Source organism: Lytechinus variegatus, chromosome 11 (genome assembly GCF_018143015.1).
Source record: "Lytechinus variegatus isolate NC3 chromosome 11, Lvar_3.0, whole genome shotgun sequence".
In the NCBI taxonomy this organism is placed as follows: Eukaryota; Metazoa; Echinodermata; class Echinoidea; order Temnopleuroida; family Toxopneustidae; genus Lytechinus; species Lytechinus variegatus.
This window is the reverse complement of record NC_054750.1, coordinates 30,567,547-30,619,149: the sequence shown is the minus strand read 5'-3', so window position 1 is coordinate 30,619,149 and position 51,603 is coordinate 30,567,547. Positions and strand designations below refer to the sequence as shown.

Below are 51,603 nucleotides of genomic sequence, written 5' to 3'. Positions count from 1 at the left end.
CTACCTCGTTTGAACTGCCGACATTAAGAAAGATTATATTAATAATATAACACTAACACAAATTACAAAGATAAGATGCTAAATCGGAAGATTATTTGGAAGAGCCGTGGTGTAGTGGTTCTGACTCTCGCCTTGTAAACAGAGGGTCGTGTGTTCGAATCCCACCGCGGTCTAGCGTCCTTTGGCAAGGCGTTAATCCACACTTTGCCACTCTCGACCCAGGATAAATGGGTACCCGGTAGGATGCGAAAGATATTGTATGTTTGATTTTGCCAGCGCCATAATGTGGCTGCGATGAATGCAAGGAATGCTCACCAGGGAGTGGAAATTGTGCACCTTTCGTGCTTGATTGAAATGAATCCAATGACCGGGGTAATAATATGCTGTAACGCGCTTTGGGCCATTCTGGGAAAAGCGCTTTATAAAAATTGGCTATTATTATTATTATTATCATTTTTCATAAAGAATCAATCCAAGAAATTCTATTTACGGTGACTGCACTTTTGTATAATTAGATGTTGGAACAATGGTAGTCCAATAATGCCAATTTTTTTTCTCCAAAATTTAAATACATTTATGTATCAATGTGAGGCAGCCTTAGCTTAATTTATAATAGGAGAGGAAAGGGGTATGCAGGTTTGAATTTGTATCCAATGTTGTAGGTTAAATGCTCGTTCATATTAAATGCAAGGTCAATTTCAATCTAATTAGTTTTGAGCATTCACGAAGGTGTCGTCGAAAATCAACTGTCTTGTCAGAGCCGACGGTTGACATTTACCAACTCTGGTGTTATCATAACAAATCATTAACCGACATGTCAAGGCTAAAGTACAATAGATTTAAACTTTTTTAGTAGAAAATAGTGATGAACGATTGTCATGATTGTACAGCAAACTCTTGACATGTGCAATAACATTGGGAAAGAGGACAAGTAACTGCAATCATAATGATACAATAATGAATTACATTACTACATAACAATCATTCAGAAACAACAGTTTCTGAATGACCAAGAACGACCCAATTAGTCCTTTGGATATTGTTGCATTACCCTGGGTAAATTTTTTCTGTAACTCATATCCCGGAATTTTACCCCAAAGTGCCTCAAAATGAATGAAAAACTGACCAAGATCCTGATTCGACATAAAACGTTTTTTTTGCTTGATTTTCTCGAAATGAATTATCATGAACGTTCGTATATTCATAGATATATCAAAAGGGGCGACAAGATTGACATATGAAAGAAAGATGAAAGGGATATATATATTATATATATATATATATATATATATATATATATATATATATGTATATATATATTAATGAAGCAGAGTGGTAATGCATGCATTGTACTTAGTTCCAACTGAGTTTATTTTGAACTCCAAATTTTCGACGTTTGACGTTTTAACATACGTCTTCTTCAGGGATCCATACAAGTAATCCCTGAAGAAGACGTATGTTAAAACGTCGAAAATTTGGAGTTCAAAATAAACTCAGTTGGAACTAAGTACAATGCATTACCACTTCGCTTCATTAATATCATCTATGTATATATGACTGTTTTCGAAACAAAATATAAATATATATTTCAGAAATCTCGTCTTGCACTTTGGTAGAAAAAGCTGGCTGCTGACCCCATGTAAAAGGTGTAACATATGAAGAGTGACATTGTAAGAAAGTAGGGTTTGAGCTTTTTGATGTTATGAATAAGGTTTGTACCTGAACACAAAATTTTGCACAACTTGCAAGAGAAAAAAGAGGAAGAAAATTCTGTTTGCTCATTACCACAGGGGCTTGCAGACTGACTGGAGATCTATAAGATTAATGACTATTGTGGTGATAATTGATAAAGGTCTGCAGATATATGTTACTACACGTCAGAATGAGACCAAATGGATATTAGACCAAGTGGTCATTATACCAGACTATTAGACCAAGTGGTAATTAGACAAATTGTTGTATTAGCCGCACTGGTTATAGACGAAATGAGTGTAGACTATGTGAAGTTGGACGAACTGATAAGTAGACCGAGTGGTATTAGACCATCCGATAATTCACCGTTGAAACAAATCACTTAAATCATGGAAAATCGATGTGCAGTTCTTGCTTACCGGCCTTGGTAATATTAGTTCCATGTGCTTAATTTGGGGGAAATGTTTGCATATTTTAATATAGAGGCAAATTTGTAATTGAGCGTTAACCATATTCCCAGGTTTCTCCATAATATTCTAGATATACATGACACATAACGTGTATAGTTCATGTATCTCTCAATGTTATTGAAGTCCTTACGGGCGTCCTGAAGTGTCCGGATCGAATAATATCATATTTTACATCACAGCAATCGTCTGCTATTTAAGTTTGCTGCTCCAAATATGAAGCATGGTGATTGAAAGGCTCATGCTGAAAAAGGGATCAGCCAACAAAACTAAAACCGGGGAAATTGATTCGTATTTTTGTGATCGATACGTCTTGGTAGTCATGGCAATTGCTATTGTCACAACATTTCTATGTTCTTATTAAAGAGAAATGCCAGTAGTTGCAGTAAATATTTATTTCATGAGAAAATCCGTAAAACCAGGCTTAATTGTCAGTATATCATCGAGGATCTAGATCTGGTACAGTCACATAAACTGAACTTTGTGAAATATTGAAATCTATGCTGAAAAATATTCACACTGATGATCACCAACACAGATAAGAGCACGTGGGACAGTGTATTATTATTGCTTTGAATGTCGTGCCCGACGCTTGACCCAAATCCTGTACTTATTTGCTAATTTTTCAGCAATTACACAATTTCTTCCAGAATCCTTTAGCACATATTCTGTATTTATACAAACAGGCACTTTGGTGGTCATTTCATTGGATTCTGTACGAATTCATTTTGATCGTTACCCAAACTGGCATTTACCTTTAAAATGCACATTGCCAGGTGACGGTGACTATCATTGGATCAAAGAAATGCTCGCGTTAATTGCCCATCTCTTCCAAGGTCCATGATTTCACCAAACATCGATACTGCCAGTGTTGCATTTATAGTGCAAACTTGAAATCTCCTTTCTTATTCATGTAGTACATTACTCTGCCCATCAGTGGAACCGAAAGTACATATGCATGAAACATGAGATGTAAAATGACAGTTACGTTTTTAAACAATTTCATAATTCATCACTCCAAGGATTCCATGGAACAACGATATATACTAACAGCTTACTATACATGATAGCGGAAGGCGGGGTAAGTTGTGACACTTTTTGCATTTTGCATGTTAGAAGTGATATGACAAATAATCTTGTAGAAATAGGTACCTTGCCTTTAAATTTAAATCTTAGGAAATATTTTTCACCTATAAATAACTTTCTACCCCCACAATGAAAGTCATTGTCACCTTTGTAAAAAAAAAAAAAACGATGTCAAATGGCTCAACTTGCCCCATCTGTGGGGTAAGTTTTGACACCTTTTGGGGGTAAGTTGAGCCACAAAAACTATTTACAAATGTATGCGGGAAGAACCAGCATGTCAAACTTTTATTAATTTTTTTTTTCACATGCTAATTGTCTATAAATACCAACATCCTCTCAAAGTAAAAGAACTGTCATGTGAGTTTGCTCCTTTCTGCCTGCATATCAATGGTATTTTAATTGGACATTACTTTATTATACATTACCATAAGAATTACCATGGCTCAACTTGCCCCATGTTGGCTGGCTAAAATTACCCCAGTCCTTACTTCATGCGATATTTTTACATCCACACATTTCTTATGCATTCATCATGTAAAAGATTTTGACAAGAATACTAATCCATACCTGGGCTAACAATATTGTTCGTATTTCTTTACCATATTAAAAGACGTGTGTGGGTAAAAAGCACCGATCTATTTCACACCCTTTTTTAAAATACTTTTTTTTGGCTGAAACTTGCATTTTTCCCTCTAAAAAGGTACTTTTTTTAAAAGTTGCAAACAATGTGGTGGGGATAAAGGTTATGTGGTGGGTCATATCAATACATGACACCACCACAATGTCTGACTCATTCATCATTGGCCTGGGGGTGGTGGCTGAATTTGCCCCTATGCTCAACTTACCCCGCCTTCCCCTACCGTATTGGCAATGTACAAGCCACGTTCATATTTTGTTCATCATGTAGGACTGTAACAAAATGAAATATACGATATAATAACATAAAATAACGATATAAAACACCCTAATATGATATGTATTCTCACATAAATCGGTCCCAAATACACATTTAGATATTTAAAAACATATGGCAGGATGGATAAGAATTAGAGATAATTTGACTTTTGTAATCATATGATTAAAACAATAGTTAATAATGATAAAAACATAATTGAGCATAACATTGAGGGGCCATGGGAATTCAACCTCCCCCATTTGTTAAATAAACATGATTGTACACTGTAAACGCTGTGGTGTTAAAACTGACACCAGTATGTGTTAATAGAGGACCACACCCTGAGGTGTTAAAATTACACCCTAAAGATTGAACATAACACCAAAGAGTGTAAATGTAACAACCAAAGGTGTTGTAATAACACCTATAGGTGTAAAACTAACACCACCAATTTAACACCGGTGTAAATAACTGGTGTGGTCCTCTACGTACACCGGTTAACACCACAGTTTTTGCTGTGTACACTATCATAAAAATAACGATCTGATTGGCCCCCACTTAAAAAAAAGGTTTCGCCACTCCTGTGTCCTGGCTTGAGAAATTATGCTAAATTGAAGAGATGGAGAAAGATAAAGAAATAAGACGTAGAAAAATATATAAATGAAGAAAAAGAGAGAGAAAAGGATACGAGAGAAGGAGAGATGATGGAACAGACAGATATGAGTTAGTATTCTTATTTTTTTCTTTTTTTATACATCATCTTACGTTTGTAGAACTTGTTTTATTTTTTCTTCTCATTATTTCACATTTTCTCTTCTTGCTCGTGCACCCCTGTTCTTCTTTAAAGATCTCTGTTTTATTCTCGTTCTCCTGGTTTATTTCTTATTCTGATTTGTCTCTTCTTCATGATCTTCTTCTTTCATCTTCTTCCTTTTCTGCTGCTTCTTTTTCTTCTCGTTAATGTATTTTTTTTTCATATTTTCATGTTCTAGTTTTTTCCTTCTTATCCTCCTTTTTTTCATTATCTTCTACTACTCGGTCGCTTTCTTCCTCTTTATGTTCTACTCCTATTACCCCGAATTCTTTCTCGTTCCTTCCCTGCCAAATGTCTATTGTTACTACTTCTCCTTCTCTTTCTTCATCCTTTTAGGATCCTTCTTCCTTTTTATATGATTATTTTTCATTTCTCCTTTTTTTTTACAAATGATTTCTTCATTTTTAACATCCCAATTTCCCACGTGCAGATAGAGGCATCTGGTACTTAATTGACGCCAGTGTGTGGAAGGCTCCGCCGGTATTTAATTTATTGAAGCATGTTGAGCGCGCGAGTCGGACCGCCCTGCCTTTTCAGAGCGGTACACGATGACCGTGACGACACAATCCTCTATCTAACCATCGAACAAACATTACATCGTCTGACTGCAGAAGAATGATTTATGTTTGGATTAATCCATGAGAACAACATAGTAAGTGACCAGCGCAAGCATATAAAATTCTATAAACATCGATCGGAGGGCTTTGAGGGCCAATTTTCTTCGAAGATGTTCTCGGCGAAGATGCTTTTCCTAAAATTCGTCATCTCTTTACTGATCATAGATAAAGGTAAGTCATTTTCATTCACGTCTCAGCTTAAAAGATAAAGTTGCAGAATAGGCTTAATTGTATTTTAATAGATGATGTCTTGACACTTCCTTAAACTTCATTTACTGTAAGCATACTGAATAGTTCCTTTTCAGATTACGTTAAATAGTTAATGTTTAAATGTGTGAAAGGTATTTCCCCTTCTGTCTGGTAAAATATATTCTGACATCCTGAACAGGATCATTTTATAAAATTTACATTACCAAATATATGGAGTTCAGAGTATTTCAGAGTCCATCAAACATTCTTTCCATCATTATACCGCCTCACTCAGGAACAATTTGAAATATATGAATAATTATGTTAATAATCGCGAAAGCATTAATCTCTGCTTCTTTTCGTCAATACATCACCCTTTTTTCGGTATCTTGCCACTAATTCAATATTTTAGACATATTATGTTTTAGAAGCCAACTTGCTTTGTGCTATTTATTTCTCGGTGTTTGATTTGTTATTTCAGAGTACACGGCACATGAATATTTTTTTTTTAATATGATGCAAGTATTGTTAGTACGAAATTGTATTTTTACTTAAATATATTGTTGGACCCTACAGAAGAGCAAATATGTGTTGATTGTATTTGCCTAATTATTCCGGACAGACCTCCTTATCAAAGACAGAGAGGAATTGGAAGATCAAAGATTATTTCATCATAATATATTAGCATTCGAGTACTAGGTTTTCAAATGAGACGGATATTTGTTTTAAACAATAAATCCACTATGATTGTTATCATTCTGATCATCATCATCATGCTAAAGCAGGGGTAATAATAACAATAGCAACACGCCTCGGAATAAAATATTTCTAGATAGATGGCGCTATATAAATGCCTATTATTATTATTATCATCATGATAATCACCATCATCATCATCATCATTATTATCACTCCCATCGTCATTAATCATCATTATTTTCATTACTCTTTTCAAGAAATTGTTATCATTATCATTGTTATTACTATTTCATTTTTTAAATCACCATTGATGTGATTATTATTCTTACTGATATTTTAAAGATGATTGCTATAATCACGACTATTCAATTCAATTCAATTCTTTTATTTCATTTCCATTCAAAACATAATACAAAGTAATATAAAACAATACAAATCAAATACAATTTTACAGAAGGGCATTCTTACTTCGTAAAAAAAAAACAACAGTATAATATAGAGCATAAATGGAAATGGAAATGAGGGGGATCCACTAAAAAGCAAAGCTTGTAAAATTGTGGATCCCCCTTGGAAAAGAAGAAATTATAGTCGACTTACTATATGCGTACATGCATGTATTACAGGAAAGAAAAAGAGAAAAAGAAATCATATTGACGGAAACATAATTACTGAACAAATGCAAAGCTTTTCACACAAAGAGGTCTTCGTTGTAAAGGATATGTTGCGCAAGACAGGAAAAAACCCAAACTATTATTTATTTTACAATTGATACAATAATTTTTACCTTTCCAAACTAATATACATTTGACCAATACAGTAACTACCTCTATTTATGACGAGAAAAGAGAAATATAAGTTTACAAGTTATGTACAATCTAAAAAAAAATTATAATATATACTTTATGTACATTACTATTTACATTACAAGTAAGTATGGTAAGTGGCCAGGAACAATCTGTTTTGTCTTCTGCCCATTATTCAATCGTTGGTGACACAAAGACACGTATTTTTAAAGCAATAATATTGTCCAGATCAGAAGGGAAATATTTTATCATACTGAAATATGGTGCATATCGTTCGCCCAGTCATTTCATTGGGAGAAAATGCTTTCCATCACTAACTCAGTCATCCGGTGTTTATCAATGCCATATTCATATCTTATCACAACACCAGGGAACGTGGTATTCATTTTGGTCTGGTGACGTGTGAACTGTTTTGATAATGACATTGTCTATAGTGTTCACATGGCCTCATTACCGCTTTTCGTGTACGTCTCATTAACTTCGTTTGTTGTATACATACTTCACGCTCCGCAAAAGAGAAATCAAATCAATCTAACTGTCGGGGCATGTAATCTTAATTTGGGATCCGTCACACCAACGAAACCGACTCCATACCGATCAAAGCTATTACTTTATTTCGAAGGGTATACCATAGGTCGGTTTGGAGACGGATTAATTTGTGTGTCTGTAGCATTTGTGAAACGTGTATGAGATGGAAAAATAACGAATACAGAGAAATATATCTTTTATTTAGTCCACGTAATCTGAGCAACTATTGAGCCATGCAAAGAAACTATAAGAAAATATATTCAAATTCACTAAGTATCTTTTATACAAGATAATTATGCAATTTGAAGAATACCCCCCCCCCAAAAAAGGATCGTCACACGATCACTCCCCTATAGCCTCACTACGCACCTTCACTTTCACACCGAACCATCCCCACACACATTCCCCAATTCAGCAACTTATACACGGGTGCATGTTGGTTTCAACATGTAAGATAAAAGAGCAACGTTTATAAAAGGAATGAAAGGGCAAAAATACTGTGCCGGGAATCGAATCACAGACTTTCATGATTATGCGTCGCCAGGCTCCTTAGACCAAGCGGCGACGACAACTTACACATTAAATACGCACACCGAGGGCCTTGCGCACGCACACTCCCACAGCCATTAATTTCTATCCTCCAACAGCCTCCCCTATACACACTCGAGTGCACCCACACTGTACACACACACACACACACACACTTTATCACATGCAGCTTTACACATGCAACCACCCACTCTTATACACTAAACACATCTAGTACACACCCACATTCACATCCCGTTACACGCACTCATACACATGTCCCCACCCACATAACCATATCAAAACATTCGTACACGCACATACACACCTTCTCTTTAAAATCGGCATCCCTTTAATGAACATCAGTACTTCAACCAATCCTATTTCTTGTTCACTGCTCATAGTGACTATATAGCCCCGATTATCATTTTGTATGAGAAAGTTATGTAGGAAAAACTAAGTACAATTATAGCTAAGGTCCCAAACCCAAATCAAGTGCAAGTCATTTGATTAGACATGGTAGTTAAAAAAAATTGTAGTACATTTTTGCGTTTAATTGCATTTTGCAGAAACGCCGAAAAGATCCTCTTCCGCATAGCGCTTAGTACATCAGGGCCCATTTCATATAAAGTTGCTATGATAGCAACTCTTGCTGGAATGTCAACTTTCACTTGTAGAGCCAATCAGGAAAGATATTTTTCATTGATGTCATGATGGTAGTTATTATTCGAGTAAGCTGCTAACGTTTCAACTTTTTATGAAATTGGGCCCAGGCAACGTCTCTCTGTGCCTTACAAATATATTATTTAAACGGCCATCGGATTCTTGGTTGCCCACATATAACATCTGATCAATATACTAATGGCTGTAGTAAGACGAAATGTCTCGGACAAACTTAACAAGCTAAATTAATTCTTCTTAATGAAAAAGAGACAAGCATGAAATGTTACAAATAATGGGAAGATTGATTCATACGAGATATATATTTAAAGTTAACCAGCTAATTGCAATCTTAAATCTGGTCTCCTGGCAATGATCTTGCCCGTCTACGAAACAACGAATCTGAAATTGAGAGGGAGGTTTATTCACGCATTAACGAATATTAATCACTACAGAAGTTACAGATATATTGACGGTTAAAGAAATGTATCCAATTGAGCCATTTCTGTCTACATGGTCTATGGGGATTTCCAGTAATTTTTATAATCTCAACTTCTGATGACAGAATGGTGTTTCTAATGCAAATTCCTAGAACAAAGATTTTGTATAAAGTAAAAAAAAGAAAGAATTTCTTTACATAAACAAACAATGTTGTAATTATTAGTTTTAGTGATAGTTATTAGAACTAAATAGCCTAATAAGTTTGCTTGAAAGAGTGGGCAACATTTAATATATGCATCCTGAAAGTAAATCTACAGCAGGTTTGCTCTGACAGTATCCTGTCCATGGTCTGGAAAACAGATTGAAGATATGGGTATCATTTAGAACTGAAGAAATCAAGATGACCGCAAGAGGATGATATCTTAATGATACGCTATGGTGATGAGCGGTCGAATCGTAATGGTTCCATTATTATGGCTCTTCATTGAGATTGTCTATGACGTGATACCAGCTTGATTTGGCTTTGATTGGCAGGGAGAAATAATGACGAGTATTTCGATTTAAGTGACAGATTCCTCAAAAGTCTTGCATGATTACCAGCCTGATGAACTGGGGATAAAGTAGGTCATTCTTGGTCCCAACTTTCATGTGATTCTGGAGTATACTGCTTTTCGAAATTAAAAACGCATACCAACCCAAACATTTGCTCCGATGACAATTGCTCCTGGCTTCATTTCGTCTAAGATATAGGGTTGGGTTGCAATAAGGTTTTTATCTCAGGCGTAGGGTTAGGTTTAAGATAGGCTATAGTGTTAAATATATGGTTAAATTTGGTAATTTCCTTAAAGTGTAGAATTTACAGCGGAGCAATTGTCGCCGGAGTAAATATCGTGGAACCATCTTTACACATAGTGAATCACCACATGGTTTTTATCCGCAAAATATCAACTCCGTTTGGTCTCATCGAACACGATCTAATTAGGTTATCCCTATTTCGCCTATTATCAAGTCGGTCTAACACAATTTAGTTTACAAAGTTAAATCAACTGGTTCATACTTTCAATGTTGTAAACGCATCTGGGTATAATTACTAATGCTTAACTGTACTTTGAATAATGGAAATGAAGAAAACATGTAAAGTAGGTTCAATGTTCGTTATTCATTTTAATTTTCATTGAAAATCTTTACTACACACTATTTTCTCGCTCTTGTCAAGTTAAATTGTTGCCTGCAGAGCGAGTCCGCATTTCTGAGACAAGTAAAACCTACTGAGCATCCTGCAAGAAGCTTTCACCTTGGCTTGGATGTCGATAATGTATTTTCTTTCAACCCTTGACAAATATATATCCCCCAAAGCACTATTTCTCACATTTGCCACCGACTCGCATATAGATAAGTGAATATAGGTGATCTATTTCTTATCACGTGACCTAAATTTGACCAATCGTGTCGTGAGTTTCTTGGTGAGTGCGAAACGAGTCTTATTCATCTTACCACCATACCTTTCCTCTTTCTCAATTTCAAATATTATGCACCCTACTACATAGCCTACAGTCGTGATCGTGAATGTAATTATGATTATGTGTCTCTACACTTAGTATATCTTGCTTTCTCATTTACATCCCCATGTGCCAGCCTATCGTCCATTTTCAGTCTAAACACTGTAAAAACTGTGGTGTTAAAACGGACAGCAATGGTGTTAATAGAGGACCACACCCTGAGGTGTTAAAATAACACCCTAGAGATTGAACACAACACCAAAGAGTGTAAATGTAATAACCATAGGTGTTGTAATAACACCAATAGGTGTAAAACTAACACCACCAATTTAACACCGGTGTAAAATAACTGGTGTAGTCCTCTATGTACACCGGTTAACACCACAGTTTTTGCTGTGTATATAGGATAAAAACGAATTATTATTTCGACAAAAGTTACTTCCACCTCTTTGATATCAAATTTTTATGTGAATAAATTGTTACATGTACTGTGCCATCACTTGCTCATAAAAAAATCTTTTGTAAGATCCCCTCAAAGCCAGAGAGATAGGCAAAGAGATTACTCTTTTTCAAAGTATTTTGAAGTTGAACGGAGCATTCGTTCATTTTCTTAAAGGTATCTTCCAACTGTGTCAAATAATCTAAAGAGTGAACTTTGAACAGTGTAGGTTTACAAATAAGCATTTATGATTTTCATAAATCATACAGGACATCATTAATTTATTCCTCGATTCACCATTTTATGCCTAATTGACTCATTTTCATTTTTGTTCAGCGTTGAACGCCTGCTCTTATCTTACAATTCTTTCTTTCTTTCTTTCTTCTCCCTTTTGTTTTTATATCTCTCTTGTGTGTTTCCCCTTTTTCTTGTTCTTTCTTCTTTGTTCTGTGTTATTCTGCTGTTCACGGTTCTGATCTGTCATCCCTGTGTCCATCTTTGTAGGCAATTCTACAATAATTATTTAGTCCACACATTACAAGCATTTGCTTTTTAGTGGATCCCTCCTTTTTCTCAGATCTTCATAATGTTAATAATAATTTGTTTATATATAATAATTTTGTTTTATTAATGGATAACTATCATATATTGTACCTACCTCAATTTATGTTGTTTGTAAAAGTTTCATTTTCAAACGTCGTTGTAATTAAACACAACCGCTTCACTTTGTTATGTTGAAAATGAAATAAAACAAATTGAATTGTATACCGCTTTGAGAAAGGTTTAAATGTTTTGCACAACAGTAACGTAAATTGAATCGTTAAAGATAATTTCAACGATGTAAACCGTCTTTCAATTTGGTCTAAATGAATATTGAAATAAATCGATGTTCTTTCTTGATCAAAGTAATGGACATTAAAGAAGATGTTACTATAGGAATACTATAGGAACAACAATATTGGAGACAAAAATAAACATTAATAAAACATACTATATGGAACAACTATATTAAAGATGAATATAAATATTGACAGTAATTGTCAGTGTATGACATGTTAGTTGATGGTAATGTTACGAGCTATTAAGTGGACATACATCATTGAACGAACGTGACCATACCCTCAGTTTTAAATGTCATACTTCGTTCTACAAACATGACTAAGGACTTATCTTGAGGCAAATCGAAACACCTCATCTAGCACATTGTAACTTCTATCATTAAATAATGAATAAAATGACATTAATTGGCATTATGTCTCTTAGCAGCGTCAACTAAATAGATACGTAGGGATAGAGGCAAAGTCATACCAGTCGTAAGTGATACAGTCAAGAGTTCAACCGGGCAATCTCTCGGCTGAAATGCGCAATTTTTAAGTTCGACGACCTACACGGGAAGAATAGGTTTGCATTATTGATTATGATAGAGTAGGAGTAATATTTGTTTTAATTATCATTTTGTATAACCATCCCATTTAACATATGAATTTCATAGTTAAAATGAAAATTTAACTTTTGTAGTGAAAGATGAAGCTTTGAATTGTTTACAAATTTGACTACATTGTGCTGCACTCTACCCAAATGAGGTGAATGTGTATGGACCTACTACTACTACTACTACTACTACTACTACTACTACTACTACTACTACTACTACTACTACTACTACTACTACTACTACTACTACTACTACTACTTCTACTACTACTACTACTACTACTACTACTACTACTACTACTACTACTACTGCTACTACTACTACTACTACTACTACTTCTACTACTTATATTTCTACTTTTACTACTGCTACTACTACTACTACTACTACTACTACTACTTGTAGCAGGTCCATGGTGTAACCGATAAGAAGAAATTCTCTGAATGCTTGAGCACCTTGGAAGCCGAGCTAAAGCTAGGACAATAATAGTAGCAGGGATCGCTGAGAGTTTTCGGAACTGAAGTGGCTGTACCCTGAGTAAATATACCGATACATGTATTATTATTATCAACATCATTATAATTATCATCACTACAGATAACTTAAAGGTAATAAATGTTCAACAAACTATGACAGAGGTTATATATGAAAACAAGCGTGTTGCCTAGTGGGCTCCTGTAACAACGGTCAGCAGATAATTAACTATTGAAAACAAATGAAGTTCCTAAACCCTAAAGTCGTATATTCATTGTAATGGCTAGATAAAAATATTTGGAATAAATGCAAGAATAAGGTAAGAAGTATGTAGTAGAACCAATACACGCATTACAGCTCGTGCATCTCTTGACGTTCACAAAGAAGTCAATGACTGCCCGAGTTTGGGGAAGAAAATTGCGTGAAACATCATGGTGGTAATATTACTTTTGAAAATGCTGATTAGTGCGGGTATTTTACTATCCTTGCCATTAAGGGAACTTCATCAGTTTGCTTTCATTTAATCAAGTTGGAAATGGGTGTCCCGATTTCACTGACGCGGTCTATTATTAGGATCGTGAGCGTATAGATCCAATGTAAGCCAAGATGATGCATCATTTCCTTAAGATGGAGAAGTCAAGGATTGGCCCTTATCAATTTTAATTACACAGAATCTACCCTCCGTAGCATCGTGGACCCCATTTTCATCCTGACCCATTTATCATTAGATATAACGTCATATTAACTGATAATCTAACAATTATGCCTCAATGACAGGTATTTGGGTTCATGTACTTTTAAATTCCGATCCTTTCAATTCAGTACATAGATTGGTCTTGCACCCATGTTTATTATCAACCAATTTCTCCATTTAATATAAGAAATAGGATATTATCTCTCTCTCTCTCTCTCTCTCTGTAATATGTTTTGTATTTAATGCAACGATCATGTGATGATTTTGATGATGAAATGATGATGATGTCAATGAAATATTCCATGGCATGAATCGACTCTTCGTCACGCATGGTAAGTATATTCTTGAATCTGTCGCTGATAACATGAAGAAGAACATGATGATGACGATGATGATGGTGTTAATGAAATATGCCATGGCATGAATTGACTCCTCTTTCGACTTTTCGTTACCCCTGGTAAGTATAGTCTTCCATTTACTGATGATAACATACCGTGCACGCATGGAAAGCATAATGTAAATACATGAACATGTACATCATGTTGGAATTGATTTCCGGCGCAATCGACATGAAGCTCGCTAGGCGGGGCAAGCAGGGAAAAACACGCATCAAGTGGGCTTGGAAGCCAGCTAAGGGCGTAGGGGAACGATTAGTAATATTTACAAAGAACAGGTGAACACTACTCTCTGATAAACATCCACAGGACGAAGAAAAGTTAAGGGAATATGGTACAGTATTATTTAGCAGTCTGCCACCAGCAATCTAACCGCCATGCACTTAAAACAACGCGCAAATGGAATGTACTTTGTTACATGTGAACACAAGGTCATTATTATAACTATTAACACTTTGAATGAAAATTCGTACTTGTTGGAATATGAATCAGGCTATTGTGTACAATTTCGTTGTTATGAACACAAAATTTTGAAATGAAACAGATTCTTATAATTTTAGATAAACGAAAAACAACTAACATGCCATTTTCCTTAATTGAGCTGCAACATAAAAAACTGAATGTTTACGTTCGTTAAACATGTTATAGGGTCTATGGTGTTCGTCATTACAGACCTAAAATACAAACAATTCCATTTCAGTCGTTTCTGCCCCTCTCCGAAACCCCACCCCTTATTTATTATCTGCCCCTCTACTTTCTATTTCACCCCGTGTCTTCACGTACACTGACCAGCAAGTATTTCTGTTTTCAATCTTGTTGAAAGGCTTGAATGTCTCGTTCAGTAATGTGAAAAAAAAATCCTGAAACATCATGCACTTCCTTGACGACTCGTGCTCTATTAGACCAGACCAATCAATTCATAAAGTCCTTCCCGACTATATATCCGCAGTCCCACCGAGAAAATATTTGTCAAATCGGTTTATTTTCAATTTCTCTAATGCCAATTCGTCCAATGACAAACTCGTCTACAATCATTTGATTTACCATCAGTTCATCCACTATCCACATGGTATAATGACCATTTCTTCTAATAACCAATTGGTCCAATAGCCATTTAGTCCATATACCATTTGGTCTAATTGGACTAAATGAATGAAAAAAAAATGATGTTGGTTCAACTGGTAATGAGAGGAGATAGTCGTAGACGAACTGGTAATTAGACGATTGGACAAATGTTTTTTTTTACCAAAAGGTTATTAGGCAGAATGTTGATGGACCGAATGGCATTAGACTAAATGAAGGTAGACCATGTGGTGAGTGGACTAGATGGCAGTAGACGAATTGACAATTTACCGTCAAAGCGACAGAAGGTACCTTCAGATATAGCAGTGGGAACTCCTTCTTCTGGGAGCAACTTTGCATCCCCAAAAATGTCTGAACTTTGAAGGATGTAGTTAAATACGTTTTCCTCCCCTTAAGGGTGCAGTCCTTCTGAAAAGAACACAGTTTCACACAGCGTAACCACAGTGTGTTCACATAGTGGACTCTGAGTATTATTCACACTGTTAAAATGTTCAAATTCAACAGTGTGAAGATACTTCCAATTTTGGACACCTCGACAGTGTGACTGTTCACAGAGTGTTCACATGGTCGACTAACTGAACATGTGATTTACACTGTTGAAATGCCCAAATTTAATAGTGTGAAGGTGATTTCACATTGTGGTCAACACTGTGAACACACTGTGGCACACACTATGGGACACCTTGATCTTTCCAGTAGGAAGAGTGGTACCCATTAGGAATTTGAACACCCAATTGTTTGCACCCTAAAAGTGCACAATTGCACCTTTTAGGGTGCAAACATTAACATTAGCACGTTTGCACCCCTGTTTTCACTTAGTCAGTCAGGGTCCTATATTTCACTCAAAATATGCTGTCAGTGTTGCTTTTAGGGTATAAAACCTTTTTGAACATTCAAATAAATCCAATGGCCTTTATCAGCCTGCTGGAGACAGTCGATATATTTGGCCCGTTCAGTGTAGCTGCATGTTAAACAGTTGGAAAAAAGACAAGTTTCATTAGTAAAATATGTTGTTTTATTCATGTATTTCTTGGTAACTATACTCATTATTCATGAATAAGTTTTTAAACTATTTATTCAATTAATCCAGCATGTTTAATCTTACAGTCATTAATAAATGTAGTTATGTTTGGATTTTGATTATCATAAATTACAAATTGTAATGGTGCTTCGTGTAAATTATTCTTCGTAGTTTTTATCATCATTATCATTGTTATCGCTCCTAGTAGTATCATTCTTATAAGTAGTAAAAGTAGAATTATATAGCTAACATCGTAATGGTTAATTGCGTCGATGGGCAGACATTTTCGGAACCATTATACTGTTTTCAACCTTATTACATACATCTTATTTCGTGTATATTGAATTTATCTAAATCAATATAAAATATTACGGTATATAACATTTCATGCAAGGGTATATGCTCTGCAGAATAGTGCAAAGTGCAGACGGCCAGTATCATGTAGATAGCTTTGATAAAAATTGCTCATACTCCCCCGAAGAAATACACCATTTGTAGAAGTATGGCCATGATCGTGATGAATTAAGGCTATTTGAGGTCACTCTTGAAAACAATGCCAGTTATATATCATTACACAGGATCTATATAAGTTATCATAGTTAAGAGCAATACTTCTTGAATTGCTGGTATTTGATCTACACCATGTAAAAAACAAGCGCCCATGTGGAAGGGCTTGTAGTAGATCTTGACCCGACATTATGGCAATGCTTGTCGCCTGCTGTATAGTACCCATTATTTGCCATTAATTTGATTCGATTTGTAATTGCTATTTTAGCTCCGTTCCGTTGGTACCAGTAAGAAAACTGAAGTCTTTTATGAATAAAAATGACACCTGAATTCCCTGATCTATGACAAAATTATTTTTTTGGTCTCAAAAATTAATGATGTATGCTGCTTAGCTCAAGCCTGTAAAGGGGAGTATATACTCTAATATCGGAATATGTATTCGGAAGGACCGATTTAGGACGAATATCAGTGTTGCAATTACAGCATTATCAATTAATGCGAAACACGAGCCTTAAATAACTAATGATTAATAGAAATGTAGGAATTCCATAGCATTATTTAATGTAAGCCTTTATGACATTAAATCGAGTGGTTAGAACAATATAAATATCATATTACTTATACCCTGTCATCAGTATTTCTTATCATTAGTAAATCTTATTACTAGTATGATGATGATGAATGCGCGAAGCTCTCGTGTTGAGTATTGGACTTGATGTAAGTCAGATTAACCAATTACCCATCTGTTAGCCAGAGATTGTGATCAATGCTGTTTTTTTTTTCAATCTGTCTTTCCCCCATAATTACTTATAACCCGTATATCATTATTATGTGTCAGTATTGTGCTGCTTCGAATATAGAGGTTACCATCATATAGAAGTGGGGTCAGTTATTATATTATTACTTTGTATACACAGCGCGCAATGAACTTCAACTGAGGCTGATTAGCTCGTAGTGGTTCTCAGAAACTACTACAGCTTAATTAGTCCCATATATTGAATTTCACGTATCTGTCCTCCCTTACCTTAAGAGCGTGGAGGCGAGCAGGGTTCTCGAAGACGAGGAAGGGTGACATATGTCTGCGGGCCGAAGCTGCTGGCGGCGACACACTAATAGTAAAGCTGCCAAAGCCACAACAACCGCGTCATAAGAAAATTGATATATCAGGACCTTGGTTACATCATTTAGAGGGCACTGATAAATGCAGAGGTCATTTCCATTAAATCCCATTATTTATGCACTTCACCAAGTGCAGCAGGTTCGCAGACCTACATTTTGTTTTATGAAATTTCGTTATTTACTACCCTAGTTTTTACAAGTGTATTTTCCTAAGGTCTTCGCAATAAGAGGCCCGGGATTTCTCGAATTTGCTCCGGGTACAAAGTATTGTAAATGAATATCATACTATAACAGAAATTGATTCTGACATCAAGTTGGTTTTGATAAAAACATATTCTAATGAAGGTTTGACGATAATCCATCTAAGAGTAACAGACCTGTGATATCTCAGGACTTTTTTTTTACGGAGACATCACATGTGAGCAAGTGTCGAGAAGGTCTACGTCTTGTAGTTTCCATTTTCTAATGGCTCAATTCTAATCCCCAATTCAAAGGGAAAAAAAATGTTATGAACACACAAATATAAATGGCCTGACAGACTACGTTCTTCCAATTCTTTGCAGTGATGTAAATTTTGATTTGCGCCAAATTAAGGTATGACTGCAATAATGAATCCAGAGGTCATCCTGCAAAGATTACCTTAAAATACATTCAAAACACCTTTTCAGTGATTTACATTATAATTGTTTAATAAACACATTAAGTATCAATTCTCAAGTTAATTTCATTGACAATGGATTAACAAATACGTGTACGTTTAATAACTCATGAAGTATTTTGACATCGTTGGCATCTGGGATTCATTCATTGCAGTCATTCCTCACTTTGGTGCAAGGCAAAATTGGCATCACTGCAAAGAATACCTACTAATTATCCAAGCGTGAAGACATAACACATAAATATGGCATCGAATTATTTGGGAGATGCTCTTTCCAGCCATATATGATAATGCATTCATGACATTTTCTTTCCTTCAGTTGGGGATTTGTGAGGTGTCATCTTTTTTTAATCATACAGTATATGTTTCTCATATAAGCGTGCTCGAAATAATACCCTGTCGCCTAAGCCTAAGAATCTTTCGTTATTGCACAGTCACATCACCAAAACTGAGACCAAACCGACAAAAAGTACGATAGCAACAGTAACCTGATAGGTTTTGGTCGGTGTGGGCTCAGTAATTGCAAATACTCAGCAAAAACTGTGGTGTTTACAGTTGTACATAGAGGACCACACCAGTTATTTTACACCGGTGTTAAATTGGTGGTATTAATTGTACACCTATAGGTATTATTACAACACATTTTTTGTTACATTTACACTCTTTGGTGTTATGTTTATTCTCTAGGGTGTAATTTTAACACCTCAGGGTGTGGTCCTCTATTAACACCAATTGGTGTCAGTTTAACACCGCAGTTTTTACAGTGTATGAAAGAACCACACTGATTGGTTCCCAGACAGTATTTTAAACAGAGTGCGCGTGCAACGATGATCTCGATTGGTCATTGGTATTTAGCGATAGATTGCAAATCTTTTTTGTTTTATGGAGCGCTTGTGTTCACCGGTGTGACTGTGGTATAAAGTTAGTCAAAGTGTACCAAGGCAGGTTGGCGGGAAAAAAATAATGTCGAATGCCTCAGGAGGTCCAATGCGCAAAATGCACTCTATCTTGGGTACAAGGATGTACTGTATAGCTTCGCCTACATGTTCTCTGTCCAGTTTCAATGTAATGATTAACAAACGACAACGTTTTCTGATTGGTATAAAACAGCCGATCTTCTTGCCCTATGTCTGAAATTTATTAATCACTGTACTGGATGTTACATTTAATTATTACGTAATGCATATAATTCTATATACTTCTAACGCTCTCTGGCAGGCAAGGGCAAGATATTATTGTAATCATCGCCAACCAAGCCAACGGTCATAAGCCAGTGTGAAGTAGGTTTTTAAAGCAGGTAACAGTCATGCATGCTTAACACTTCAGTTTAGGATGTTGTACTTCATTTGTACATGAGATATTGATTCGTTTGCATTTCATACCATCATTAGTTTTTATCAAATTATTTTCCAAAAGTAATCTTTGTCATTATCTTTTATTAGATATGGTATAGTAATTATCATTTTGTTGTTGCCACCATTGTTTATGCTATTAATGTTAGCATTTCAATGTTATTTTCACAGCATAAATCTGTCCAACATACGTACATCCAAAGGACCCAATGTTAAATGTACATTTATCAGGGTCCTATGGCTCAATAGTCAAAATTGATGGCAGATTTGCGATCATTGTTACTTTTCAAAGAAAACGTGATTTTGGATTAGCCGCCATGCACTGCTATCATGGAAGTTAGCATGAATGTAAAAATTGGCAATAAATCATAGGCTTCATGTTTTTATTATAGTCAATGGCCCGTATTCTGATGCCAGGTTTAACTTAGTTCATGGTCTTACTCTTTGCTAAAATTACGGGGAACAAAAAACTAAAAAATTCTGCTTATATTGTATATATTTCTTATTTATTATTTTGTTTCACTTTGCTTTCATAACTAAGAAAATACTTAGTTTATCATTCTGAGACAGTTATAAATGATTTTTGTGTTAATAAATTGAACAAGTACTGATAGAGATTTGTGCCCAAATTGCTTCTCCAAAGTAATACTGCAACTTCAAACCAGGGTTTAATCTAAACCCGACTTCAGAATACTGGTTAATGTATTTTCATTTTCAGATAAAATAGTGTTTTTTTATGTATTTCCTCTATGAATCTACTTAATCCTTTTGAATCTTAATCATACTACCGTCCTGACCGTGCGGATTTATCAAAATGAACATATGCACTTTTATCAAGTAAGCTCTGATGTTTGAAAAATGTTCTCGAGTCTGTTAATGATTAGTTAAGTAATTTCATTCCAGTTTTCTGTTCCCATCTCATTTTTTCCCTCCAACCTTCAATTACCTCTTGGTCGTATTGAGTAGGTGCATTAACAATGTAGAGCGAGGACCGCCATTAATGCGCTCGGGTCGCATCATGATGGACTTCCTTTGATTTTTAGAAGTTAATGAATGTGACAAATTAATGCCAGAACGCGCATTATCATCAAAGAAAATGCGCAGGTGCACAGAGGACACATCTTCTTTGATCAACGGTGAGAACACAATTTTATGATGAAAACATTATCTTTCGCGATTGGAATGATCTTAAAATCGTATGAATACCTCCATGGAAGCCACAAAATGATAAGAAATATAAAAAGTAGAAAAATCCTGGAGGAACCTTAAGTACGCAATATTACCAAGGATAGGTTGTAAACTAAATACATGTACCTTAATTAGAATGTAACATTATCTTGAATTACCGATTGATTGCTCAAAACACAACTCTGGCGGTACGTAGATGAGGACCGATGACGTCAATCACATACTATTCTATTAAATGTCGAATGAAATAAATGTATATAAATCTTTTTTTTCCTTCCCTCGAATGGAAAACGTGATTTGAATCCTTACTGAAAATAAGGAATCGTCATTATCACCATTATTGTGATTTAGTTTGTTTCAGGCATGGAGTCTTCATATACTTTCAAATTTATAATATCTGGGAGTTGTGTATTTCAGAGAGTAAAATACGAAAGATGTAACAAGTGTTTATAATCAGGGGAGCGTTTCATCAATATTTTCATCCGACAAATTGTCAGATCTGACATCTTTCCATAATTGTGATTGGCTGAGAGGCACTGTTCCTATGGTAACTGTCGGATAAAACGGGACTTGTCGGATAAAACGTCTGTCAAGTCCTTTCATGAAACGCCCCCCAGATCTTACGCTTAATGCTATCTGCATTATGGATGTAACTATTCGTGAAATTAAAAGCAATAGTTTAAAATTTCACAAGTTTCATATCTAATATTAGATTTCGATGAAATTTTCAATATAATGCCTGTGTGATTTTACTTTATTTACGTACTCATAAATATATTTACTTACACATTTCCAACCTGTGATACATTTTTTTCTTGTATCATGTTGTATTATTATGTATTATTGTGTTGTGGCTCAGTCGATGACTCTCCGGACTTTGAACCATAAGGTCCGGGGTTCATACCTCTCCGCAGCACTCGTGTCCTTTGGCAAGGCTTTTATCTTCACTTGCCGCTCTCCACCCATGTAGAGTAAAGGGGTACCCGGTGGGAATTCCTTGAATGCTCGAGCGTGCTCGTGCTAAAGCCGGTGTAATAGTATGCAGCGCTTAGAAACATTGTATTAAGCGCTATATAAATGTTGCATATTTCTATTTTTGTTATTATTATCATTATTATCATTATAATCATCAAATAATTTTTTGCTAGGGATGGAGTTAACATAGGCAAAACAATAAGATGTCTCTATGAATGGTCTTATTTCATTTCGCAAAGATAACACATTGGGTTAATCAGGTAAAAAAAAATCATAGAGAAAAAAATAAACGTTGAAACTTGCAATGACATGCACCGACCTACAAAGAGTGTGCGTGTGTTAACTTGCTTTCTATCCTGCTGTTGTATATTTTTAATGCACAATAGGATATAAATTGAAGATCTTTACAGAACTGATATTCTGACCACTAATTCTCATAGATGTTATTCATTTTGCGTCCATCTTTTTTTCGCAATGTAATTGAAGTCGCATCTCTATTATTATTGGGAGAGTGAAGAGAAAAGACCCGAGTCCTAATTTGTTAAAAGTTAGTTGACATGGCAACTGTCGTGTTCCCTTAACGGAGACTGCCAGGTAAATATTCGTGGTCACAACCTCGAGAAGGCGGATGTATATTCATTTGAATTTTATGAGTGTTACTATCACTCTGAATTCACGCTAGCTTTGGACGTCAAGTACCTATGCATGGAAGCATTGTATTTCAGATATATTTACAGCATATCCATAACACACGGAATATGTTTTAAACAAGTGTTTTCCTCTGATCTTCAATCCGTTTATCTCTTTCTTCTTTCGATCTTCCTTTCTCTCTTTCTGTCTCGCCCCCATTTCGTTCACTGTATTATGCTATTTTATTCACACGTCATTTCCCGAGTCAATTTTTTGAATGTTACTTTACACATGTTTAAAGATGTATTTCTCTCCGATCTGACACCACCTTTCTATTTTATACCCAATTTTCTAACCCACTTTCTCTCTTTCCCCCTCCATCTATTCCCTCTCATCTTTATTTATCTCTCCTCCTATTTTGCCTGATATAAATTCACTATCCTATCTCATTATGTCACCTCCGAGTCAGCATAGGCCTGTTTCAAGATGACATAATATTTTTATATCTCATCTCATCGCCATCTGTCTCTCTATTTTCAAAAATCAAATTTCTACTTTCTTTCCCTTTTTTCACTGTCTCCTCACACTCTATCTCTCCATTTATTATCCTATATTTTAATTTATATGTCGGTTCCAAGTCAATCTTAAATGAACGTCACGACCCAAGACAGAAAGGGTCCAGTCATACGAACGAAGCCGACGTTAACTTGACCGATGAAATGCCTTTCGAAATATCGTATTAGCTTTGATCGGTTCGGAGTCGGCTTGCTCGGTGTAACCGCAGCTTAGGGTGCGTCTGGGGAAATTTAGCAGGTGTTGAGGTCTTTTGCTAGGACATCCTCTTTCCCCTTTCGCATTTTTGCGGGTACACCCGTTCTCCCGTGCGTATGTTGCCTATCAGTACATCACTGAGTGTGTACAGATGTGTGTTCACTCTCCGAGTCTGCGGTTGTCCTTGTCCACGTGATAAATTTACAGTGTTGTGATTGGAGGAATTCCGCATTCCGACACCCTTTACCATGTTCATCTCAACGTACCTCTCGCGCGCCGCCGCGGCGCTTCGATAAAAAGAAGAGGAATAGTTGGAAAAAAGCATTCCGTCGTAAAAGCAATCAGCGAATTAATTCATGCTTGTAAATTTCAATTTGGATGTGTGCTCTCTTGAATATAAACAGACGTCTAGCAGTTCATCGAAATGAGTTTCCACTAATAACAACTGTTGGTATTCATGGTATTAGTACATGAGTACAAAATATTGAGTACATCTTCTTTTCTTGGAATTAAGTAAAACGGACATGTTAACATGGTTATGGACGGCAAGTGTATTTCACAAAGTGGTGTCAGCGACTTCGTTGACATAATCATGATAGAAGCTTCCACTCAGATAAATCAATTATTTAATTTGCCTATGAAACATCTAATTTTTACCCCTAAATTACAAGTAAATGTCACTGCTCCAGAGCTCTATATCCTCGGTTTTATTTTGAAAACAATTATGATAAATATAATTTTAATGTAAAAGAAGTTATACTGTCAGTAAAAAAATGATTGAATTTTAATGCATTATTAACACTTGATATACGAGTCTATATATGAAAATCGTTCAAATATTCAAGCACATATAAATATTACTACATCTAAGTATTAAGATAAAAAATGTCTAATGAAATTTGTAAATATTTATCGTTTTATTTCAACGGTTTCATAAACCAATACAAATATGTTCTTTGCTCGTTTGGGCTATTTAGCTCACCTTCAATATTTATAAAATCAATCAATCAATCAATCAATCAATCAATCAATCAATCAATCAATCAATCAATCAATCAATCAATCAATCAATCAATCAATCAATCAATCAATCAATCAATCAATCATAAATGCACCAACCAAGCAAGCAAGCAACCAAGCAGGCAAGCAACCGACCAACCAACCATCCATCCAACCAACCAACCAACCAACCAACCAACCAACCAACCAACCAACCAACCAACCAACCTGTTCAACATCACAATTTTTAAATAACCTTCACAATAATAACTCCAAATATGGGCAGCTATACATGTATTATGTTAACTTTTCAAAAATTATACCTTCCACATCAACATCATCTATAAGCATCATTTAGTTTTAGCCTATATCTAAGTAAGATGAGTTTTTATCATGAATAATCCCGCGAAATAATCATGTTTCATTTTACATCCAATGATTTTTGTTTTCATCCAGGGAGTTGCAGTCTGTTGACCAAGAAGTTATTTAATGAATTATTCCATGGAGACGATCCATATAACAGGCATATCAGACCTGCTATCAACGAATCAACACCTACCGATCTACAAATGCAGCTTTTTGTGTCGCAGATTCTTGATATGGTAAGTTTATCCAATCAAACTATAAAGTTCATGCAGATGTTGCTGTATTACTATTCTATTACTTATTCCTGTCATTTTTACGTTATGATAATATATTACTGTTATTTGCATTATCTAATAAAATATTTTTTTCCGATTAATTTACATTCTTTTCTGACTATTGTCCTTACATGTGTTATCATTATCAATATCATCATTATTAATACTATTATCTTTATTACTATCATTAATATAATCATTGCTGTTATCAGTATTGGGCCAATTTATACAAGCAGTTGTGCTGTCCACATGTAAAATATCTTGATTGTCAATGATTCCCTTTTAACTATGGAAATAAAATTTGATGTGAATTAAATTACTATCATTATTAGTAATATCATTAGCCAAATAATCATAGTAGTATTTACCTTATATCACAGTGCTATCACCACTTTGGTCAATTTCAAGTTACCATATGGAAAGCGATTACAAATTTTCAACAAGTCATAACTACTGTTTGTCCGATACTGTTCAATCTTTCAACATGATTATCTTTTTCATTTGTCCTCTAGACTAACATTCGTTCAATTTTTGTAGGATTCCCTTTCCATCCTATTAATGAAAGTTATACATTTTGACTCGACGAGTTTGATTGATTGGAACTGTTGATATGAATCATATTGTAAAGTTGATATTTTTAGGACTATAATAACCTATGTGTTGGTTCTTTTGTTTACAGGACGAACGGTTACAGCAAATAAAGGCGAATGTTTGGATGTCATATGTAAGTTACAAAAAATAGGACTACATTGCGGTATCCTGTTTTGATTAAAGACATATCGATAATCAATAAAGTTTATCGAATAAACTATATTTTATTAAAAAAAGAAAAGACAGGTCAGCTAAACTTTAGGGTCACATTCTGGTGGATGGTATTCTAGTTGTCCTTTACGTCAGGAATCACATTACCAACTTTAACAGTAAATAGGCACTTACATTCATTACCAACAGACCACCATATTATATTCCCAAACTGATTAAATGAATATAAAGGTACTTGAATAGATGTCATAATCAGTGTTATGTCATATTCATCATGCATTGCGAATGCTGAAACGTGTACTTACTCAGTAACTGCGGTCAGTGAACTAAGTCAGAAACTGTGCTGTCCTGTAGTAACCTCGGTACAAAAAAATCGTATTATGGGTTTGATCTGTTTTCCTGATTTGAGGGGATGGCCATGCAACAACGCCACATAACGTAAATAATGTGAGTTCCAATAGTTAATGTCGACTAAGGCAGAATTAAGGAGAATAGGAAATCACGCAGTAAGACATAAATTAACAGTAAATGTTTGATATAGAAAACTGTCATCGGTTGTGGATGATGAATTAAATAATGTTTAAAACTCCTCTAGCCTTAACAACTATTGAGGGGGAGGGGGTGGGGGGGGGGGCTTTCATTCATTCCTGTTTACTTTTGCAAGCCAAGTGATCAGTCATGTACAATGCTGCCTGCAGTCTGTAACTATGTGTAACTATGGTTAGGACGGAGAGCAAAAATTAAGCCTAGAATTAAGCCTCGTCTCCCAAAGGAAAGAAAAAAAGTCAACAATAGGGTAGTCCTTCATTTTTATCAATAGCATATACTCTCGTTTGAAACGAGCATTCCATGGAAAGAATATTACTATTGCTTTAAAAAGCCCAAACAATTTCAGAAGCCGATTAGTCCATCTAAAAGACCAAGTTCCAAAGGAAGACAATATCGTCTACAAGATCATCCGCAAAGATTTAGATTATTGTTATGTTTTGTAGAAACAGGCAGGGCTCTTATTGAACGACTAAAGGAACATAAAAGTGCACTCAGATTGAACTTGTACCTTTGTAGTAGGTCCATGGATTGAACAATCAATGCCATTCAACTGTAGTAGAAAACGCTCTCAATTCAGGTCACAAGATTGGATGGGATGATGGCCATGTTATTGACTTTGAAAGCAGCCTCTGGAAAAAAGGTGAAAGGAAATGATAGTGGTTGGAAAAATATTAATACAGTACTACATATAGACTCTGGATTTCTATTGTCACCCAGCGATTGCGAGACTTAAGAGTTACAGATTGCAAGCAGCATTGCATATGACTGATCACTTGGCGTGAGAAAGTCTACAAGAGTGGATAACAGCTTTCCCCAAAATATTTTAGGTTTGTCGAAGTCTGAACATTATTGAAGATTGCATTCCAATGAGTAACACACGTTTCTCCCACAACCGGTGTCTCTGGTGATTGGGCTACTCTATATATTTATATATGTGTAATAACAAATAAATAGAAATGAATAACTAAATTGATAGATAGGTAGGGAGAGCTGAGCTTTTAAAAATCTACTTTCTGTTGGTAAACTAGGTAAAAAAAAAATCTCAGTCTAGGTTAATAATCGAACGGTCAGCAATCTCTGCGTAACTTTGGATTATTGCATCCGAAGTATAGGTCAGTAACTGTGGAATCACACTTCCAATAACAATAATGAAACGTATATACTCATGAAATGAGATCGTTAACCCTGGAATACAATCAGAATACACTTGAAATAGCGGTACTTACCATTAAGAGTATCAAACACTTTGAAGTATCGGTCCTTACCCTTAACTGGACATTACACTAGCGGTCATTATCCTCGGCAGTATAAGTACCCATTTGAAATAGTGTTCTAATCAAACCTTGGCAGTATCACACACTATTAAAATACTGACTGGGTCTATGTGTGATATACACATTCTGCTAGTCTACTATATTTCAAAGGTATTGATGAAGAAAATTCATTGAAAAAATGATATGACAAGCGATTTTATTTTATATCAAAGTTTTTTATCTTTACATTTACCTTGTAAAGGAAAACTAGCGGCAGGGGCTTTATCATGTTATGATATAATTGGACGTAACAGCCGGTTGATCTTTGAAATGGGAAACGTAATAGTTCACACAAAGTAAACAAGTCACTGCCTTCTTCTTCTTTTGGCCGTAAAAGTAACGCTAACGTCAACAAAATTTGTTATTTATTTATTAACACTATTATTTCATCTAGATTATTATTTAAGGGGGTTTATCTTAAGGATTTGATTATTTTTATCTGGTAGTATATCTTTAAAATCTTATGCTACCTTGAAGCTTGTTCGATTTAATTTCAATGCATTAGGACTGGACTGATGAATTTCTACGATGGGATCCCGCTGATTTCGATGGACTAACGAGTTTCAAATTGACCTCTGACCTCGTTTGGATGCCAGATATAGTCATATACAACAAGTAAGAAAAATTACATTTTAGAAGATACCCGACTTTTGACATCTTGAAATGCTCATCAATCAGTCAGTACGATTATCCACAATATGTGTTGGCATAATATTAACCCCATCTGTCACGTCTGTCGTTTTTAAATCAGGATTTACAAATTATATCTAATTCCATTATACACAAATAAGAAAGCACAATGAGTGCAATAAGAATGAAAATGCAAGTGCGTAATGATTACACATAGATATGTTTTGGATTGTGAAAATTGCATCATACTATTTCTACATATCTAGTGTAAAAGACAAAAGAATATGCCGCTTATCTATTTTGGTAAGATCGAGAGGAGTAATTAAAACACACACAAAAAATATACATGAGTTGATCACATGTCAATTATGTGTAAAAAAAATTCAGGGACCTTGCACCAGCATCAATACTACAGGGGCCCGTTGCAGAAAGAGTTGCAATCAAATGCAACTCCAAAATCATGCGCAACTTGATTTTCAACCAATCAACAGCGCGCATTTTTGACTTGCGATTGATTTTTTGACTTTTTCTGCAACGGGCCCAAGATCGGACGCATCCAAGAATGAATCAACAATGGTAAACCAGGGGAGCATTTCATGAAAGGACATGTCAGACGTTTTATTCGACAAGTCCCATTTTATCCGACAGTTACCATAGTTACAGTGCTTCTCAGCCAATCAAAATCAAGGAAAGATGTCAGATCTGACAACTTGTCGGACAAAAATGTTGATGAAACGCCCCCCAGGCTTCGCGATCTGACATGAGAGCTGCTATATCATGTAACATCATGCACCAGCATCAATACTAATCTATAAAGAACAAGTATAAAAAAAGACCCCCCCCAAAAAAATTTGGTTGAAGACAGTATCGCCTAGAGCCCGTTTCATAAAGAGATACAAACTGTTGAAACTTTGCCATTATGGCAACTACCATGGAAACCTCGATTCTGATTGGCTGCTGAGCCCTGTTATCATGGTAGCTGCCATTATGGCAAAGTTACAACAGTTGCAAGTTCTTCATGAAATGGACCCCTGATCTCTTCTTAATTCCTTGCAGTGCTGGTGACTCTTACGATACATATATGTTCAACAAGATTGTGAAGATCGAACACACTGGACATGTGAACTGGGGTTCTCCGCATATCATACAGACGAGCTGCCAGCTAGATGTGGCCAACTTCCCTTTCGATTACCAACATTGCGATGTCAAGTTTGGCCCATGGCAGCACGATGGATCTGAATTAGCAATAACAGGATCAGGTAAATATAGGCTTTATCAAAGGGAATTCACTCTGAAGAAGATTTTGTTGTAAAAAGGCGAAATAATGATAAAAAAGATAGGTAAAAGTTTGAGGAAAATCCATTAAATGTTAAGAAAGTTATTAGAATTTAAATTTTGGATTTGTAACGTCATAAACAAACAGCTGCCCCATGTGTTATGTGATAGATATAAAATGCATAAATTCCAATTGCTTAAAAATGGTTCGTGGTGACTTATGTTTATCTTCTTTTTAGACACAGGTGTGAATTGTCTATTGATATACTGAAGGTACACTGATAATCTTTTTAAATTTTCTGTAAAAATAAAAATTTCATTTATTTTCTACCATACGATATGTATGAAAACTTATTGCATATGACGTCACAAATCAATCATTAAAATTCTAATAACTTTCTTCTTTCATTGTTTCGGCAATATTTGTTATGATTTATTCTGCTACTTTAACAATAAACGTTCAGGGTCAACTTTTTCCTGTAATACGACGACACAAATGTCTTAGTCGACTAATCATGCTAGCCAAATGATTGGATGGGAGCTTTCACATTGCCAGGGTTATCAGCCTGTGCAATACGCACTCGGTAGGCCTAACTTTTAAATCCGTCCAAAGACCATTGGTAACGTCTTGAGCAATAGACCCGTTCAAGAATTCCTTTCGGGTGGGGAATTACAGCTTTTACCATGATGTATTTCATTTGTAGACTTTGGTGATGGTGATGACGACGTTTGTGATGCTGATGAAGTAAAGGAAAATTAGAAGGGAGAAATAATGGCTTATCGCGAACGATGGTCAATGTGAGACGATAGTGACAGTGACGGTGCCTTTTACATTGTTTATGATAACTAATATCATTTGCCCCTTGTTTAGACTAAACCATACAGTGCAATTCATGAAAGTGTCTTGGAAGGTCTAACTCCCCCTTCTTTAAGTGAAAACTCTTTTGTGATTTCTTTTTAGAATGGCTTCTTCCTAAAGACGTTCTCTATTCTTTCCATTTATAATATCTTGGATGATAGTTTCGACAATGAAAAATTAACTTAGCCATGATTTTCTTCCTAGGTGATAATACAGTGTATCGAAGTGATGGCGAGTGGGATATGATAGGTCTGACTACCGTTACTAATCAACAAACTTATCCTGACTCACCCGGCATATCGTATTATGACGTCACGTACACAATACATCTCAGAAGGTAAGAACAATGTTCGACAGAGAGAAACAGACTCGTGTAAACAGCGCCTACCTTCAAACAAACAAACAAACATGCCACACAACAGCTCGATGGCAACACCACCCACCAACATACACACACGCGCGTGCGCGCACACATCTTCAAACCCACTCCCTCTAAAACACATTCCTTAATCCTAATGCCCCCATCCGCGCACACTCCCATCACATTCGCACACATAACACACGCACATTCACACACTCCTTATTTACATGCAGAAATGGAAACGCACACAGCACGCACTTAACGCTTCCCATCGTAGCTTACACGAGTATAGATCCGATTTGTTGAGATTTACCTTCAGCGAAATGAATACATGCTTAGTTTTTGCTCTGTTGCTTACAGCTTCAAATTTACAAATCAGTGAAATGGCTCGAGTGAATGAGATCATATTATAAAATGCAAAATATTTTAAGAAATATGTCTCATAATAGAGTAGAACAACAGTTCTAGGGTCAAGTGATTCTGTTGTGTATATACAAAGAATTGAATAAAAAAGTTTATGCAATAAAAACTATGAGATATCTATTTATTACACATTCTATTCCTTGTTCCGTCTGTTTCTTTCAATACAGACGGGCGATGTATTACGTATTCAACCTACTGGTTCCTTGCATCCTGATCGCATCAATTACTCTTCTTGGTTTTCTACTTCCGGTTGATTCAGGAGAGAAGGTGTCTCTGGGTATAACTGTCCTTCTCTCACTCACCGTCTTTTTGCTTCTCATCGCTCAATCAATGCCGCCCTCTAGCGTCGTACCCATTATAGGTATGTCTACCAGACTTCTTTCTGACTGCAGTCATTTCGTATTCTAACTCAGCGATGGCCTAAACACACCCACGCGTCCATACCTTCGATATAAAATAGCTGGGTATAACTAAAACGCACTCTTCTGAGGTCACTCGAACGTAATTCAAAAGGTCAAGCGCGCGCAGAATTCAACAGTTTTTTTTTCCTGGCATGTGCTTGCATTGTTTACGGGTTGGTATGGACCCGTAGGCTGTTATTGTGGCAAACAGCACTTCATGTGCTCCATGACAGAGATAAGAATGTGGACTGATTTACTAACAAACATTAAAAAACATGTGTAATTACATATTACCTTATGCTGCAGTCATATTTCCCCTAAGACTGCCGTAAGGCGAGATAAAAACAGTTAATTTTTATTCAAACCACCTATATGTAGCTGGTACAAAAATGTTAAAACAGCTGTTTTCAACTCACCGTATGGGAAATGTAGTTGCGCCATTATTCATGTATCAAAACATAGGACAAGTAGAGTGGATGGGATGTAGTCCGGCAGCCCAGGAGATTTATTTAACCGAAAGCCGGACAGGCAAATGACCCCATAGCTGGATGGCAGGCGCGCCGGAACACTTTCAGTTTTGGGGGGGCAAAATCCCGAAGGGGGCAATATATTTTTGACAGCGTGAGATACCGAAGCGATCGAGCGGGAGAGGGCGTGGGACCCCCCCCCCCCGGTAAGGACTTTGTGTAAAAATGGAGTTTAAAAGTTACGTTTCTAAGAGAATTCAAAAATAAATTTTTTGAGAATTAAACATAGAATTCACTACGAAAGACTATACTCAGAGTTTATGAGAACCTATGAAATCTACGCGCAAAACGATCGCTTAATTCGGAATGTGGTTTTCGTGTCTGATCAATTAAATTACGTAATACGCTTATATTGACTCAAAATACCAGAAATTACATTTTTCATGCAATATCCTTTCAGAAATATTTATTTATGTACATTTACATACACGGACGACGCGAGAGAGCACAATTATCATAAGTTTCAAGGAGTGTATTAAGCAGAAGAAGCGTAACAACAGAAACAAAATACATTCTAATGAATGTCTTTTTAAATTCAAAATGGCGGCTGTTCTGACGTGGCAGACGACGATAAGCGCTTAAATAACCATTCTATTTAAATCATTTCTGACCTCAGCATTGGAGAGAGTCCCTGATTATCCATACATAGGCAAAACGTTTCATATTTTGTAACTGGAGGAAAAAGAAATATGACCTGCTTAATTATTGTCTAACAATTTAAAACTTTTCTGAAAATTTAAAACATTACTCGATTTATATATGTGTTTCCTTTGGCATGTTTTGTATGGCTGGGAAGCACTTTTGGATGACCCCTTCAAAATCTTCTTTTTTCTTTACATATTTTGTGGAGAAATGTGACCATAACTAGGAAATGATGAATATCAAATTCCTGGAAATATTCATTGGTAAATAATCATGAACTAACAAACTACGGCAGTTCATAATGTACATTATGTAACATTATTTAGAAGAAAACAATTACATTCCAACAGCGGATGTGGTTGACGGTACACCATGTGGAGTTTTCGAGCAAAAAAAAGTGGATAGAGGAAGAAGTGAAATTGATAGGAGGAAGTAGACAATTGATAGTCGAGTAATGTTTTGTTCAAATGAGCGTAGTCCTGATAAAGACAGTAAACCAGAAAAGGTTGAAGAAGAGGCTTGATTAGTTGATAGATGAGTACTCCTGCTCTGCACTCCATTCGCCGAATCAAGCTAGCATCTTCTCATTTATCCAATAAGCAACTACTCAATCCTCTATAACTCTTTAAACTTTTCGGTTTTACAGCTATTTTCAGATTCCATATGTTGCTCGAGTAACTAGCGTTCACGCGCGTTGGTGATATCGGGGGGGGGGGCGTTTCATGAAAGGACTTGTCGGACGTTTTATCCGAAAAGTCCCATTTCATCCGACAGTTACCATAGTAACAGTACCTCTCAGCCAATCAACATCAGAGAAAGATGTCAGATCTGACAACTTGTCGGATGAAAATGTTGATGAAACACTCCCCAGGTCCGGGGAGCGTTTCATGAAAGGACTTGTAGGACGTTTTATCCGACAGTTACTATGGTAACAATGCTTCTCAACCAATCAGAATACAGGAAAGTTGTCAGATCTTACAACTTGTCGGACGAAAATATTGATGAAACACCACCCCGGTCTGAGCGTTTCTGGGCGACCGCGCGTTTGTTAGCCGACACAGCCAGCATGCAAATTTGCCATTCGGTTTTAGTCTGAAATGTATTCATTAATACTAATAGGCCCCCATTCCACAGAACGGAGACCATTGAAAGACCACTGAAAGACTTAAAATTGGTGAGGTCTTACAGCGGTCTTCAAGATCAATGAAATTTGTCGTCTCTGTGGAATGGCTCAGAAAGACCCCTCAAAGAACTCTGAAAGACTGTTGGATATTTCTTGTCGTACTGGTCTTAGACTAGTCCTCTCGAGATCTTTCAATGGTCTTTCAGAGATTTTTTATGCAATAAGTGATCTTTCAGAATTCTTTCCATGGACTTTGCCTGGTCTTTCAATGGTCTTTCAATGATCTCTCATGAGTCTTACAGTGATCTCCGCAAAAATCTTGAGAGACTGCTGAAAGATCAATGAAAGACTATGAAGACCTTTGAAAGTTCATCGAAAGACCGCTGAAAGACTGCTGAAAGACCACTGAAAGACAATTTTCCTGTAAGACCGTTGTAAGACTGTTTTGAACGGTTTCAAAAAGTTTCGGAGCCCATGAAGACCACGAAGACCACTGAAAGATTGGTCAGGACTCGTGTAAGACCTCAAAGACCATTGTAGATTCATTGAGAGATCAAAGATCAACCAAAATTCATGGTCTTTCAAAGGTCTTTCAGTGGTCTTGTTCTCTGTGAAATGGGGTTTATCACAAGATGGAAAAGGGGCTTATCAAAGGTATGTTTCACAGAGGGACATGTTCGTCAAAAGACGCAAGGCTTACTATGCTGTGTAATTGCCCCGTCAGGGGCGATTTTTTTTTCATTTTTGACAAAAGAAATGACAATTCTTAGGCAGAAAAGTGCCTTCATCGTTTTCTTTTGTCCTTGAATAATATCATTTTTCTACTTTTAGGGGGGCACATTGGGGGGGACAAAATCTCGTTTTGCCCCCCCAAAATTTTCTTTGGGGGGGCAAGTGCCCCCCTGCCCCCCCGCTTCCGGCGCCCTTGAGCTGGATGGCAGGAACCCTGAATTTAACAAAAATGCATTGCTGCGGGGTTTTATCCGTGGTCTTCCCGCCGAAATGACGTCACTACAAAATGGCCCTATTTCACATTTTTTATACACAAGGGAAAATTATCTCAGCGATACAATGCTTGTTTTGTATGAAACTTAAGAAAAAATATTGTCCAAGTAGTGAAGAAGAGAAACGCAAAATTTAACGAACAGAAATTATTTTTTACTAGTTTGGAAGATTTAATATCATGTAAAATCCAGGAAACATCAATAAAGTAGGCTTATCGTTCGCACACCTCAGCAACATGGTTAAATGGACCAAAAAGGCACGATTACGCACCATATTGAAAAGGGGGATGAAATCGCAATCTATAATGTCATTTTCAATTACTGAAAAGTAGAGATATAGATGATGAGAAAATATATAAAAGAATGTTCACTAAAAAAAGAAATGAAGTTCTGAATCGATTTTCGACAATTTTTGAAGCAAGAAATCTTCTGGGCTGCTGGACTAATGCCGTTTTCAGTAACTCATAATTTTTTGGTCCGTACCAGGCCCGCGCTAAAATAGTCCGCACCAAGCGATAAAAAATACTTTCAGTAACTATAGCAGAGCCGCGCCACTTTTACGATCACCCATTCAAAAACTCGGGCACGTAAGGGCAAACTGTCATGTTAACTGAACCCGCCATATACAGAGCGGAAGTGCTCCGTATTCGCTGATTATTCGCGCGGTAAATTTGATGTACACGCGATGCGGAGGCACGGCCAGAATTGTGTGACCTTTGACCGTGTGAGGAAATTTGGCCGGGGCCTGGTGCTGCTATCCGTTCATAAACTCTTTGGTCGGCGCCTGGTGCGGGCCTGGCGCTGCTCTGGTCCTGATAAAAGCAGCACCAAAATAGCCCGGGCCTGGCGCGGGCTATTTTGGCCCGCGCCATTCATAAACTCAAAATTTTACGACTTAGCCCGGGCCTGGCCCGGGCCAGCGAGTTACTGAAAGGGGAATAATGGGCTCGGGGGAACTGATGAATCACTATATCCTGTTGGACCATGAAGGCTATCATAAAGATATGGAATTGACAATTATTTGAAATTGACAAGGTACATTTTAGAAATCACATGGCATCCCAAAGCTGAATTGAGTGAAATTTACATCGTAAAACAAAATACAAGTGAATCAAGATATAGGCCTACATACAACATTCATATTATCTTCAAATCATGTCCAAAGATTAATAGCAAAGGAAGGAGAAAGTAATGGAGAAACCTCATTGGTGACAGGTAACACAGGGGCGGTATAGACAGGTAAAGAAAGTGAAGAAGGTGTAGGGAGAGTATTCTGAAAGATGGAAGTATAAGAGGGAAGTAATGGAAATATATTATATCATGATAATATGGATTAAAGTTTGGAACTTTATTTGCTTGTTCATTTAATGAGTATAAATTATTGTTTACACGCTTTATCTTAACATTTAGGTCAATATTACGTATCGACCATGGTGCTTGTCTCGATATCTATCCTCCTAACGGTATCAGTGATCAACCTTCACCATCGTGGTCCATACTGCAAACCAGCTCCAAGGTGGGCACGGAGGATCATTCTCGGTAGGATAGCAAAGTATCTACGGCTACAACCTGAACATTTCAAGAACATGAAGTTTGCTTCGGATAGGAGTTACTACAATGCAAACGGAATCAACACGTCATCACCGGGTACCAATAACTTCAGAAGCAAGATTGTCGGTAAGTTATTTAGAGGGGTCCTTTTTAATCACTGATCCATGGTATTAAACGTCTTTGTCAGCATGAATAAAATTGAGATTATAATAGGATCTTGCATTACCATGGTCGTACGCAGATATTTTTCGCTGGGGGGGGGGGGCAGAACGCGTAAACTTAATGAAAAACATTGAAAGCAGAGCGACAGAGCTTGTCATTTGGGCGTTTTTGCATTTTGACATGTTAAATTGAAGGATTTGGCGCATACTTTTGGTCTTCTTTTGTGAAAATTTCGGGGAAAAACTACATTTTCAAGATTTCGGGGGGGGGGGGCTGTCGTGTGCGGTCATGTGCATTATTCTCATGAACAAGGTAGAATACTAAGCGAGACAATTTTAATAGTAACCATCATAAACAATACATATTGAAGCCGGGTACTTTCATTTTTGAGATAAATCATAATCTGTAAATGTGAATCTAATATTAACATTTCTTTAATCAATATGAAGTCGAGGTTTATTGCAGATGCTTTGAATGTTTAATTTAATTTTTCTAGAAAAACGGGAGGGTTACAAGGGCGAGAAGGTGAAGGTGACTGCACCCAACGAGTCTCCGATTCTCGGCATCCCCCGGGGCTCCCGTGGAAGGGAAGGCTGCTGCGATAACAGCGACGACCAGACCATTCTACTCCGACGAATAAGCGAACACATGCGATACATCCGTGATCATTTTGAAGATATCGATGATTCTGAAGATATCAAGAATGAATGGAAGCAGATAGCATTGGTTGTCGATCGTGTATTCGCCATCTTCTACGTAGTTGGCTCGATCGGCACAATCATGATCTTGGTCTTCAAGATATCATGATCGCACTGAAAGATGGTGGCTATCGTCGATATATCGTAAGATCGTCATCACAAGATGATCGTCTGATGTGGGGTTTTGTGATTCGCCTGGGAAGAGAAATCTTTCTCGACATACACAAAGAATCAAAACTTTCGATTGCTTGTTTTATCACCGATATAATTGAGGCGTATGGTAAGCTGAAGACAGTCACACAATCCCCACAAATATCAACGATGATTCCAGGACTAAAGTATGTTTTGTCCAAAAGGATCATGCAATCAAGCTATGTATATTGCAAAAAATAATTCGTGTAAAATCAACACTGTAAAAAATGAAGTGCTAATTTAGCACTTACAGTGCTTGTATAGTGACTGCACTGGCACTTCATTTATTTTTACAGTGAATATACAGTTTTAAACGGCTTTCTTTTACGGAGATACTTCAGACTCATTTGGAATGTGGTTTAGTAAATGTTCGTACATTTATTGATTTCAAATGTAGTATATAGTTTGCAAAACGGATTGACATTATAGAAAAGGGAGTGTATGATTATATACGGAAATCAAGAAGTACTAGTAAATACGACCCAAAAATGTCGGAACTTCCTGAAATGATTTGTCTCTTTCATTCTTCTCCGCGTGATAAGTCGCAATGCACTTTCACATATGCTCATCAAGCAAAGAAAGAATGGAAGAAAATGTTGGTCCGATGTAAGAACCCCCACATTGACTTCCCCCGGGGGGGGGGCACTTCCATTCACGAGTGGATACCATGCGCGACCATGGGGTCTCGAAAAGCACCCTAAACACGTAATTTCCATATTCTGAAAATACACCCCTTAACAAGTATTGGCGTGTGAAACCCTACCCTTAACAAGTATAGGAAACAAATCGATACTCTTGGCAAATATTCCTGAAATGAACCCCTAAACAAGTACAGGAATGTTTTATTGTTACGGGTCCTTCGGTCGTCGGCTTTACCTTATTTGGTTTAGTACGACCCCACCTTCTACACCTTGCGCAAATCGGACTCTAAACACGAAGTGTTGGGGCAAAAAGGACATCCTTTATAAAACATTTTAATTTTGTTTAATCATCCCCTCAAATTCGACCCTAAACACGTAATTTTCCAAGCGAAATAGATACCCTTTTTTCATAATTTTCGTGTTTTTGACACCCTTATCACGTTACGTACGTAACGTGCCCTATCGTGAAAAAGACATCCTTTTTACGTGTTTTTTTGGTCGCGCATGGTATCCACTCGTCAATGTAAGTGGCCCCCCCGGGCTATTTTCTTGGCATTGACCTGCAGTAAAAAGAAGTTTGTGAGATACGTTAATTGCTGATAAGATGTAAACGATATATGTAACCAATAGAAATGTGTTTTTGTAAATATTGTAATTTTAGTGACATTGTCGTGTTATTCATTATGGAAAGAATTGAGTTTTATTATTTTCAGAAGCAGTCTCATAGTTCAATTACATGTTTACTGCATGCTGGTTAGGAAACTGTATATAACATTTGTATTTGGAATTGGGTCGTGTGGTCCAGTGGTTAGAGCATTGGACTCATAATCGTAAGGTTGTGAGTTCGAATCCCAACTCTGCCATTGTCTCCACTTTGATAAAAAGGCCCGAGAGTGATATCTGTCGTCTATAACGTCAGCCACTATGACTGATTAACCATGTTAACCTAGACGTGAAATGTTTCATATGTAATTGGTTTTATACCAGCTTGGCGTTTACCAGCAAAATGCTGTCCTGCCGAGTTCCTACGGGAGTTACCACAAACAGAAACAGATTCTGCCCGCGGCAATTAATCAGAAGTAAAGGGCCCTTAAGTAATGTCATCATGGCAAAATAATACACGAGCATCAAAGTATAGGATCAATATGTGTTCTAATATATTATTTTTTTTATTTTTAATCTTCAGGTCTCTTGCTCTTAATCAAATACTTGCTCATCATACTGAAATCATTGTACAAAAGAACCTACTGTCCCAGAAAAAGTAGAACGGCGGAATCTAATTACTTTGCCTACAAATTTTTTTCTTCTGCATGATCTGTCATTGTTTAAAGGACCTCATTGAGCATTTTAGGAGAATGCTACCTTCGTTTTTGCTGAATTAAGAAAACCAAATGTTTTGAAGCGAAAGTAACGTGAGGAGCTCGCTGCCGTTGCTCTCTTATTTGCTATCACATTACTCTTGGACTGTAAGGGCCGCGGAACCGGGGGGGGGGGGGTGGCTGGGGGTGCTTATAATGTCTAAATCCGTAATTTTTTGCATGATCAGCCCACGCCTTTCGGGTGAACCACCCTCTTTCAAAACCGTAATAAGCCCCTTGATTTATTTGAAATTGATCAGCAACAGACCTGCATGCAATCATCAAATCAACAAACTACTAGCACATACAACTTGCACAAACAACTTGAACAGAAGTTCAACATTTTGGATAACAAATGACCTTGCCTTTGGGTGCCCAACCCAAACAAATAATGATCTCAAAAGTGTTCATAGGCTGGGACACCTACAACTAAATTGAATTCACATAAAACATGCGAGGCCTCAACTCCCAAGTGTGGACGGAAGCGCATGTATGAAATCATTCCTTCCCATACCCACCTAAAATCCACCGTTCCACTTTTTCCTAAAAATATTAGAATTTCAAGGATTTCTAGATGTGACATGTACCGATATAAGAAGTAGTTAAAGATAATGTTTTAACGTGTACATATTTCCTTGAGTCTTCCTGAACCGTGTATAGGCAATAAGCAAAGCTGGAATTTGCTGTTGTTCACTTAGCTAAGATGGAAATATTATATACCGTTTAATGGCATGTGCATTCAAAATTGTTAGCCACGTTTTCATGTATTTTCAATGTGCATAATATAATGAATGTTATATCCCTGATTTGAAGGGGCAGCGCCAGAGGAGGGGGGGGGGGGGCCGCCCAATCATTTTTTTCAAATGATGAAAAGAGGAGAAAAGGAGGAGGAGGAAGAAATAAGAAAACAATATGATACCGTATATTTAAAGTAAATTTTTGGGGCGTTTAACGCTACAATACCTGTCCATATTCAATTGACAAAAAAAAGAAAGAAAAAAAAAGATGTCACCTTTAGGTCTTTTTGTCTACTTGACCCCCCCTCGAAATAAGCTGGCCCCGGCCCTCTTGATGTGCAAGTGTGCTCTCCAATTGAAGCACAATAACATGTAGCATTTTCAACTATCAAAATGATATTGTAGTTATTTTTGTTCTTTTATCGACTCGATAATTATCGTCATGTTGACGGTTCTTTTTGTAATCCAGTATAGTCTCTGTCCCTCAGTTATACTGCAGAATTTCATCGGGACCTCAAGTAAACGTCTTGCCCGTTGTCCTTAGGAAGAGGGCGTTCTTCAAACCTTTTAACATAGTACATGCATTACGAGATATCGATTTAGCCATGAATAAAAGTGCGAAAAGCAAACACGATATCAAAATGCACATTGCATGTGATGCACAAGTTCCTATACACGAATTATACTGAGGATCTTTGCTTTTTTATCGACTTAGCTTTTATTTTGGATTCAACATTGGTAGTACACGCTGATGTGTGAAGAATTTCAGCGCTATACACTCACATTAAACAAATAAACGCATAATGTGAAATAAAAAAGCTGCTAAACAATCTAATAATGTGCAAAATAGTTCAACACCATTGCCTCCCAAAATGTATAGATTTATTTAGATGATAATATTACGGATATAATCATTATATATGCGATGCTACATGTATATAAACGTGTTGTATAAGCATGGTATCATCTACGTAGTACAGATTTGTTTTACCTTCTTGATTAGTATATTCTTTTAGAATGGAAATGATATTAAATCTTACCCTTATTCGAAAGCTGATTTTCTTGTATTTGCAGTGTTTTATTTGTTTGAGAAAAGTTTCATATGTATGAAGAATGCACCCACACCCACGCTTATATACGCAAACCTTCTCTAACGCTCACACATGTATGTAAACTATATAAGCTTACATTAACGATAACCGGGAACATTCATTATTAACGTTTCGGGTCAGTGGATAATATCTAAAGCGTACGATTTTTTTTCTCTAATATATATTATATAAATAGTGTACAATCTATTGTACAATATACTGGATTATATGTACGACAAATATAAAATTATCCCGAGTGCAGGTTTATTTCACCGAGGCCGAAGGCCGAGGTGAAATAGGCTTGCACGAGGGATAATTTTATATTTGGAGTTCATATAGTCCAGTAATATTGTATGATAGAACGTTCACTATTTATTATAGTAAATAGATCCCTCAATCTAAGCCCCCCATCATGGATTTTACCATAGTCTAGATCTAGATGGCATACGTTCTTCTTACCTTATATTTGTGAAATTCCAATTGAACACGATGAACTCCTAATTACATGTAGCAACAAATGAACTCCAAACAGCATCTTTACAGATGTCGAATTGACGGTGCTTCAAAAAGTGACGCTGCGAAACGTACCGAAGAGTGATCATCGACCTCTTCGCATAAGACGCCCCGTTACCTTGGCGGAGCTCGGCGTAGAAAGACCGTAGAAAATCGTTCAGTTCTGGGGCACTGCATCGCTCAGTTAGTACTGCAAAATCCACTTCTTTCTGCCTACAATACGACCTCACGATGTTCAAAGAGTAGCTTATTACTCCTTTTGTCCGCGTGGAATCCTTGTCATCCATAATGGAAGCAAGATCCTCTTCCGTAAGGGAAGGAAATCGGCAATTATTATCCATTTTGCAGTTCTTCGCGAAATTGTTCGCCGGTGAAGAATTGACAGAAAAAGTGTCCGATAATTTTCACCTACGATAGGCATGATAGCTATCGATACTCAAAATTTGTCGTCTGCTGCAAGGGGTTAAACCACGTAAATTTGTATTTCTATCTGCGATCGGAAATTATAAAAATGCTACTTTGGGAAATCGATATACAAATATATCGATTGAAAACAAATTAATCGATATTCTCCCCATTCATTTAACACGGGTTTTGCCATCCAAAAATCGAAAGTTATATTGTACATATGTACAATATAACTTTTTGAAGGGAGATCACGTGGTACCAATCCAGCCAATCACAGCTCGTATTTTACTACCACTATTTACTATATATATATATAAACCCAACTTCACCCGAAAAAGGAAATTATAATTGGTATGGTGTCGAAAATCTGACGGTCAATTGGATCAGGGTCGTTTAGCCACTAACACGTCTCTGCGGTCTAGTGGTTAAGGCACCGGCGTTCAAAGCTGGAGGCCCGGGTTCGATTCCCGGCAGAGACATTTTTTCGGCATCACCAATTTTTCCAAAGGGTAGATAGCTCTGGGGAACCTTAATTTAAGCTATGCCTACCATTGTTCTCTTCATCCATTTCTTTACACAATATGTATATATATATATATAGCTGCCAGTAAATAAGAGAATATTAAAGCGTTAGTACATAATAAAGTGCATATATATTTACTTCGCGTCTTCCCAAATGATTGGTAAAAATTAAGAAAAATATATACAGTATAAATTGACAAAGTACAAACCAAACAGGGAGGTAACCCTAACGATCTAAGATGACGTTTTAACAGATTTTCCAACAAATTCTTTTTACAAATATCGAGCTCAAAGGTTGGGCTGTGTCACCCCAATCAGCGAGAGTGTAATCTAATACCCTGCCTAATTTTACATCAATAACTAAAGCATTAATACACGAGCAAAATTACGCACACACTATACTTAGGAATAAAATATAAGAGCGCATTTAACATAGGAAATATTTTGGGTCGTTTAACGCTACAATTTTTCTCCATGTCTAACTTACAAAGAGAAAAGAATGATGTCACCTTTAGGTCTTCTTGTCTAGTGATATGTCTAATGACATTAAGTTTTACCCTCCTTCGAAATCTGATTTTCTTGTATTTGCAGTGTTTTACTTATTTGAGAAAAATTTTATACATATGACAAATGTACACACACCCACACCCACCCTCTTGCCTATGTATGCAGACCTACTCTCACGCACACACAAGTATCCAAACTGTATAAGCTAACATGAAGGGTAACCGGTAAGATTCATTTCAACGTTTCAGGTCAGTAGATATATATCTCTTTTTTTCTAATATATATATATATATATATATATATATATATGAACGTATATCAGATAATATTACAGCGTTAGTACATAATGAAGTGCATATATATGTACTACGCGTCTTCCCAATGATTGGTAAAAATGAAGAAAAATATATACAGTATAAATTGACATAGTTCAAACCAAACGGGGAGGTAACCCTAGCGACTTAAGACATATAAAAGGACATTTTAACACATTAACCATACACAAACAAATACAAGGTGATAACGTTCTTACCTCTCTTAAAGTGTTGATTATAATCCCAAAGTTATGATAGTCCAGTATCTAATCCAAATTGGTTGGCGAAGATCCATAAATTGAAGTTCACAATGATGAAACTGATGTTGAAGCGCGATGAATAACAAGAGTCACTGTAACGAGTTGAAATGTCTGCGAAGACGATGTTGATGATGATTAACAGTCAATTTCAGCAATCCATGGGTTGAAAAGCGTTCATTGAAACAGGTTGATGTTCTCGATGAGAACTGAGAATTCCTATCTCAAAGTAAGTGCAAACAGTTCATTGATGGCGTGGAAATAATTCCACAGAAGATAAATATTGTATTCCAGTTGGAAATAAACTATGATCTGACATAAAGTCTGGCATGAAACTTTGAGTTCTGATCTGATGTGATGAGATCCTTGAAGAAACTGCCAGCTTATATACAAATTATTCACTATTCTTGAGGCTTCTAGTATTGTCTACAAAAGGAAAATTCTGCCCATTTCTAGAGCAGTCTTTTTTAGAACATTCTTGAATGACCTCAGTGAATTTAACAATGTCAACAAAGTAGCTAATCCTATTGTCTATTTTCCATCTATTGTTTACATTCACTATTGTTTGCAAATTTCAGAAATAACAAAGATTATTCAAAGATTACTCATGTCTAACAAAGCTGTACTATAGAGCCTTACTGAGACATTCTGGAATATTCTTAATCATTCTTTGCTAGGAATATCCTTAAAGAGAAAATAACTGAATAAATGAATGTAATTGCTCTTACAATTTTCTTATATATAACCCAACAAATTCTTACAAATAAGGGGCTGTGTCTCCCCAATCAGCGAGTGTAATCAAATACCCTCCCTAATTTTACATCATTAACTATACACGAGCAAAGTTACGCACACACTAAAATTAGCACTGTTTGTTACGCGTGTTTCTCACTGTTGAAGGTTCCCGATCCTGTAAAAAGAGGCACCAATTGGGAAACATAACTCATCATCTTGAGACTTCGCTTTAGTCATGTTAGTCGAAGTGGGATTGCCTATTAATTTCTTTGTCAAATGATAGGGTTCCTTGTGGAGCCCTGTAACTTCGCACATAATATGGTCAAAGAGCCCTTTCTTTATCTGCTCGTGTACTCTGGAATTCTCTACAATTAATTACAAGAACTGTGCCATCCTTCCCCATATCTAAATCAATGCTAAAAACTCACCTCTTTCCAAAATAATATAATGTTCAATTTTGTAGTTAAATATTGTAAGTTTTTATTTCATTAGGGACGTAACTTTTATGTATTCATTTAATTTGTTCCAATTTGTATTGAGTAGTTTTGAATAAATGTTCAAAAAATATATATATATATAATATATATAATATATAGTTCAGAAAAGGTTTAATGTATAATTGAGTAATTAAAAATATAGCGCATAGAGAGTCTGTATGCGCTATATAAATTTCAATTATTAATATTATTAACCCTTTCAATCAGATCATAAAGTGTATACAATGACTTGTTGATTTGTTCTTTAACGAGCTAGAAATAAGTTTCAGTTGCCTTCACAGCATGGATCTGATAAGGATCAGGACTGACAGTAGCTGAGGCACGTGATCCGATATCTACTGGGACGCCCTCAGCCAGTTTGATATCGAAACGCTGCAGGATGAAGGTGGTGAAGACATATATTTCTACTCTGGCCAGCGATTCACCAGGACATGACCTACGACCTACAAGAAAATAAAAACATTACGCATTGTTTGAATACTGATATGAAATCTCATGCACTGCTTCTATAACATTTTGACATAGAATTCTTCTTTCCTTCCTCTCTGAAGCTCTTATGCTCCAATACGATTCGCGAGTACATAATGTAATTCTGAACTTCTGATGTTTTAAAGAAATAAGCAAATTTACAACTTGTTGATCACTATTTAATGAATATAGTTTTGAAAAACTTACCTATTCCGAAAAGGAACGGTTCGTGCTTTCTATCGAACTTTCCGTCATCAGTTAGGAACCTCTCCGGTTTGAAACTTTTCGGCTTTTCCCAGAGTGAGGGACTTTGTGCCAAATGCCATATGTTCATTGTAATAGGGCTGCCCTTCGGGATATCGTACGCTCCAACCTTAATGTCCTCCAAGACTATATGAGCGAAAGTAAATGGCCCAGCTGGTCGAAGACGCATGCATTCTGCAATGATCGCCATGGTTAGAGGCATGCTGTAATGGTCCGAAAACCTTGGAAATCGGTCATTGCCTATGACCTGTAAAATCTCCTGACGGACTCGACGTTGCGCTTCCGGGTAGGACGCCAACGTGTGGACGATCCAGACGACTACGGTTGATGTCGTTTCTAATCCACCAAGCAGGATCTCAATACATGATCCAAGGAGGTTGGTTTCATCAAAAAGTTCGTTGCTGTCCTAAGGCATAAAGTATTACACATTCATTTATGATATTGTAAGAAAAAATTTAGTATTGTATGACCCAAGGCACAAACGCAGGATAAGCTAGATTTAGGGAATCATGACAAAATGACGCAGGCAGTTTACAAATGCTAACTCCACTAATATGGGTTGGGCCATTGTACATTTTGATTTTCGCATGTAAGATCTTATACATGGAATCGGATGACCCATTTTATCAGGCGACCTGTAAAACAGAACCAGAATTCTTACTGACCTTTGGAGTTCTACGGGCCATTTCTGACAGATAAGTGCTGATATAGCAGGCTTCCTCCTGTTCCTGACCAAAAGTTCTTTTGTGGCTTTCGATATTTTCCTTGATGAAGCTGCACAACCCATCGAATTGTTCCTCCAATTGTCGCTTAACAGGTGACGGGATCGCTCTAAGAAGCTGCACCAATTATCTCGAAGACTCGCATCGTGTGTTTCATCACTTGACGGAATATAGGATCATCGAGTTCAAAGGTCTTTCCGGTCATCACTTGTGTTGCAATATTACCAACCGTCGAAGTTATCAGGTGACTGGGATCGAAAGATTTGCCATTCGTTCTGCTCACTTCGGTCAAGAAACGATCTACTTGATTCTCGACGATTTCCTCGTATCTGTCAATCAGCAAAATTTCAGGGATTTGTTTAGGTATAGTTAAGTTCAAAGTTCACCCGACACCAATCTTGTTTTAATGAAAACTAAACTACATTAATGGGGGCTGGGCAGAAATTCATCCATGAATTAAAAAAAATACAACTTTATACAATATTTTTTTATGACGTAATATGCAAGCAGCCCCAGTGTTATGAAAAAAAATCCATAAAATATCATTTTTTTTTCGGAAAAAAGGAGACTGACTCTTATGCTGACAGTACAGGGAGGACTCTTCGTTTATTAATGCTCATGGGACCGTACTCATGCGGGCCAATGTGCGAACTATGCGTGCCAGCTTGCGGATAGGTGCGTGGCAGTGCGTAAAATGCGTTAACTGTTCGTGAACTATGCGCAACCTAGTTATACCACTGCGTGGTATCGAAACAGAAATTTCGTGGTGCAAAAAATAGTAGGCACACCCACGGGGTAGTGGCACGCATTTCACGACTAGTTCACGACAGGGCCAGGTGATCAGTGTAAAGCCAGGCTGAAACTTGCACGACTTTTGGCCACGATTTTGTCGTGACAAGTCGTGCCATTTTGGGGCACGAACTGGGAGGCTCCCGCACTGCTTACGACTTGTTCACGCATAGTTCACGACAAGTTCACGACGACTTCACGAATAGTTCACGAATGCGTGCCCGTCAGTGTCCACATTGACACGAACTGGCACGACGAGTTCACGCATAGTTTGCGCAATTCGGACAGTGTCGTGCTGAACTATTCGTGAGCACGACGTGAGCTGTTCGTGAACTATTCGTGAAGTTTGTTATGCTAAGTTCACACCAACGGCGAATGCCGCCCTTTAGATCGGCGATCGATTCGGCGTCATTTTTTTTTACTTTTAAAAAAATATCACGATCTCATCAGATGTGTTATGCTCTAATAAGCTCTGATAAGCTCTGATACGAAGTTCGTTCCCGCTTTGTGCGACTAATTATATCCCGAATCGCTACGGCTTCTCACGCTGTGATGCCGATTGATCAGGATTTATTACGCTTTAAATCACGCTTTGATATGCTTTATTACTCTTTGATAAGCTTTGATGCGCTTATCATGCTTTAAATGACGCTTTGATACGATTATCAAGATCTTTTGTGCATTGATAGGGTCCGTCAAGCTCTGTTACGCAATGACAAAATTCGAGATTATGATTGCATCCCGCCTCTGATCCAGAGTATATAAAGATGCAGCAGATCGATACACGAAATCATTACATCTTTGGCAGAAGAACAAGATATAGAAGTTCAATATGAACTAGACTATGAACCATATTATGATGTAGACATGACCTTTGTCTCCCTGCTATATAACTAAATCATAGCCCTCGGGGCAGAGGAGAGAGAAAGAACAGCAAAGACAAGAGGAGATTGAACTACCAGCAGGAGGGAGAAGATCATTCATCAGCTGGACCAGGCCATGGCTCACTGAAGAAAGAAGACAGCAGTATGGCCAGTACAATATTCTCTTAGACACACAACCGCGGTTAGAGGACCCTGTTGCCTTCACAATGTTCACCAGAGTAACCCCTGAGGTGTTCGATGAGATCCCTGCGAGAGTTGCACCAGTCATCCACAAGCAAGAGACTAACTACAGACACCCTTTGTCCGCTGGCAATCACCTTGAGACATCTGGCCACTGGGGACAAATACAGATCACTGGCATATGGTTTCAGATGTGGTATCTCAACCATATCAGAGTTGATTCCAGGAGTGTGCAGGGCCATTGTAGAGGCGTATAAAGATGAGGTCTCCAACATACCTACCACCCCTGAAGCATGGAGCATCCTTGCCCAGCAGTATGAACAGAGGTGGAATATCCCCCATGCAATTGGTACCTTGGATGGAAAGCAAACAGCCATTAAGAAGCCAGCAATCACAGACAGTCTCTACTACAACTATAAGGGCTTCTTCTCTATACCACTGCTGGCATTGGTAGATGCAGAGTACAAGTTCATCTGGATTGAGCTGGGAGGTAAATGACACATGTCTGACTCTGAGCTTTTCGAATGCCTAGAAGATGGGTCCATAGGGCTGCCCCCATCATGCCCCCTCCCTGGAGAAAATCATCTTGATATTCCTTACTTCATCCTGGGTGACGATGCTTTTGCCCCTAAGAGCTACATGATGAAGCCATACAGCAGGAGAGTGATGACAGATGATCTGCAACTACAGGATCTCAATGGCGAAAAGAGTGGTGGAGAATGCCTTTGGCATCATGACCAACAGGTTCCGGTGCCTGTTGGGAATACTGGAACAGAAGGTAGATAACGTCACAGAGTTGGTGGAGACTGCTGTGGTGCTCCACAACCTGCTGAGGAAGAGGGTGGCGCTGGCAGCCAATGCGGTGGACCACGAAGATGAAGAGCACAGCTTCGCACTAGGGGCCAGGAGAGGTGGACCTCACTGGGAAGATGTTCCGCAACCACCTGCAAGGGGAAACCTCGCCAATGTGGATGCCAGACATCAGAGAGATAATCTCAGAGAATACTCTCCAGTGGGTGCTGTTGACTGGCAACAAATGAATGGCTGGCGTGGTCATGGGTGTCGATCACGGGGGGGATGGGGGGGATATATCCCCCCCAATATTTCAAGTGGGGGGGATGGCCTGTATTATCATCCCCCCCAATAATTTAGGGTAGAAAAATTATAATAATGATGATGAAAAATGAAAAGTTTGATCATGATGATTATAGTATGCCATCAATCAGTTTGTTTCCCTCGCAATTTGTGTATATTGTTATTAAATAAAAACATTCTTTTTCAGGACTATTAAACAGATGGGTGGAGGTTCAAGATGAAAAAGAATGAAATGTTTATGTATCTGATATTTTTTAACACATGACATAATAGGACCCCAACGAAAATCAACTTTTGTTGATAGGGTGTTCCATCCCAACAGTGGTGAATAAATTAATTTAAATAAATCATTAACTCAAAAGGGTGGAAAAATAAACGGGAGTAAAAGGGTTGCAAGATAAATAAAGGAATGACGGTAAGCCCGATGGCGCACGAGAAGCCACACAGGTTGTAATTTGTGCTAGTTTTAATTGGTCCGAATCTGCATTTTATCATCATGCATTAAGAAGAATAAAGATATTGCCAGTCAGGTTAGATTTAAGAGAGAAGTTGTATACACATAGGCGTCGATCCTGGGTGGGGGGGGGGGGGCAGGGGGTGATCGCCCCACCAATGAAAATATTGGGGGGCAAACATATCGTTTTGCCCCCCCCCCAATAATTCCGCATGTGCAACTAAAAAATTAAATAGGATTGTAATGCTACACTGAAATCAGCAAGCGAGATTGAGATACCAACTCGATTTTGATTTAAAATCGTGCTCAAAATGTCTGCTTTTCAGATTGGAATATAAAAATTTTCAGCTCGCGCTTCGCGCTCGCATCATGTACCAAAAACCCATACTTTTCATGATTATATAGGTGAATATAATGTCCCGTTTTCAATTCTAAACCTCAAAAGAACTTTGATTTTGCAATAATCTTTTGTTGGATATATATCTTCCATTAAAGTGTCCTTTTTCCAGATCAAAATATCAAAATTTTCAGCTCGCGCTCGCATCTATTGTTCTTCTAGATACCTATCTTAATCACTGGTACCAAAAATGCTTAGAATATCAAGCTTTCAGGTCAGAATATAAAGAAATTTCAGCTCGCTCTCTAGTGAGATACATGCATCGACCCTCCTCATGAGTTACTACAAACAAACCTAAACAGGTACATTTTTCCTGTTTTCATGACATACTAAAAAAATTTAGCTCGCGCTTCGCGCTCGCATTGTTGGTGAAGGTGAGGTATGTGTCTCTTTCTCATATATATATATATATATATATATATATATATATATATATATATGTGATCGAGCGCCTTTGGAACGTTGATTCATAATTTTGCCCCCCCCATCGACGCCCCTGTGTATACATCATGCTCAATAAACAGATCACTATGTACATGATCCAGTCAATTTTTGTCATTTTTTTCTTGGTATGAGTTTAGAATAGGCTTACTTGTAACACAAATTGAATTTTCAAAAAAATTATACAAGTATAGTACACTACAACAATGAAGGAATTTCCAAGAACACCATGCATATCAACCACTCCCAAATGTCCTAACTTGTGATTCTAGTGGGGGTAATGTTGAAATATCCCCATCCACAAGAACATTTGTGTCAATCATCCCCCCAACCAAGAATACCGATCGACACCCATGGGCGTGGTACTTCCTGATTGAGTCAAGAAAGGAGTGTTTCAGATATCGTTAGAAGCAAATGATGAAGATAAAGACTTTTGTGTCTGGAAATAAGAACATTCTCCCATATGCAAACTTCGTTTATTTTTAATACAAGTTTCATATATTTTGTATTGTGCGTACTTGTGAAGATGCAATTATCATTACTGATGTTATTGTTGTT

The 51,603-nt window shown here is 37.0% G+C and overlaps 3 protein-coding genes across 3 annotated transcripts; 2 read left to right on the top strand and 1 right to left on the bottom strand.

Moving 5' to 3' along the window:
- Positions 1-5,507: 5,507 nt before the first annotated feature.
- LOC121423528 (neuronal acetylcholine receptor subunit alpha-10-like) lies at positions 5,508-38,393 on the top strand. The gene is made up of 10 exons (XM_041618881.1): positions 5,508-5,742; positions 25,115-25,260; positions 25,979-26,023; positions 28,429-28,538; positions 29,610-29,861; positions 30,068-30,075; positions 30,892-31,024; positions 31,639-31,832; positions 36,579-36,845; positions 37,378-38,393. Exons 1-10 carry the CDS (start codon positions 5,577-5,579, stop codon positions 37,686-37,688), a joined length of 1,632 nt encoding a protein of 543 aa, XP_041474815.1. The 5' UTR covers positions 5,508-5,576; the 3' UTR covers positions 37,689-38,393.
- Positions 38,394-45,603: 7,210 nt separating this feature from the next.
- Positions 45,604-46,769, bottom strand: LOC121423527 (cytochrome P450 2D26-like). Its single transcript, XM_041618880.1, has 3 exons — positions 46,749-46,769; positions 46,027-46,489; positions 45,604-45,794 (listed from the first exon to the last, which is right to left on the bottom strand). The coding sequence occupies exons 1-3, from the start codon at positions 46,767-46,769 to the stop codon at positions 45,604-45,606; spliced, it is 675 nt and encodes a 224-aa protein (XP_041474814.1).
- A 1,946-nt stretch (positions 46,770-48,715) lies between these two features.
- Positions 48,716-49,156, top strand: LOC121423526. Its single transcript, XM_041618879.1, has one exon. The coding sequence runs from the start codon at positions 48,716-48,718 to the stop codon at positions 49,154-49,156; it is 441 nt and encodes a 146-aa protein (XP_041474813.1).
- The last annotated feature ends 2,447 nt before the right edge of the window (positions 49,157-51,603 follow it).

What these genes read in the sequence shown, in the direction of transcription:
- LOC121423526 (XM_041618879.1), top strand. Translation starts at nt 48,716, where the DNA reads ATGAGATCCCTGCGAGAGTTGCACCAGTCATCCACAAGCAAGAGACTA.
- LOC121423527 (XM_041618880.1), bottom strand. Translation starts at nt 46,769, where the DNA reads ATGGCCCGTAGAACTCCAAAG. An exon ending in TGGCCCGTAGAACTCCAAAG is followed by an intron (nt 46,490 to 46,748) that starts GTCAGTAAGAAT and finishes TTTATGCCTTAG; the next exon opens with GACAGCAACGAACTTTTTGA. An exon ending in ACCGTTCCTTTTCGGAATAG is followed by an intron (nt 45,795 to 46,026) that starts GTAAGTTTTTCA and finishes ATTTTCTTGTAG; the next exon opens with GTCGTAGGTCATGTCCTGGT.
- LOC121423528 (XM_041618881.1), top strand. Translation starts at nt 5,577, where the DNA reads ATGTTTGGATTAATCCATGAGAACAACATAGTAAGTGACCAGCGCAAG. An exon ending in TGTCGCAGATTCTTGATATG is followed by an intron (nt 25,261 to 25,978) that starts GTAAGTTTATCC and finishes TTTTGTTTACAG; the next exon opens with GACGAACGGTTACAGCAAAT. An exon ending in CGAATGTTTGGATGTCATAT is followed by an intron (nt 26,024 to 28,428) that starts GTAAGTTACAAA and finishes TCAATGCATTAG; the next exon opens with GACTGGACTGATGAATTTCT.